Consider the following 53,365-nt stretch of genomic DNA (forward strand, 5'->3'; position numbering starts at 1 on the left):
CCTAACCCTAACCTAACCCTAACCCTAACCCTAACCCTAACCCTAACCCTAACCCTAACCCTAACCCTAACCCCTAACCCTAACCCTAACCCTAACCCTAACCCTAACCCTAACCCTAACCCTAACCTAACCCTAACCCTAACCCTAACCCTAACCCTAACCCTAACCTAACCCTAACCCTAACCCTAACCCTAACCCTAACCCTAACCCTAACCCTAACCCTAACCTAACCCTAACCCTAACCCTAACCCTAACCCTAACCCTAACCCTAACCCTAACCCTAACCCTAACCCTAACCCTAACCCTAACCCTAACCCTAACCCTAACCCTAACCCTAACCCTAACCCTAACCCTAACCCTAACCCTAACCCTAACCCTAACCTAACCCTAACCCTAACCCTAACCCTAACCCTAACCCTAACCCTAACCCTAACCCTAACCCTAACCCTAACCCTAACCCTAACCCTAACCCTAACCCTAACCCTAACCCTAACCCTAACCCTAACCCTAACCCTAACCCTAACCCTAACCCTAACCCTAACCCTAACCCTAACCCTAACCCTAACCCTAACCCTAACCCTAACCCTAACCCTAACCCTAACCCTAACCCTAACCCTAACCCTAACCCTAACCCTAACCCTAACCCTAACCCTAACCCTAACCCTAACCCTAACCCTAACCCTAACCCTAACCCTAACCCTAACCCTAACCCTAACCTAACCCTAACCCTAACCCTAACCCTAACCCTAACCCTAACCCTAACCCTAACCCTAACCCTAACCCTAACCCTAACCCTAACCCTAACCCTAACCCTAACCCTAACCCTAACCCTAACCCTAACCCTAACCCTAACCCTAACCCTAACCCTAACCCTAACCCTAACCCTAACCCTAACCCTAACCTAACCCTAACCCTAACCCTAACCCTAACCCTAACCCTAACCCTAACCCTAACCCTAACCCTAACCCTAACCCTAACCCTAACCCTAACCCTAACCCTAACCCTAACCCTAACCCTAACCATAACCCTAACCCTAACCCTAACCCTAACCCTAACCTAACCCTAACCCTAACCCTAACCCTAACCCTAACCCTAACCCTAACCCTAACCCTAACCCTAACCCTAACCCTAACCCTAACCCTAACCCTAACCCTAACCCTAACCCTAACCCTAACCCTAACCCTAACCCTAACCCTAACCCTAACCCTAACCCTAACCCTAACCCTAACCCTAACCCTAACCCTAACCCCTAACCCTAACCCCTAACCCTAACCCTAACCCTAACCCTAACCCTAACCCTAACCCTAACCCTAACCCTAACCCTAACCCTAACCCTAACCCTAACCCTAACCCTAACCTAACCCTAACCCTAACCCTAACCCTAACCCTAACCCTAACCCTAACCCTAACCCTAACCCTAACCCTAACCCTAACCCTAACCCTAACCCTAACCCTAACCCTAACCCTAACCCTAACCCTAACCCTAACCCTAACCCTAACCCTAACCCTAACCCTAACCCTAACCCTAACCCTAACCCTAACCCTAACCCTAACCCTAACCCTAACCCTAACCCTAACCCTAACCCTAACCCTAACCCTAACCCTAACCCTAACCCTAACCCTAACCCTAACCCTAACCCTAACCCTAACCCTAACCTAACCCTAACCCTAACCCTAACCCTAACCCTAACCCTAACCCTAACCCTAACCCTAACCCTAACCCTAACCCTAACCCTAACCCTAACCCTAACCCTAACCCTAACCCTAACCCTAACCCTAACCCTAACCCTAACCCTAACCCTAACCCTAACCCTAACCCTAACCCTAACCCTAACCCTAACCTAACCCTAACCCTAACCCTAACCCTAACCCTAACCCTAACCCTAACCCTAACCCTAACCCTAACCCTAACCCTAACCCTAACCCTAACCCTAACCCTAACCCTAACCCTAACCCTAACCCTAACCCTAACCCTAACCCTAACCCTAACCCTAACCCTAACCCTAACCTAACCCTAACCCTAACCCTAACCCTAACCCTAACCCTAACCCTAACCCTAACCCTAACCCTAACCCTAACCCTAACCCTAACCCTAACCCTAACCCTAACCCTAACCCTAACCCTAACCCTAACCCTAACCCTAACCCTAACCCTAACCCTAACCCTAACCCTAACCCTAACCCTAACCCTAACCCTAACCCTAACCCTAACCCTAACCCTAACCCTAACCCTAACCCTAACCCTAACCCTAACCCTAACCCTAACCCTAACCCTAACCCTAACCCTAACCCTAACCCTAACCCTAACCCTAACCCTAACCCTAACCCTAACCCTAACCCTAACCCTAACCCTAACCTAACCCTAACCCTAACCCTAACCTAACCCTAACCCTAACCCTAACCCTAACCCTAACCCTAACCCTAACCCTAACCCTAACCCTAACCCTAACCCTAACCCTACCCTAACCCTAACCCTAACCCTAACCCTAACCCTAACCCTAACCCTAACCCTAACCCTAACCCTAACCCTAACCCTAACCCTAACCCTAACCCTAACCCTAACCCTAACCCTAACCCTAACCCTAACCCTAACCCTAACCCTAACCCTAACCCTAACCCTAACCCTAACCCTAACCCTAACCCTAACCCTAACCCTAACCCTAACCCTAACCCTAACCCTAACCCTAACCCTAACCCTAACCCTAACCCTAACCCTAACCCTACCCTAACCCTAACCCTAACCCTAACCCTAACCCTAACCCTAACCCTAACCCTAACCCTAACCCTAACCCTAACCCTAACCCTAACCCTAACCCTAACCCTAACCCTAACCCTAACCCTAACCCTAACCCTAACCCTAACCCTAACCCTAACCCTAACCCTAACCCTAACCCTAACCCTAACCCTAACCCTAACCCTAACCCTAACCCTAACCCTAACCCTAACCCTAACCCTAACCCTAACCCTAACCCTAACCCTAACCCTAACCCTAACCCTAACCCTAACCCTAACCCTAACCCTAACCCTAACCCTAACCCTAACCCTAACCCTAACCCTAACCCTAACCCTAACCCTAACCCTAACCCTAACCTAACCCTAACCCTAACCCTAACCCTAACCCTAACCCTAACCCTAACCCTAACCTAACCCTAACCCTAACCCTAACCCTAACCCTAACCCTAACCCTAACCCTAACCCTAACCCTAACCCTAACCCTAACCCTAACCCTAACCCTAACCCTAACCCTAACCCTAACCCTAACCCTAACCCTAACCCTAACCCTAACCCTAACCCTAACCCTAACCCTAACCCTAACCCTAACCCTAACCCTAACCCTAACCCTAACCCTAACCCTAACCCTAACCCTAACCCTAACCCTAACCCTAACCCTAACCCTAACCCTAACCCTAACCCTAACCCTAACCCTAACCCTAACCCTAACCCTAACCCTAACCCTAACCCTAACCCTAACCCTAACCCTAACCCTAACCCTAACCCTAACCCTAACCCTAACCCTAACCCTAACCCTAACCCTAACCCTAACCCTAACCCTAACCCTAACCCTAACCCTAACCCTAACCCTAACCCTAACCCTAACCCTAACCCTAACCCTAACCCTAACCCTAACCCTAACCCCTAACCCTAACCTAACCCTAACCCTAACCCTTACCCTAACCCTAACCCTAACCCTAACCCTAACCCTAACCCTAACCCTAACCCTAACCCTAACCCTAACCCTAACCCTAACCCTAACCCTAACCCTAACCCTAACCCTAACCCTAACCCTAACCCTAACCCTAACCCCTAACCCTAACCCTAACCCTAACCCCTAAACGCCTACCCCTAACCCGCTACCCTAACCCGCTACCCTAACCCGCTACCCTAACCCCATTAATTAGTATAATAATAATTAATTTCATTATTTTATATTATATATTTTATATAATAATTATATTTATAAATATATATTTTAAATTATAATATATATTATATTATAAATATATTTAATATATTTATATTATAAATAAATATATTTAATATATATTAAATTAGGTTATAAATATATTTAATATATTTAAATATATTCAAATTTATATAAATATGTATATATATTTATATAAATATATATTTATATATATTTTTATATATTATATAATAATCAATAGTATAATAATTACTAATATATATAATTAATAATTGGCATAAATAATTAGTATAATTAATATAATTATATATTATAATTACACCCTAATTGAATAATTAATTAGATTAGCTGCATAATTAATTGAGTGATTTGCGTATGTGTGGGTAATTAGTTGTTTGATCATTTGCATAATTGGGGTAATTAATTGTGCAGCTGACTAATTGGGTCATTAGCAGTTCAGGGGGGGGGGGGGGGGGGGGGGGGGTGTGCGTGCACTATATAGTATAGATACACCCTATATAGATGGGGGCTATATAGTGGGTATACCCTGTCTATAGGGGGAGTATAGGGTGGGCATACCCCCTATATAGGGGGTATATATAAATAAAAAAAAGAATAAAAATAATAAGTCTGGTGCAGTGGTAGGAATTTTCATGCGGCCAGGGAGTAAATATTTTTATTTATTTAAAGTTTTTTTTAATATTTATTCCCTGGCCGCATGAAAATTCCTACCACTGCACCAGAGTTAGAAATAAAGTTAAACTTTATTTCTAACTTTAAATTACAAAGGAAGAGAAAGAAAGAGAGAAAAACAGAGAGAGAGAAACAGAGAAAAACAAAGAGAGAGAGAGAGAAACAGAGAAAAACAAAGTGAGAGAGAGAGAAACAGAAAAACAAAGTAAGAGAAAGAGAAACAGAGAAAAACAAAGAGAGAGAGAGAAACAGAGAAAAACAAAGTGTGAGAGAGAGAGAAACAGAGAAAAACAAAGTGTGAGAGAGAGAGAAACAGAAAAACAAAGTGTGAGAGAGAGAGAGAAACAGAAAAACAAAGTGAGAGAGAGAGAAACAGAGAAAAACAAAGAGAGAGAGAGAGAGAGAAACAGAGAAAAACATAGTGAGACAAAGAGAAACAGAGAAAAACAAAGTGAGACAAAGAGAGAGAGAAACAAAGCAAAAGACAGACGTAGAGCGAAAGAGAGTGAGACAGAGCGAAAGAGAGTGAGACAGAGCGAAAGAGAGTGAGACAGAGCGAAAGAGAGTGAGACAGAGCGAAAGAGAGTGAGACTTCGAGAGAAACAGTTGTTAGAGTGAAAATAAAAGAGAAACAGCATTAGAGTGAAACTGAGACAGAGTGAGCGTGAGACAGAAACAGAGAAACAGACTGAGAGACTGAGAAAGAAAGAGAAACAGACTTAGACTGAAAAACAGTTACAGTGAAACACAGGGAAAGAGAAACAGCTAGAAATAGAACAACAGAGGAAAGCAAAGAGTTAAGAGAGAAAGAAGCAGAGTGAGAGAGAAAAGGAAATAGCATGAAGATATAGAGAGGAAAATAAATAGACTTACCTGGAATTAGGGAAAGAGAGTGAGGGAAAGCAAGAAATAGAGTGAGAGAAAATGACTCAATGACACCAAATAAAGACAGGAGCCAAAGGGGGGCAGAGGGGGCAGGGGGGAATCTTTATTAGGGTGGATTCAACTTTTATTGAATGAACATTTTTATTTACACATCAGCAAAACACACGGAAACAACATATACAAATGCAAGTACAGATACAACCCGTAGACACGCTGATAAAAGTACAGCTTCGTACAGAACGATACATGGAAACACGGCAGCAAATGCAAATACGGAACAATACGGGGAACCGCAAGCCAAATACATATTGAGACAATAGAACAGTTTTTCTACTTCTGAAACATTAATTATATCTCATTTTATTGGTACAGGAAATGCAACACAAAAGCAGCACATGTAAAATAGAACAGTCATCCACCACACACACCTCCTTCAGCTTGCACACAAACCCACTCTCGCTCTCACCTCAAAGCACCTCCCAACAACCCCCAACCACCGACACACACTCGCGGCACTCCTCGGGAACGTGGTTCCCGGGAGCCTCGACACAAACCGGCCTGCCTGACGAAAACCCCGGTCCCTAGGCCGTCGGCACCCAAACTTTGGCGATGAACATCGCCTCGCGGACCGGCCGGGACCGAGGAAAAAAAAACCCAGCCGGGGGGGAAAATTAAAAAAAACCCCCCCAGCTGGGGATTTTTTATTCTAAATTTAAAGTGTGTTGAAAAACCTGAAAGGCAAAAGTCACACACACAAGGTTACAACCACTCAACACATGCACCTCCTTCACCTTACACACAAACTCACCCTCACTCTCACCTCAGACCACCTCCCAACGACCCCCAACCATTGACACACACTCGCAGCACTCCTCGGGAACGTGGTTCCCGGGAGCCTCGACACAAATCGTCCTGCCTGACGAAAACCCCGGTCCCTAGGCCGTCGGCACCCAAACTTTGGCGATGAACATCGCCTCGCAGACCGGCCGGGACCGAGGAAAAAAAAACCCAGCCGGGGGGGAAAATTAAAAAAAACCCCCCCAGCTGGGGATTTTTTATTCTAAATTTAAAGTGTGTTGAAAAACCTGAAAGGCAAAAGTCACGCACACAAGGTTACAACCAGTCAACACATGCACCTCCTTCAGCTTACAAACAAACCCACCCTCACTCTCACCTCAAAGCACCTCCCAACAACCCCCAACCATTGACACGCACTCGCGGCACTCCTCGGGAACGTGGTTCCCGGGAGCCTCGACACAAACCGGCCTGCCTGACGAAAACCCCGGTCCCTAGGCCGTCGGCACCCAAACTTTGGCGATGAACATCGCCTCGCAGACCGGCCGGGACCGAGGAAAAAAAAACCCAGCCGGGGGGGAAAATTAAAAAAACCCCCCCAGCTGGGGATTTTTTATTCTAAATTTAAAATGTGTTGAAAAACCTGAAAGGCAAAAGTCACGCACACAAGGTTACAACCAGTCAAACCAGTCAGCACACACACACACACACACAGGCAAACACAAGCAAACACAGACAACTCTCATACACACCCAGTCACTCTTCAGCATAGGTGGTAGATTCCAGGAAACTTGTAGCATCGGCAACCGCAGAGATGCTAATCCTCCTCAGGGACCTGGAAGACAACAAGAGGTGGTCAACAAAGGCTTATCTGACAGCAAGTTATCCCCACTCCAGGCCCACATCTCTTATGCCCAAAACTCCATAGAAAAGAGGTGAACTGTGAAGTTTTACAACTGTTCTACCTCACTAAGACTATGTGCCAGGGCAGGGCAGCTCATACATAAGTGGCATAAGATAGCCTGATACAACATAGACACATACAATAGGATACAGCATAGTCACATACAATAGCATCCAGCATAGTATGATACAATATAGTCACATGCAATAGGATACAGCATAAGCCAGCATAGTCACATACAATACAATACAGCATGGTCACATACAATACAATACAGCATAAACCAGCATAGTCACATACAACATATTCAGATACAATGTAGGCACATACAACATAAACCAACATAGTGAGATGCAATAGACTCAGATACAATGTAGGCACACACAATATAAGCCGACACTGAGAGACGCAATATTGGCACATTCAATGTTGGCACACACGATGTGAGCCGAGAGACAGAGAATACAAGTGCTGACTTCAGATGACTCTGGAAGATACTGCATGCACATGAGGGGAATGTAATACCCTCCCTATAAAAGTCCAAGAGAATGGCATCTGAAAAGGCAGCACTACTGAAGCTGAGAACGAAAATGGATGAGAACGCTCGAGTGTCCGTGTGCCGGCCTCAAAAAGTCAAAATGTAACAAGGCCAGAATAAGGATGATCCGGAAAAGTATGTGAGGAGAGTACGGCCGACGTCGGCCTGAAGGATGCAGATAAAGCGCCTGGATGTAACAAAGGCCTATCACACAGAAGACAAGGGACACAAACAACACAACGCAGACGCAGACAACACAGCAGACACAACTTGAAACTGCCAGGCAGCTTCACCTTATGGACCCGAGACTCCTAGCACAAGATGAGCCACAGGCTGATGATGCCAAAGGAAAGAAAGCTTTAAGGCAATAGCACGTGATGATGAAACGGAACTCCTTACAAGAACTAGTGCCTAAGTTGTTAATAGGATGCTCGAGAAGCTGGGTAGGCTGAGAGAAGGAAGCGATGACTGCCGGGTGACTGTGGCGATAGCTCTGGACGCGAAGGTGACCTCCTCGGGTGAAAACGTCCACGAGGATGTTGAGACTTGAAGATGGATGACGGCGCAAAACACGCGAGGACGCGGAACTGCCCTGCCCGGCAAAGCCTCCGGTGAGGCCGAGGTGAAACCCTCTCCCGTTACTTCCCACTAGGGCCCTCTCCTCTAAGCTAACTCTGAATTGCCTCCTTTTGCAAAGCTTTTTCCCCTTCACCCAAACACCAGCCCAAACACTTATCTTTCACAAGATGAGCGCACAAAAATCCATCTTCAATGGAAAAGAACACATCCGCTTCAGTGCTGCCATATCCGATCTTGGGCTCCACACCTCATGGTACCTAAGACAACAAAACAGAAAATGTGACAATTGCCTGACAGAAAACATAATCCCCAGGCCTCCACTGCACCGCTACCCCGGCTCACCTCAGATAACCATTTGACTCCTGAGACAGCCCGGAGGGTACCTGCAAAAGGAAAAGGTACACATTTAGCGTGCTGTTAGACACCGCTCACCTGAGTCATCCTGCCAAAATGTCAACTCACCTGCTTGCCTCTCTTCCCTGGTATGCGTAGGGCCGCAGCAGCTCCTACAAAGAAACAAAGCAAAAAGCAGGCTGAGTTACTGTGAAAACACAACTGCTCCAGGCTGACAGAACTCTGAAACATGTATATCTTAAACTTGTACCCACCAAGCTGCTGGGATCCAGGACTGGAACACCTTGCAAGTGGACCACCTAAAAAAAAAAAAAAAAAAAAAATCATCAACAGTGTATGCTTAGAGTTGCACCAGAAATTGAGACCTAAGCAACAACTGCTTCCATCCACCAGTCAACACTCACCTTGTCTGCTTCACCTGGAGTGCCAGTATCCCATGTTACCTCCTAAAAATAAAGACAAAGAACAATGCTGTAACACAGGCACCATGTACACTGCCACTGCAGAGACAAACAAGGACTGACTTAAACTCACACCCACCTGGGCACTAGCATCCAGAACCAGGACACCTCACACATGAACCACCTGAAACAAAAAAAACAAGAGGGGATGATTAGAATTGCACCACAAATTGACACCACAGCAATAACAACTGCTCCCATGCACTGCCTCACCTTGCCATCCTCACATTGACTGGCGATATCGCGCTTTACCTCCTAAAAATAAAGACAAAGAGCAGTGCTGTAACATAGCCACAATTTACACCTCCCCTGCAAAGACCAAATAACACTCACCCTCTCACAGCTATGGACTCCACCAATACAGAGTGCTCCGCTTTTAATCCATCTGACTTGATCCATCGGCAACTGAAAGAAAGTTAGGACAAAAGTCAAAGTGCTGCAGGATAACTTGACAGCTCCAGGCATCTTCTGTCAACCTACAGATAGCACCAAGAACCCAATGGACCCTACAACTCAAATTTCAAGTCCCCTACACCCAACAGTGCGGCAGGGCAGAGCAGCACGGGGCCAAATACCAGCAACACCTGTGACACAAGAGACAAACAAAGAGACACAACAGGGACAAAAATCTCTGAGCCAGAAGAATGACCATGAGAACTCAGAATGAGATGACCGATGTAAAGACTAATGGAGAGCTGACCAGGCTCAGAAAGCCCTGCAGGAAGAAGATGAAGCCAACGGGATGACTTGTCCCAAAAATCGCAAAGATGGACGCCCGAGAACACTCCAGTTGGAATCTTCTACCACACTTTGCAGTCATTCAAGACCATATCCGCCAGAAGGGATCGTTGCGGTGCACGGCTGTCGATACAGCTCAGAACAAGACCTGGAAAGGCATCGGTCTGGATGCTTCTGAAGAGAGATACAATCCCCATGCCCACCTGAGCTCTCAAGTAAACTGTTCAATGGCATCGGCAACTGGCCGAGGAAAGGAGGGACCGGAGATGCTCAGAACAATGTCAGGGTTTTTGACACGCCCCTTGAAGGGCTAAGGGAAATGACATGAAACACTGAGTGCACAACAAACAAGTGACACGACAACCACCGGGACTGCTCTGCCCTGCACACCTCAGCATTGACATCAAAAGTGAGACTTTCCCTTTATGCACCCTAAGGGGCCACTTCTTGGACAGCCTCAGCTCCAAAGCTGACTCAAAAACCCCTCTCGGCCAGAAGCCAACCCAGCACCCTGCTCCCATCCCCTCTGTGGCTCACAGCCCTCTACTTATCTCTCAGACAGCTGGAGATGCAAAGTCCCATCCAGTGCGAAAGATGGATGCTGTTCCCCCAGTGAAATTCCTGCTATCACCCGGCTGTTCTTCCGTAGTCAGCTACAATAAATAAAAGCAATCATCACTGCATGCTCTTAGCAGCACATTGACCAAAACCCAACAATTCTGCTACTCACCATCTCCTAAGAACATCCAGGTCTTCAGGCCACACACTTCAGCCAGGTTCAGAGGCCAACAACAAGGTCACAAGGTATACCTGGGTTTAAGAGCAGACAAGGTAATGTGGCATTGCTGAAACTTGAGAGGACCCTCGTTCCTACTCCCTACCTCCCCAACTCCTCAGCTGTTAGCAAAGCCTGCCTGGAAAAGCACCTTCAAATGGAGAAGATCAAGGCTTCATCACAGAGTCCTGTAATGCTTCCAGAGGGCTCACACCCAGGTCCATCCTCTCGTTGGTCAGGGGAGTTCAGCACAATGAGAGTGGACTGCCTAAAACACACAATAATAGAGGCTTAGAGTGGCACCAGAAATTGACACCACAGCAATAATAACTGCTCCCATCCACTGGTCACCGCTCACCTCGCCCTCCTCAGATTGACTGGCAACATCCCACTTTACCTCCTAAAAGAAAAACAAAGCAGTGCTGTAACATAGCCACCATTTACTCCTCCCCTGCAAAGGCCAAATAACACTCACCTTCTCAGAGCTATGGACTCCACCAAAACAGAGTGATCTGTTTTCAATTCATCTGATTTAAGCCATCTGCACCTGAAAGACAGTTAGGACAAAAGTCAAAGTGCTGCAGGATAACTTGACAGCTCCAGGCATCTTCTGTCAATCTACAGATAGCACCGAGAATCCAATGGACCCTACAATTCAAATAGTAAATCCCCCAGGCCTTGTTCTATTACCCCTACACCCAGCTGTGCGGCAGGGCAGAGCAGCTCGGGGCCAAATACCACCAACACCTGTGACACAAGAGACAAACAAAGAGACACAACAGGGACAAAAACTCTGAGCCAGAAGAATGACCATGAGAACTCAGAATGAGATGACCGAGGTAAGAACGATGGCAAGCTGACCAGGCTCAGAGAGCCCTGTAGGAAGAAGATGAAGCCAAGAGGATGACTTATCCGAAGGACTGGAAAGATGGATGCCTGACAGTGCTCTGGTCAAAATCCTCTACCAAGCTCTGCAGTCTTGCAAGACCTAATCCGCCAGAAGGGATCGTTGCGGTGCACGGCTGTCGATACAGCTCAGAACAAGATCTGGAAAGGCATCGGTCTGGATGCTTCTGAAGAGAGATACAATCCCCATGCCCACCTGAGCTCTCAAGTAAACTGTTCAATGGCATCGGCAACTGGCCGAGGAAAGGAGGGACCAGAGATGCTCAGAATGATGCCAGGGTTTTTGACGCACCCCTTGAAGGGCTAAGGGAAAGGACATGAAACACTGAGTGCACAACAAACAAGTGACACGACAACCACCGGGACTGCTCTGCCCTGCACACCTCAGCATTGACATCAAAAGTGAGACTTTCCCTTTATGCACCCTAAGGGGCCACTTCTTGGACAGCCTCAGCTGCAAAGCTGACTCAAAAACCCCTCTCGGCCAGAAGCCAACCCAGCACCCTGCTCCCATCCCCTCTGTGGCTCATAGCCCTCTACTTATCTCTCAGACAGCTGGAGATGCAAAGTCCCATCCACCGCAAAGGAAGGCTGCTTCTCCCTCTGGGAAACTCCTGCTATCACCAGGCTGTTCTTTCTTAGTCAGCTGCAAGATAACTTGACAACTCCAGGAATCTTCTGCCAATCAAACAAAACCAAACATCAGTGCGTGATCTTATGAGCAAAACCCAACAATTTCTTTCTCAAAACCCAACAATTCTGCTACTCACCATCTCCTAAGAACACCCAGGTCCTCAGGCCACACACTTCAGCCAGGTTCAGAGGCCAACAGCAAGGTCACAGGGTATACCTGGGATTAAAAGCACACAAGGTAATGTGGCATTGCTGAAACTTGAGAGGGTCCTCGTTCCTCCTCCCCAACTCCTCAGCTGTTAGCAAATCCTACCTGGAAAAGCACCTTCAAATGGAGAAGATCAAGGCTTCATCACAGCGTCCTGTATTGCTTCCAGAGGGCTCACACCCAGGCCCATCATCTCATTGGTGGGGGGAGTTCAGCACAATGAGAGTGCACTGCCTAAAACACACAATAATAGAGGCTTAGAGTGGCACCAGAAATTGACACCACAGCAATAACAACTGCTCCCATCCACCGGTCACTGCTCACCTCGCCCTCCTTAGATTGACTGGCGATATCGCGCTTTACCTCCTAAAAACAAAAACAAAGAGCAGTGCTGTAACATAGCCACCATTTACTCCTCCCCTGCGAACTCCAACTAAGACTCACCTTCTCAGAGCTACGGACTCCACCAATACAGAGAGATCTGCTTTTAATCCATCTGACTTGATCCATCGGCAACTGAAAGAAAGTTAGGACAAAAGTCAAAGTGCTGCAGGATAACTTGACAGCTCCAGGCATCTTCTGTCAATCTACAGATAGCACCAAGAATCCAATGGACCCTACAACTCAAATTTCAAGTCCCCAGGCCTTGTTCTATTACCCCTACACCCAGCTGTGCGGCAGGGCAGAGCAGCTCCGGGCCAAATACCAGCAACACCTGTGACACAAGAGACAACAAACAAGGACACACAACAAGGACAAAAAAACTCTGAGCCAGAAGAACGACCATGAGAACTCAGAATGAGATGACCGATGTAAAGACTAATGGAGAGCTGACCAGGCTCAGAAAGCCCTGCAGGAAGAAGATGAAGCCAACGGGATGACTTGTCCCAAAAATTGCAAAGATGGACGTCTGAGAACACTCCAGTTGGAATCTTCTACCTCCCTTTGCAGTCTTGCAAGACCTAATCCGCCGGAATGGATCGTTGCGGTGCACGGCTGTCGATACAGCTCAGAACAAGACCTGGAAAGGCATCGGTCTGGATGCTTCTGAAGAGAGATACAATCCCCATGCCCACCTGAGCTCTCAAGTAAACTGTTCAATGGCATCGGCAACTGGCCGAGGAAAGGAGGGACCGGAGATGCTCAGAACAATGTCAGGGTTTTTGACACGCCCCTTGAAGGGCTAAGGGAAATGACATGAAACACTGAGTGCACAACAAACAAGTGACACGACAACCACCGGGACTGCTCTGCCCTGCACACCTCAGCATTGACATCAAAAGTGAGACTTTCCCTTTATGCACCCTAAGGGGCCACTTCTTGGACAGCCTCAGCTCCAAAGCTGACTCAAAAACCCCTCTCGGCCAGAAGCCAACCCAGCACCCTGCTCCCATCCCCTCTGTGGCTCACAGCCCTCTACTTATCTCTCAGACAGCTGGAGATGCAAAGTCCCATCCAGTGCGAAAGATGGATGCTGTTCCCCCAGTGAAATTCCTGCTATCACCCGGCTGTTCTTCCGTAGTCAGCTACAATAAATAAAAGCAATCATCACTGCATGCTCTTAGCAGCACATTGCCCAAAACCCAACAATTCTGCTACTCACCATCTCCTAAGAACACCCGGGTCCTCAGGCCACACACTTCAGTCAAGTTCAGAGGCTGACACCAAGATCACAAGGTATACCTGAGTTTAAGAGCAGACAAAGTAATGTGGCATTGCTGATACTTGAGAGGACCCTCACTCCTTATCCCTACCTCCCCAACTCACCCCAATGCCTTGGCTGTTACCAAAGTCTACCCAAATGACACCTTCAAAAGGGAAAGAATAAGGCTTCTTCAGAGAGTCCCAGAACGCTTTCAGAGGGGTCATGAGAGAAGCCAACTGGGTCTGCTGGCCGGTTGATGAGGGGGTCTCAGTGTAATAGGATTGGACCACCTAAGACACACAAATGACAATAAATTCTTAGACTTACACCACAATGTGGTCCTATCATTATATCTCCAGGCTGTGGCCCCTGACTTATCTTTGAGGTGAATCCACTTTGGAGCTGAAATGAGTCTGCCTCAGAAGACCCCACGCTCGCCACTTAGCCTCAATCAGATACAAAAAAGAAAACCAAGACCAATGTACAAATTTAGTGGCACATGGGTCAAACCCCCATGAGGGGGCTACTTGCCCTCTGCCAAGTGTGCCTGGGCCCTGGAGTCTGTGGCTTCACCCCACATTGAAGGCTAGGGCTGTTAGAATGTTTGATACCCAGGTTAGTGAAGGGCAAAATTGCACAGCACTTCTGTGAGCATGGTGGATGTGCTGTAAGACACATCAATGAACCTGCTGTTTCTTGTGAAAAAGCCCTGGGGGAGGCCCTCAAGTGAACACCCTTTCTCACTTTGTGGCCTTCAAAATCCCCGAACTGTAATTCCTAACCGGGTACCCAGCTCACAATCCTTGACTTACCTATTAGAAGCCTTGATCACAAACATCACCTTTGACACAAACCCTTTTGTGGCAACGAATCTGCTGAAAGAATCTGAAGTATCATACTTGACACAACCTGGAATTTCAGGAGCTGCACTCCTCCTAAAAAAAAAAAAAAAAAAAAAACCCAGAAATTACAAAAGCACCTTACCACCCCTGAACACACAACCCAAACCCCTAAACTTAAACACTCCCTGTATTCAATAGTGTCTTCTTCATGGAGTCTTCAAAGCCTCCCTCACTTGCAGGTGCCCAAAAGCACCTACTGAAATAAGCTGAGATAAACCAAAAGAGCCTCTTCACTGAAAAGAGAGGAGAGCTCTTATCCCAGCTGATCCCCAGGAGGGAATGAAGCCCTTAGCAAAAGCTGGGGTTTATATACCCCTGTTGGGGGGGCCGCCTCCCTTTCCCACAATTCCCTGGGAAAAGGGAGGAGACAAATCCCACCGGGTATAAAAGCCCTGGGAAAGGCTATTGTTGTTTGGCTCCTCTGACTTAAATTCCAGGTGAGTAAAGGGCCCCATGTAGTGATAAACACATCAGAAAAATAATAGTGCTTTCTTTTTTGCTGGAACAACCTTGAGCAAAAGGGCAGAAAATGGGTGAAAAAGAAAGCTTTGTGTTTTGGTAAGGTAGTTAGATAAATTGGATAACTTGTTGCTGACTTGTGTTATTATTCTTAAGTGATTACTAAGTAGTACTCCACATGTGACTAAATAGGAGAGAGAAGATTAATGCCAATAAGAATGGTATAAATCTCACTAGGACTTTTAATTAGGGTCCCCTTAGTTGTATCTACATTATAGAAAAAAATAAGAAATAATAACAGACTCCCAGGCAGCATTATGTGCTGAGCTCGCTCCCGTCTGAGATATTTGGGACCAGGCTGTGGGTAAAAGTGCCCTGAAATGCTGTTTTAAAATGCTGAAAATGGATACCTTCCTCTAACTGAACCCATTAAACTGAGGAAAGGGGGAAGATACCCCGCTTAAACTGACACAATGGGCAATAAAAGGCTTCTCCCCTTTGCTTTAGTCCCCTAAAATATTGGCAAAAGAAGAGTTTTCCTGTGGGAAGATAACTAGAGGTAATGCTAAAGGCAATCCTAGCTCTGCTACACTGCAGCTATGTTAATTATCAAAGAGTGGGAACAGTCTAGCCCTCCCAGGTATGGGTGTGGTAAAGAGTGAGTTAGCTGGGAGGGGTGTCAGTGGGAGTCTGCTAGCCGTGCTGTGCGGAGGAAAGGACGGGAGGTCTGTTGAGGGAAAAACGACATAAGCTACTGTATGAGGGACAGAAGGGGATAGGCAGGTGTGCTAGGGACAGAAAAGAGTTAGCTGGAGAGCAGAATTCTCTCTCACCTACTGGTTCCCGGTACGGGCAGGCAGAGGTAACCCCTTAAAAATGACCCCTGGGGGACCCAGTGCCTTGTAATCCTTGCAAGTCACACCTGGAACTGCTTGAACTTGGATGGCTGGGGAGAGGTAAAGAAAAGTCCTGGAGGTCATTGGCTTCGCTGCACAGCCTGGTGTCTGCCTCTGAAGCTTGAGGGCTGTGGGGTGTCCATGCCATGGAAAATAGCTGTCGCTTGGGTCCAGGGGTGATTTAGAAAGATTTGGGAAGGACGTGCAGTTGCTGGGATAATTTCAGTGGTTTTAGGACCAGGTCTGGGATGCTTAAGCTTTTTAGGAGCTGGTGGAAATAGTTTAGGTGTTCTGAAGCAGGCCGGTCAGGATTTAAAGAAGGTGACTGTGGCTTCGGGGGCTACTAGAGGCCCCTGAAAAGTTTGTAGGACCTCCTAAGTCCTCCTAGGCCCTGGAATACCACTCAGAAACCTCCGATGGCCTGCTAGAGGGACCCGACGACGTCTATGGTATCCCTGGAGGTCATGAGGTCCCTGAAACTTTGCCGAGACTTAATGGAGCACCGAATGTTCTGGTCTGCTGGGATAGGGATGATTCTGAACAGAAAATTACTCCCCTGCCAGGTGCACGAGTTGTAACATAATGTGCCTCGTGGACTCTCCTGATAAACTGATGTTGTGAGCCCCTCGGGGGCTTGGGGATAGAGAGGAAATGAGAATCTGAGGCCACCCGGAGGTGTACAGTGGGGAGACAGATAGAGACGGGGTAAAGGCAGTCTTGCCTCTGATATATTGCAGCTATGTTAATTAGTCAAGAGTGAGACCAGCCTTGCCCTCACAGTTATGGGTGCGATAAAAGAGTGACTTACCTGGTAGACGGACAGTTGGAGTCTGCCGGCCGTGCCATGAGGAGGAGGGGACTGCAGGGCACACGAGGGACGGACAGGGTTAGGTGGCCGTGCTAGAGATGGGAAAGAGCGAGCTGGAACTGCAGAAGGAGGAGAGAAAAAAGACAAAGAGCCAGAGCTGTGTGGATCTGCTCATGGGAGGCTACATAGAAGAGATATAAAAGACTTCTAGATAACAAGGTGCTGATGCCTGAAGCCTTCTGAGGTTTTAAAGAAGCACTCGGGGTGTTGTGGCTGTCTCGACAACGGCGGTGTACCATCTGCCAGTCCCGGTCCGGGAAAAATTGTCTGACATTTGCAATTTTGATAAGCGTATTCCTGGTTTTCTACAACAGCACCTGAGTAGAAAAGTGGCTGGATTCCACAGGTAGGAAAGATTTCTGATTGGATCTTTATGGGGTTTGAAGTAGCCTTCCGAATACCTAAGGCCAGTGAGAAAGCTGTCCCTAGCGGGCTTCACCTGGGGGAAATCCTCTGATGATCTGAATTTTAAGACATGTAATCCCAAGGTCAGATCTGGGCTCCTGGCTGTAAACAAGGGCTATTTGGCATATTTAGGAACTTTCCAACCTAGTGTCTAAAGAGCCATTTAGAGGAGGCAACTCTAAGGCCAAAGCTGGCCAGAGCTTGTGTTCTCAGCACCATTCATTTAGAAAAACTCTTGTGATATTGGCAAATTTAAGAGGTGACACCCACTTTCACACCGTGGCTCCCGGATGCGAACGATATGTCTTTTCAATGGTGAGGAAATCCACACACTCTAGGGTCTCGAGGTCGCTTCACGTGACGGTCACAGGAGCCGAAATCCAGCCAGAGGCATAGCTCCCAGAAAACTTCTACCATAAGAAATCCTGCAAAATTTGCAGTTTTAGGAGGGGAACCCCACAGGACATACGAGGCTTCTCACTCCAAATGGGAGCTTCTTTCCCCATGATGAAAAAGTCAGCGAGCCGTCCTGGCGAGACCAGTTCGTGGGAGGTGCGTGACACTGGAGGGCTGGGCAGACCTGACTCCACGGAAGCTTTAATCTGAAAGAACTCATGTAATGTTGGTGTTTTTGAAAGGTAGAATTTAGACCCTGGCTGATGCCTCAGAGTGATTCTTTTACACAGTAAATAAAGATTTCCATTCCGGTGTCTGTAGGTGGCTTTGGAGACAGCCCCTGAACTCCGTGACTGAGAAGAGCCATAGTTGCTGGCAGCTGTCATCCGGGAGGAATTCTGTGACATGCACAATTCAAGAAATGCAAAAGTTCAACACCTGATACGTAGATGCAAAAGACTCCTGTTTTCCTGAGGTAAGAAACACTTCAAACCTGACATTCGAAAGGAGTTCAAAATATACACCCGGGAGTGCCGTGATTCACAAAGAGCTACATCCTGGCAGATGGTCTCTGTGGTAAAACCTGAAACACTAGAAATTTTAGGAAGCAGAATCCAAACTATGCCACCTGTAAGGAAAAGGTACCTCTGTTCAAGAGCCAGAATAACTGGCACCCGAATGTTTCAGAGCAAGTTGACGAGAGGGCTTAAGGGATGCCAAGGCCACCTACACCTTTACTTCCTAGAACGGCTGATGTCAGACGAGAACTGCGATTTCACAAGCGGAAGTAAAACTGATTCCAAGTCGTGGGGCAGCAGTACTGCTCTCTGTCCACGAGGTGGCGACACTGCCACCGAGCTCGGCCAGGAACTGCGGCGAGCTTTGGGGGTGGGCGGAGAACGGAGGCAAAATTTGCCAGAGAGCCTATTTTATTCCCTTCAGCCTCAGCATCTGTTCTTATGGTTTCAAAACACTTGATGGGATCATTCCTACACAAAACCAATAGGCATTATTTTCAAAACTATTACCCATCTCTGGTCAGAGTTTCCTACATTTCTGTATGCAATAGAGTGGATAGAGAGAAGGTTTCTTTCTGAAAGAATTTAGAGATAAGCTCCTATTTTTGACAATATCTATAAAAACAAAAAAAATTTAACAGGTTTTAGTATTCTACAACCACTCGTGCCTGTGAATTTTCTGGCAGCTTTCGGATCCTCCGGGGGAGGGCACCCAGCATGACCCCTCCTCATTCCTCGCTCACCTGCTCCTCCACTGCCAAGTGGCTCCCTCTTGGTCCCAAATGCTGCCCCAAATGACATCAGAGCCCCCAGGTCTCCACCCCCTCCCCCTCAGCTTTTTTTCCTCACCCCCAAAGAAGGCACAGAAAGAGTCAAACTGCCCTGGACAGCAGCACGGTGCTTTATTCCAGCCCTTTCCGAGTGTACATCCCCCCAAAAAGGGACTTTGCTGCAACAAGAAAGGGGGACAGCCCCCAGAAGGGTTGCAGTCCCTCCTTACCCCTGCAGTCACAGGCAAGAGACACAAAGGATTGGCAGCAGAGAAGACGGGGGGGGGGGGGGGGGGTGGATTAAGATCAGGGTGCAGGATGAAACTTTAAAAAAAAAAACACCAAACAAAAAACTTGAGATGGCCAGCAGGGCAGAGAGGGATTTAAAAAGAACAGAAATAGCAAATGGGACACAAGGATCCCAGATTTCCTGTGGGAAAGTGGCACGAGGAGTACCACAGAGCCACGGAGAATAAAAAAGGAATGGGAGTGAGGCATGGAAAAAGACTGAGAAAAAGACAGAGTGCCAGACACATGGCAAGGACAGAGGCATACGGCGACAAAGAGGGAAACGAGGAACCGGAGAGGAAACGACCACGGCAGGTGCTGGTGGGGGGGAAGACGGGCAAGGCACAGCGCAGGGATGGAGACGGAGAGGTGTGGCCAGAAGGGGGGAGGCTTATGGAGAGAAGGGTACAATGAGTGTGGAGGACTGGGCAACAGGTGTGGACGGGTACGGGCAAAAGGACGACGAGAGGGACAAAGAAAGAGTCACGGTGTGGGACAAAGGGAAAAGAGGAATGAAGAAGGGAGACAAAGATGTGAGGAGTGAGGGAGGGAGACAAAAAGCAGGACAGAACAGGGAGAGGGATTGAGCAACATTTGTTAAATAAATATTGAGGATTCGTTCCTTACAAGAAAAAGAAGAACAAGACAGAGTGAAAGAAAGTGGGAGAGGGAGCACACAGAACAAGAAAGGAACACAAGACACATCTATACAGGTGTCATCAGCAAAAAGAACCTGGCTGTTTTCTTCTGGATTTCTCACTTCTCAGCATAAAGCTGACGTACATCTTCGGTAGCACTACCTGGCCCTACCGACAAAGTCTTTCCCGGACGGGCACCAATTGTTCCCTGGAATGCATCACCGAGGCGTTACTGAGGAACAAAACAGTAAACATAAGAACTCAAAAAACCTTCATCCTCTGAAAAGTCAGTAATAAAAAGCAAGCCTCTCCCTGTTCCAGCTGTCAAACACACACCTAGTTTGTGCAGACCTGGCCTGTGCTGTGCACGTGCTTTGCCCAGGTGTCCCAGGACAAGTGCTGGTCCCTGGAGCGGCTGTGGGCTGCCTGGGGGGCGGTACCTGTCAGGAGCTCCTCTATTTGTCTTTGGTGGGTGATGTGCTCACAGCTGTGCAGTCCCACAGGGTCAGTGTCAGTCCCTTCCAGCCCGCTCAGACAGCAGCTGAATACTTGTCCTAGGTGTCATTTCCAGGGAACCCAGCTCCTGGCACCCCTGGGGTGGGCTAAGGACACCTGTCAGTGTGTGCTGAGGGGTCACTGCTAACCTGTGTCCTGCTCAGAGCATCCCCAGCTTTGTACTGTGCTCCAGGTTGCATGTCCTGCTCCCCTGGAGCCCCTGGGGTATACTCAGAGTGACAGCTGAGTATAAGTGCAGAGAAAAGTCCTCTCTTAAGTATAAATAAAAGACTCAGAGCAGGCATGCAATAAAGTTTTCGGTCTTTAGCCTCTTCCACAATGTCACCGTTGACAGCAAACATGGCTTCAGCCTCAGCAAGACAGACTCAGAGATTTTGCAGATCCTGGTCTCACCTCAGCCTTTCGCAGGTTCAGTCTGCAAGGAGAGAGAAGAAAATGGGTCAGAGTGGACAGCCTACCTCCAGAAAATCATCAACATCCATAAAACATTAAGCAGAGCTGTAAGAACTTCCCCAAAGGTCCATTTCCCTGCGGACTGAGGGCTCCAGGTTGAAGCACAGGCTGCACCTGCCAAGGGCAGACTATGGAAACCCCAGAGGTAAAAGCTGCTCAGCCAGTTTCATAAAGCATTCCAAAATTAGGCTCCTAGGATGGACCATCTCTTCTCTCACCTTCAAACACCCGGAATGAGGTCTATTGCTGTTGAGCAGCATTCAAAAGCTTGTTAGAGCAGAAACTGCCTCCCAAGTGACACTGGAGTAATGGAAGGTCTTATGCAATTTCTCATACAAAAGGCAGACACGGTTGTTTTGTTTGGGTTTTTTTTTTTTTTCTAGTATTTGCCTTACCCAGGTAATGTTCCTCACAACTCAGCACTACGATGCCAACAGCAGCAATACAGAAAACCCCTCTGGGACAGAGCAGCAGAAAAACCCACCTCCAGACTCACCAGAGAGATGACAGGAGGGCCCTCTGTGCGATGCCTGCTGAGCCAAGTGGAGCTGGCAGGGTGACCCATGGACATTCTGTGTTCACCTTTCAACAGAGTCAATGCGGAAACAGAACAAATCTCTCTTGGAGTCGAGATGCCTTCAGGTGCACCTGGAGATGCTGCAGTGTCCTTCAGCAGCCAGAGCAGAACAGGGTTTCTACTGTGCTGTAAGTGAGAAATACAATTGAATCAGAAGAAAATAAAAGGAAGCACCTCTCTCCATGCTTTTTATATTTAAAAAATCATGCATTAGAATTTTTTTAAGCATTCCTTCTTGCTTTACGCAGTATAAGTTACAAGAACTCAACTTTCAGCCTGAAATTGCAACAGCTCCTCAGGCTGACTGATCTCAGCCAGACCACCAGAATCACTGAATTGTGGAAGGGAAAGCTCATCCCATTCCAGCCCCAGCCACGGCACGGACACCTTCCACCAGCCCAGGATGCTCCAACGTCCCACCCGGCCCTGGACGCTGCCAGGGATCCAGGGGCAGCCACAGCTTCTCTGGGGAACTGTGCCAGGGCCCCGCCACCCTCACAGGGAACAATTCCTTCCTGATATTTAATCTAAACCGGCCTCCCTTCATCCTGATGAAGCCGTTCCCCTTGTCCATCACTGCGTGTCCTTGTGAGAAATCCCTCTCCATTAGGGCATAAGCGGCTGGCACAGACCCCCCCAAATCAATGTTCCGGGGGCTCCCGGGGCCACACGAGCACTCCGGGCGTTTTACCGGCTTCCCCTGCCGCCTTCTCCGGGAACTCCCGGCTCGGCTCCAGCGCCGACAGCGAGTGCTCCAGCTCCGGGCACAGCGCCAGCGTGTCCCGCCCGCCCGCCGGGGGATCGGCAGCGGCCCCGACACCGCCTTGAATGGCCCGCCGAGGAAGCGGCAGTGACGGCGGACACCGGCCGGGGCCGCCCCGGAACTGTGCGCGGCTCGTTCGGGGAAACTCGGCTGGGTTCGGCTTCTAACACAGGCGCCTGACTAAATCCACTAACCTGAACCCGGCTGCGGCGCGGCTGAACCCACAGCCCGTGTCCCTACACCTGGAGACGCCACAGAAAATTCCCCCGGGCGGCGCCGTGGTCGGGGTTTTGTGCAGGGAGACACAAACCCGGGGTTTTCTCTATTTCCCGCCGCGTGCGCCGGGAAATGACGCGCGGGGCATGCCGGGATACACCGAGGCATTCATGCCGCAAAGGCTGCTGGGATATATCGAGGCGCCGTACCGCAAAGGCTGCTGGGATATATCGAGGCGCCGTACCGCAAAGGCTGCCGGGATATACCGAGGCGCCGTACCGCAAAGACCGCCGGGATATACCGAGGCGCCGTACCGCAAAGACCGCCGGGATATACCGAGGCGCCGTACCGCAAAGACTGCCGGGATATACCGAGGCGCCGTACCGCAAAGACTGCCGGGATATACTGAGGCATGCGTAGCGCAAAGACTGCCGGGATATACCGAGGCATGCGTAGCGCAAATGCCGCTGGTATACACCGAACCGCGGCGCAAGGGACTCCAGGATACACCGAGACGTGTCCCAACACTGCCGTGGCACCGCGGAGCCCCCATCCCGTGTCCGCGCACGCCGTGGAAAATCCCTCCCGGGCGGCTCCGTGGTCCAGGTCGCGCGCAGGCAGCCGGCTGCCACGTGCTCTGGGTGCTTGCATTTTTTCTCGCCTTTTTGGCCGTGATCTTTCGGCGCTCGGGTGGCAACACTGCCCGTGAGCTCACAGCCCGGGGCTGCTGCGCGGCTCCGGACGGCACAGGGGAGAGCTGTAGTACCGCTCTAGATCCACAGGATGGCAGCACTGCCGCACAGCTCCCGGTCACCGGCACGGGGGGGAGCTGCAGTACCGCTCTGTGCCCACACGGTGGCAGCACTGCCGCAGGGAGCGGAGGCAAAAAAGAACGTGGCCAAAAATCCCCTTCCAAACATCCCCTAAAATGCCCCAAAAGACCCCCAACCACAACGCGAACCCTGCCATCAACCACGGCAAAACAAAAAAAAGCCTTAGTTTTAGGCTATATTTCACTATCTCTTCTATTTCTTATTTTGATATTTCGATTAATCATTACAATTTATCTATTATATCATGTACATTATAGTAGGTATATTTTACATATTATAATATATGGAACATGTAATAATATACTGTATGTCTATTGATATTATTTTTCGTATTTTATAGTTCTCTTTTTGTTATTTATTTTTTTTTTTTTGTATTTTTATTTATTTTCAGTGAGCATTTACGTCTTGATATTTTAAACAATATGACTTCATTAACCTAACAGATCAGAACCACAGTTAATTAGAATTGAATGATCCTGATTGTCTAAGGGGTAAATATTTAATCTTTATTAAAATAATAATAAATAATAATAAAAATATAAAATAGTTTTCTCTTTCTGTGTGCTTTTGGGGGGGTTGTTTGTGGGGGGTTTTGTTTTGGGTTTTTTGTTTGTTTGTTCGCTTAGTTTTAGATTTCTTGGCTAATAAACAAGGAGGTTCAGAGAGTAACAAAATAAAATGTCTACTTAGTTTTATCGCTGTCTCTGCAATACACCTCGAGTTAGTGCTGGCAATACTGTGCATGGGGAGAATGAGACCTGAAAGGAAAAAAAGGCACCACGGTGTTCACAGCTTTCTCTGTTCAGGTTTTTTAATTTAGCAGAAAATACAGAGGATTTTGGCTAACTGCACTCTCAATTCTATCCAGATGTCCAGTAGACAGGGAGGTCATTTCTCAGCTTCTTTCTTCCCAACAGGTAAACTTCCACATACTCAGGGAAAAAAAAAAAAGGAACAATGAAAACATGAAAAAAATTAATATAGAATAAAATAAAACAAAATAAAACAAAATAAAAATTTAAAAAAAGAAAACTCCAAAGTTAATAAAAAAGTAAAATAAGAAAAGAAATTAAAGAAATAAAATCTAAAATAAATTTAAAATATAATTTAAAAATTTAAAAATACAAAATAAATAACATGAACGTAAAAACTGAAATAATATCCATAAATTTTAAAAAAATAGAAGTCATTAAGATTTTAAATAGTAATAAAGAAAATTTTAAAAATTTTAAAAATAAATAATAGACTAAAAATATAAAAATTAAAGAAATAAACCAAAAGCATTTTAAAAAGACAAAACAAAAAAAATTAAAACATTAACCACAATAAAACATTTAACATAAAATACAAAAATCAAAAAGTAAAAAATAAAATAAACAATAAGTAAAATAAAATATGAAATTAAATAATCACAGCCCTCCCCTCATGCCACTTCCTAACAGGCCCCAGGAGTTTTCTCGATTAGGCAGGGATAGGAAAAACAAACCCAGTGCCTCCCAGAAAAAAAAGGTTTTCTAAAAAATTCCCAGTTTTGCTTGGAAACAAATTCTGTTTTAGCAGGAAGCTCACTTAGGATGAACATCCACATGTGCCAAGGCAGGAAAGAACCACCCCATTGTGTCCAAGGAACAGCAACTAGGCCAGGATTTAAGTTTTAATGGAACTTAAGTAATTAAAAACACACTGAATTGAACTTGAAAACGAGATGAATCAAGGCAATTAAACACTTTACAAGTTTTCCTGGGAATTCCCAGAATTCTGTGGATATGGTGCTGACACATTCCTGATTTACCAACCTTAATTGGGGAAATTTCCTTGGAAATGTCCCCTAAGAAGTACCAAAATTCCAATTAGGATAGAAAATAGGAAAAAAAAATATAGCTTACTAAAATCAGAGAGAGGAAAAACATCAAATAAAAGGAAGGAATAATATCTAACTCCCAGCTTGCCCAGAAAACAAGCCCAGAAATTTCTAACATGGAAAACTTTTGGAACAGCCAGGAAGTCTGTGGATGTCCATGGAATGATGATTTCAAATCTGCTTCCTCTGCTCTGATTTTCCAGGGAAGAGGGAGTTAAACATGCCAATTTACTCCTGTTCCAGAAGGATCTCTAGTTTGTGGGAGTAACAACCCAAAGAAACTCCAATCTTACTTGTATTTGGCAGCTGAAACTCTCAGCAGAGTTGGGAAGTTTCAGTGGAACCAAAGAGCCACGATTCCTGGAATAACAAAATTCAAAAGTCAGCAATTGTATTTACAAATCCATGGAGGAGGAGGAGGAGGAGGATGACACCAGGAACACAAACCAGCTGAAAGCAACGATGTACTGGAAAGGGCTGGCAATCAAATGGACAGTCTCTGGTTATGCTCAGGCATTTCTCCAGGAGTCAGAGAGAAAAGTGGGAACCTTGAACTGGGATAAGGCCTTCCAGTGCCTCCACTTCCCACTGGCTCTCTCCTTTTTTGCCAACTACCTGCAAGAGGAAAAACAGCAGGAATAAAGTTTCAAACAGGAGGTCCTTGGTTCAGGCAGACTGAAGTGCAGCTCCCAGGGAGCGAGTCCAGGCTGGGCCCAGGGGAGCTCCGGGAATCTGGGATTGCCCGTGGGATTAAAGGGCTGGAAAAGCAGGACCCACCTGCCGGGTTTAGTGCTGGGACACAGCAAGGCCTTGGCTCAGGGGCAGCAGTTGGAGCTGGGACTGCAGGAGAACACCCCAAAGCCAGGTTAAACATCACGCAGCACGCTCCAGGAGAAACTCAGGAGGGAGAAGCCCCCGGATGCTCCGTGTTCCTTGCCCTCAGCATCTTTGCCAGGGCCTCCCTCAGAATACTGACCTCACCCTGCAGCTCCTAAAAAATAGGAGAACTTATGGAAATCACCCAGCAATCCATGGATTTCCAGGTATTAAGAAACCAAAGCTGCAGCAAAATGTGCCCAAACTCTACTGCAAACCAGCAGCTCTGAGGAGACACAGGAGTTTATTCCAGAGGGGACACAACTATCCTTCAGCCAGCCAGTGTTTCTCTCAGGCTCTCCCCAGTGCTCTCTGAGGACACAAACAGCAGTTTTTCCCTGCTGTTCCCCTTTCCACCAATGTGAAGACTTCTGTTCTCCTCCAACTCCATGTTCAGGAGGGAAAATAGGAATATTATCATTGCACAGACTGTCCAGGAGAGTGTGGCTGAGGCAGGATCACCAGCTCCCAATCCACTGCGGCTCCTGGATTTCTGAGCAGTTCCTTCCCCTCCTGCCCTCCCCAGCACCATGCCCTGGGTGCCGTGTCCACAGACACCTTCTCCATGCAGCTTAAAACCCACAGAAGCCAAAAGAAAGAAGATCAAAAATCAATTCACATGTTTCTAGTCTGAAGAGAATGAGGGAGATCTAAAATCTGTATTTATTTTAGAACAAGTAGAGCAATTTTTAATGATCTTGAGTATCGCCAAAGGCCAGCAAAAGCTGATAAATACCTTCATTAACTTTTATTAGCACAAAAAAATAGAAGTTTTAACTTCAGTAAAGATCAAGTTTTGCTGCTAAACATTAAGGTGGTGGCATGTTGGTGTTTGTGCTTTCATCTTCTGACATTAGAGATATTTTTACAATAAATTTGTTATTGAAGCAGCACATCTCAAAATAAGGTTTTTAACAAAAAAAATGGCCAAAAAAAGAGAGTCTCAAAAGCAAGAAGTAAGTCTCCCAGCTATTAAAAAAAAAAGCTGTCTCTGGTGTGTATAACTTGCCAGCCCCTCATGTTTTCAGTCCTACCATTGATTTTTACCAAGTTGATGGTTAAAACCTTGTAGAAAGCTAAAAAAAAATGATAAAAATAAAATAAAAAATAAAATTTAAAAAAAAAAATCCTGGACAAAGCCAGGCATTTTCCCAAGCCCCCTCAGTGTGGAGCTGTGTCAGCCCCGAGGGTTTGGCCCCCCAGCCCAGCCCAGAGCAGGCTCCAGCTGCTCCCCAGGGGGGGTTACCAAGGGACTCACCTGTTTGAAGCTGTAAATGCAGGTGCCCTGCACTGCAGTGCCAATAAATGTGAAATATGTGAGTCTCATCATCAACAGTGACTGACCTTCTCAGGGGAGCCTCCTCACCCGGGATGGGGCACTCTGCCATGGATTTAATCCATCTGCACCTGAAAGAAAGTCAGGACAAAAGTCAAAGTGCTGCAGGAGAACTTGACAGCTCCAGACACTTGGTGTCAATCCAGGAATACCCTCTACAGGCCAACTACACCCCACATGACAAATTTCAAGCCCCCAGGACTTGTCCCATTCCCCCTACACCCAGACTGAGCAACAAGGCAGAGCAGCTCCAGGCCAAACACACCAACCCCCGTGACACAGGACAGGACAAAAGGGGGGACACAACAGGGACAGAAATATCTCGGCAAGAAGAATGACCCTGAGGACTGAGAGAACTCGCAATGAGATGACCGAGGTCAGACCGATGGGGAGCTGACCAGGCTCAGAGAACCCTGCAGGAAGAAGATGCCGACGGGATCAGAGATCCCAAGAAACGCAGAGATGGATGCCTGAGAATCCTATGGTCAGAATCCTCCACTCGGCTGGGCACTTTTAGAAGACCTAAACTGCCTGAATGGATCACAGCAGTGCACAGCTGTGGATACAGCTCAGAACAAGACCTGGAAAGGCACCAGCCTGGATGTTTGTGAAGAGAGATGGATTCTGATGTGTGTCTGAGCTCCCGAGTCAAGGGTTTGATGCTTGGCCTGGTATCAGCACCAGGAATATGAAGATGTTAAGAACGATGCCTGGGGTTTCCAACAGACCCCTCAAAGGGATAATACAAAAGAGACAGAGTGCACAACAGACAAGTGACACGACCTTGCCCTGGGACTGCTCTGTCCTGCACACCTCAGCACTGGGATCAAAAATGAGACTTTTCCCTTTACACAGCCTAAGGGGTCACATCTTGGACATCCCCATCTCCAAACCTGATTTAAAAACCCCTCCCGGTGACCCCTGACCCCACACCCCACTTTCATCCCCTCTGTGGCTCCCAGCCCTCCACTTATCTCTGGGACATCTGGGGATGCCAATCCATGTCAAAAGCCAAAGAAGGTGCCTCTCCTCTGAGGTAATTCCTGCTGCCTCTGGGCTGGTGTCTCTCAGTCAGCTACAATAAAGAAAAGCAAACGTGACCGTGTGATCTCAGCAGCACATTGGCCAAAAACCAGCAATTCTGCTACTCACCACCTCCTGAGCACACCTAGGTCCTCGGGCCCTGTGCTCCAGCTCTGCTCAGACACCAACACTGCGGGGTGTGCCTGGGTTAAGAGCAGACAAGGTGATGTGGCACTGCTGAAACTTGAGCAGCCCCTCGCTCCTCCTCCCTGACACACCTCAACTCCTCAGCTGTTACCAAAGCCCACCTGGATGGCCCCTTCAAATGGAGAAGGTCAAGGCTGCACCACAGAGTCCTGTAATGCTCCCACTGTCTGGCTGGTGAGGGGAGCTTGGCATCGTGTGAGTGGAACACCTAAAACACACAGCACTGGATGCTCAGAGTTCCACCAGCAAGTGAGGCTGGAGCAATAGTAACTGCTTCTGTCCACCCATCACTGCTCACCTCGTCCACTTCACCTTGACTGCAGAGACTCAGCTTTGCCTCCTAAAAACAAAGACAAAGAACAGTGCTGTAACATGGCCACCATTTACACTCCCCTGCAAACACAAACACTGACTGACCTTCTCAGGGGAGCCCCCTCACCCGGGATGGGGCACTCTGCCATGGATTGAATCCATCTGCATCTGAAACAAAGTCAGGACAAAAGTCAAAGTGCTGCAGGAGAACTCGACAGCTCCAGACACTTTGTGCCAACCTCACTCTTTTTACTCCTGAGGGGTCCATCCCACTGGGCCCTCTCCTCTCTAAGGTAACTTTAAATTGCCTCCTGGGACTGAAAAGGTTTTTCTCCTTCACCCAACCACCAACCCCAACAACTCAACTTTTGAATATGAGTGGACAAAATCCATCCTGGACAGAAATGAACGTGTTGGCTCCGTGGATTTGGAAACGTTCTCTCAGTGCTGCCATATCCAAACTCCAGCTGTGCACCTCCTCACACTACCTGGGACCACAAAACAGAAAATGTGACTATTCCCCTCCAGAAGAGTCATCCCTGGGGCTCCTCTGCACCCCTGTCCTGGCTCCCCCTCAGATCTTCCCCCACTCCAGAGGCTGCCCAGAGTGAACCCAGCAAAAGGAAAAGGGACACACTGAGCACAGCACTCACCTCTGGGCCACCTGCCCAAGTGCCAACTCACCCCCTCCCTCTATTCCTTGGCACACCTGGGCAGCAGCAGCACCTGCAAAGAAACAAAAAAGGAAAAATCATGCTGAGTTCCTGAAACTGCAACCTCCCCACTCTGGCTGAAGCACAGCACAAGTGAACCTTAATGTTGCACCCATCTACCCTCCTCTGGTATCCTGGGCCAGCACATCTGCCAAGGGGACCACCTAAAATAAATTAAAAAAAAAAATAACAGTGAATGCTTAGAGTTGCACCAGCAAGTGACACTTCAGCAAGAGCAACTGCTTCTGTCCACCCATCACTGCTCACCTCGTCCACTTCACCTTGACTGCAGAGACCCAGCTTTGCCTCCTAAAAACAAAGACAAAGAGCAGGGCTGTAACATGGCCACCATTTACACTCCCCTGCAAACACAAACAGTGACTGACCTTCCCTGGGGAGCCCCCTCACCCGGGATGGGGCACTCTGCCATGGATTTAATCCATCTGCATCTGAAAGAAAGTCAGGGCAAAGGTCAAAGTGCTGCAGGAGAACTTGACAGCTCCAGACACTTGGTGTCAATCTAGGGATACCCTCTACAGTCCAACTACACCCCACATGACAAATTTCAACTCCCCAGGACTTGTCCCATTCCCCCTACACCCAGACTGAGCAACAAGGCAGAGCAGCTCCAGGCCAAACACACCAACACCCGTGACACGGGACAGGACAAAAGGGGGGACACAACAGGGACAGAAATATCTCGGCAAGAAGAATGACCCTGAGGACCGAGAGAACTCGCAATGAGATGACCGAGGTAAGACCCATGGGGAGCTGACCAGGCTCAGAGAACCCTGCAGGAAGAAGATGCCAATGGGATCACTGATCCCAAGAAACGCAGAGATGGATGCCTGAGAATCCTACAGTCAGAATCCTCCACTCGGCTGTGCACTTCTAGAAGACCTAATCTGCCAGAATGGATCACAGCAGTGCACAGCTGCGGATACAGCTCAGAACAAGACCTGGAAAGGCATCAGCCTGGATGGTTGTGAAGAGAGATGGATTCTGATGTGTGTCTGAGCACAAGAGTCAAAGTTCAATGATATCAGTGCCTGTCCAAGGAACAGGGAGATGTTAAGAACAATGCCTGGAGTCTCCAAAAAACCCCTTGAAGGGTTAAGGCAAAAGACACACCACACAGGACACACAACAGACACAGAGTGCACAACAGACAAGTGACACAACATGCCCTGGGACTGCTCTGCCCTGCACACCTCAGCACTGTGAGACCTTCTCTCTATGTGCCCTAAAGGGGTACCAGCTTGGACATCCCCATCTCCAAACCTGACCCAAAAATCCCTCCCAGTGACCCCTGACCCCACACCCCACTTTCACCCCCTCTGTGGCTTTTAGCCCTTCACTTATCTCTGGGATGTTCAGGGATGAGAATCCACATCAGGTGCCAAGGAAGACTGTCTCTGCCTCTGGGAAATTCCTGCTGTCTCAGTCAGGTGCCATAAAGAAAACCAAACATCCACGGATGATCTCAGCAGGGCTGTTGGGTGAGAGGATCTCAGTGTGAGACAAGTGACCACCTGAAACACACAAACAATAAGGGATGCTCAGAGCTGCACCAGAAACACCACTGCCCTGACCACACAAATATATCAATTGTAGAAAACACAAACAAAAGTCCAGCAAAAAAAAAGCCAACTCTTATTACTGATAGTTAAACTACCTAATACAATATAATACAATAATACACTATAAAACAATAATACAATATAATGATGTATACTATAATATAATATATATAATAATAAATAATATATATAATATTATATAATATATACTATAATAATGCATAATATAATATAATATAATATAATATAATATAATATAATATAATATAATATAATATATAATAAAAATAACCCCATGTCCATTCCCCTCAAAAAACCTCCAAGATGCCTATCTTATGTATCTGGGTATACCCCCAGTTTAAAGACCTGCCTCTAATCAAATAAGCATAAAACCCACATCTTTTAAACTATATAAATTCATTAAGCTAATACATCAAAACCACAGAATTTTAAATCCTTAGTCAACACTAGTACATACACTAATTCCATCTCTACATACAAACTCAAAACCCATTTTCTATTATTAACATAACAAAAAAAGCCTCAACTTTTAACTGTAGTAAAACCTAAAAACACCTACTTAAATAAAATAATTCCATTATATCTGAGCCAAAACTTCAAACAAACCTCCTCCAAAATTAATATTTTAAGTGCCAGAAACCCTCAAATATTTAAAATAACTCCTTCAAAAATACCTTCTGTACCTTTCAGACTGATTGTGAGAGCAAAGCAAGGAAAGAAAAAGCACGCAGTTTGTTTTAAGAAAACAGTGTTCACTCCTGTGCATTCCCTCTCCAGTGCGTTCAGCCCAGGCACAGACAGACTGCAGCACACAGATCTCCTTTGCTCTTTGTTAGTTTTAGGGCAGGGAAGTTCCCTGCACTGATGTTTTTCCCTTTTTCTTCGGGTTCATTAAACCTGCTGCAGACTGAAAAACCCAGAGAAGCACCAAGAGCTGCACCTGCAGCCCAGGGGGCCTGGACCTCAGCATTTTATCAACACAGAACAGCTGATAAGAGACCAAAGGAGCTGAGCTACAGCCACAGCAAGGGCTTTCTGAATTTACCATCTCCCTTCAGAAAACCAAAATGCTTTATTATTTTATGTTATTCATTCTTTATGCTTAGGAGCACTTTGTGTATTAAATAGTTTTTTCCATTTCTTCCCCAAGAAATTCTTTCCCAAACCAATTTAAAAGAGTGACCAATTTTAGTTTACTTTCCAAAAAAAACCCATTCAAGAGTTTCCTCCCAAGTTTACCCTAAACCATAACAACAAACAAATTAATAAAAAAAAAAGGCCCAAATATACTTCATTTAACAGCGCCAAAAACAATTATTCCAAACTCAATGAACTCTTAATACCTCAAAACCATCAGAACAAACAGACCACCTATAAATACACACAAAACCAAAAGATCCATTTGAGTACAAACAATATCTCCCAAATTATCCATAACTAAATAAATGCTAAATAAACAAACCCCTACAACACCACAAACAATAGTCTAATTATAAATATTAAGAAACCTTAAAAAATTAACTACATCACACCAACTCAAACCCACTAAAACAAACACAACACCCTTGCCATGATAAAAGCCACAACTAAATAAATAAAACCCTCCCCTATACCTCACACCACAGCCAATTACACCACTGTAAACCTTAGAAAACAAACCCTGGAAAAACACAATATCCCCCAAAAAACGATTCAACAACAAAACTCAGTTCAAAAATACTCTGACCAATGTGAACTGTGAAACCAAACATGAATTAAATACACCACATATCCCTCGTCACACCACCTACAAACACAAAAAAAGCCACACAATAAATCACTAAAAACCACCAAACAGAAAAAAACAGCTCTACCCAACCTGAATCCCTCCATACAACACACAAAACCCCAATAACACATTTCAGAAGTTTCTCAAAAAAAGAGCTACTTAAATTAATTCTACCTCAAATACAAACAAACCCACCCATAAAGTTATCTTCACTCAAAAACCAAAATATAAATAACAAATAATACCAAAAAAGTCACACAAAACACTACGCACCACCTAAGAACATATAATTGAATAAAAGCCACACAGAAGTGCCACTATTCATTAAAATTCCAGATGAAAAGAAAATCCCTCCACTTTAAACACAGATAACAACAGAAAAAAAGGAGTTTCTTCAATCAATTTGAAGCCCTTTTGTCTCCATAACTCCTTTTTCTTCTGGGAGCACCGGGGGGGGTTTATTAAGATGAAGCTGAAAAGGAAAAAAAAGTCCCCCCCTATAAACCCACACTGGTTTACCTTGTGCTGTTGCTCAGTGTAAAGGTTTGATCCCCATCGCCTCCCAAGTAACGCTCCAAACCCACGTGCTCCCCATGAACCACAGCCAGGACCGCAGCGTGAGCTCCTCACTCCCCACGGCTCCATACCAAAATGAGCTGGGGCTCCTCATTTAAACTGGAACCGCCCCCGGCTGAAACCGTCCCCTCGTTATCCATCACAGCTCCACCTGGGGCTGCTCTCTCCCCTCACCATCCTGTGGCATCTCTCACCTGCAGCTGCTCCCACTCCGAGGGTGAGGCAGAGGGGACTTGCTGTTCATTCCCGGGACAGTTCATGGTCTGCAGCTGACACGATGGGGCACCGGGCTTCCCTTGCTGTGGATAAGGACCCCTCTTCTCCTGCAGGTGCCCGAGGCTGAAACGGGGATTCCACCCCCGAAAATCCATATGCCTGAGGTTCATAATTCCTAAGGAAATTCCCCAGAAATCGTTACCCTTCATTTACAAATATTCCTTTGGAATCACTCCTGACTTGTCCTTCTGTGGAAGCGTTTTAAACATTCATTGGAGAGCTCAGGAACCGAGTTGGCTTGTTTATGACTTGGCTGACAAGCCCAGACAAGACCCAAACACCGAGAACGCCGGCCCTGCCCGGCCCTGCCCCGTGAACTGCCCGGCTCCGCCCCCGGCTCCGCCCCCGGCTCCGCCCCCGGCTCCGCCCCCGGCTCCGCCCCCGGCTCCGCCCCCGGCTCCGCCCCCGGCTCCGCCCCCGGCTCCGCCCCCGGCTCCGCCCCCGGCTCCGCCCCCGGCTCCGCCCCCGGCTCCGCCCCCGGCTCCGCCCCCGGCTCCGCCCCCGGCTCCGCCCCCGGCTCCGCCCCCGGCTCCGCCCCCGGCTCCGCCCCCGGCTCCGCCCCCGGCTCCGCCCCCGGCTCCGCCCCCGGCTCCGCCCCCGGCTCCGCCCCCGGCTCCGCCCCCGGCTCCGCCCCCGGCTCCGCCCCCGGCTCCGCCCCCGGCTCCGCCCCCGGCTCCGCCCCCGGCTCCGCCCCCGGCTCCGCCCCCGGCTCCGCCCCCGGCTCCGCCCCCGGCTCCGCCCCCGGCTCCGCCCCCGGCTCCGCCCCCGGCTCCGCCCCCGGCTCCGCCCCCGGCTCCGCCCCCGGCTCCGCCCCCGGCTCCGCCCCCGGCTCCGCCCCCCGTTCCGCCCCCCGGCTCCGCCCCACGCTCCGCCCCACGCTCCGCCCCCGGCTCCGCCCCACGCTCCGCCCCACGCTCCGCCCCCGGCTCCGCCCCACGCTCCGCCCCACGCTCCGCCCCACGCTCCGCCCCACGCTCCGCCCCCGGCTCCGCCCCCGGCTCCGCCCCACGCTCCGCCCCACGCTCCGCCCCACGCTCCGCCCCACGCTCTGCCCCACGCTCCGCCCCACGCTCCGCTTCACGCTCCGCCCCACGCTCCGCCCCACGCTCCGCCCCACGCCCTATCCTGCCCGGCCTGGGGGCGGGACCAAACTTCCACATACTCGGGGGAAAAAAAAGAGTAAGGAAAAAAAAAAAGGAACAATGAATACATGAAAAAAAATATTATAAAATAAAACAAAACAAAATAAAAATTTAAAAAAAACCTCAAAAGTTATTAAAAAAGAAAAAAATATAAATAAAATCTAAAATAAATTTAAAATATAATTTAAAAATTTAAAATACAAAATAAATAACATGAATGTAAAAACTGAAATAATATCCATAAATTTTAAAAAAAATAAAAGTCATTAAGATTTTAAATACTAAGAAAGAAAAATTTTTAAATTTTAAAAATAAATAATAGACTAAAAATATAAAAATTAAAGAAATAAACCAAAAGCATTTTAAAAAGATAAAACAAAAAAAAATTAAAACATTAACCACAATACAATATTTAACATAAAATACAAAAATCAAAAATTAAAAAAAAAAAAAAACAATAAGTAAAATAAAATACGAAATTAAATAAACACAGCCCTCCCCTCATGCCACTGCCTAACACAGGCCCCAGGACTTTTCTTGATTAGGCAGGGATAGGGAAAACAAACCCAGTGCGTCCCAGAAAATAAGGTTTTCTAGAAAATTCTTGGAAACAAATTCTGTTTTAGCAGGAAGCTCACTTGGGATGAACATCCACATGTGCCAAGGCAGGAAAGAACCACCCCATTGTGTCCAAGGAACAGCAACTAGGCCAGGATTTAAGTTTTAATGGGACTTATGTAATTAAAAACACACTCAATTGAACTTGAAAACGAGGTGAATCAAGGCAATTAAACACTTTACAAGTTTTCCTGGGAATTCCCAGAATTCTGTGGATATGGTGCTGACACATTCCTGATTTACTAACCTTAACTGGGGAAATTTCCTTGGAAATGTCCCCTAAGAAGTACCAAAATTCCAATTAGGATAGAAAATAGGAAAAAAAATATAGCTTACTAAAACCAGAGAGAGGAAAAACATCAAATAAAAGGAAGGAATAATATCCAACTCCCAGCTTGCCTGGAAAACAAGCTCAGGAATTTCTAACATGGAAAACTTTTGGAAGAGCCAGGAAGTCTGTGGATGTCCATGGAATGATGATTTCAAATCTGCTTCCTCTGCTCTGATTTTCCAGGGAAGAGGGAGTTAAACATGCCAATTTACTCCTATTCCAGAAGGATCTCTAGTTTGTGGGAGTAACAATCCAAAGAAACTCCAATCTTACTTGTATTTGACAGATGAAACTCTCAGCAGAGCTGGGAAGTTTCAATGGAACAAAAGAGCCACAATTCCTGGAATAACAAAATTCCACTCAGCAAAATACAGCAATTCTATTGACAAATCCATGGAGGAGGAGGAGGAGGAGGATGACACCAGGAACACAAACCAGCTGAAAGCAACGATTTACTGTAAAGGGCAGGAAATCAAATGGACAGTCTCTGGTTATGCTCAGGCATTTCTCCAGGAGTCAGAGGGAACTGGATAAGGCCTTCCAGGGGCTCCACTTCCCACTGGCTCTCTCCTTTTTTGCCAACTACCTGCAAGAGGAAAAACAGCAGGAATAAAGTTTCAAACAGGAGGTCCTTGGTTCAGGCAGACTGAAGTGCAGCTCCCAGGGAGCGAGTCCAGGCTGGGCCCAGGGGAGCTCCGGGAATCTGGGATTGCCCGAGGGATTAAAGGGCTGGAAAAGCAGGACCCACCTGCCGGGTTTAGTGCTGGGACACAGCAAGGCCTCGGCTCAGGGGCAGCAGTTGGAGCTGGGACTGCAGGAGAACACCCCAAAGCCGGGTTAAACATCCAGCATGACACACAGCACGCTCCAGGAGAAACTCAGGAGGGAGAAGCCCCCGGATGCTCCGTGTTCCTTCTCCTCGGCATCTTTGCCAGGGCCTCCCTCAGAATACTGACCTCACCCTGCAGCTCCTACAAAATAGGAGAACTTATGGAAATCACCCAGCAATCCATGGATTTCCAGGTATTAAGAAACCAAAGCAGCCGCCTCTCAGTGGTGTCCCCAAGGCCCAGCAGTGCCCAGCACCTCTGACTGGAATTTGAGGGGTCCCAGCACAGCCCCAGAGCAGCAGAAAAACCCACCTCCAGACTCACCAGAGAGATGACAGGAGCACCCTCCCTGCGATGCCTGCTGAGCCCAGTGGAGCTGGCAGGGTGACCCGTGGACATTCTGCGTTCACCTTTCAACAGAGTCAATACTGAAACAGAACAAATCTCTCTTGGTGTCGAGATGCCTTCAGGTGCACCTGGAGATGCTGCAGTGTCCTTCAGCAGCCAGAGCAGAACAGGGTTTCTACTGTGCTGTAAGTGAGAAATACAATTGAATCAGAAGAAAATAAAAGGAAGCACCTCTCTCCATGCTTTTTATATTAAAAAAATCATGCATCAGAATTTTTTTAACCGTTCATTCTTGCTTTACACTGTGTAAATTACGAGCACTCAACTTCCAGCCTGAAATTGCAACAGCCCCACAGGCTGACTGAGCTCAGCCAGACCACCAGAATCACTGAATTGTGGAAGGGAAAGCTCATCCCGTTCCAGCCCCACCCAGGGCACGGACACCTTCCACCAGATCCAGGGGCAGCCACAGCTTCTCTGGGGAACCTGTGCCAGGGCCCCGCCGCCCTCCCAGGGAACAATTCCTTCCTGATATTTAATCTAAACCGGCCTCTGAGGCATAAACTGAAAAATCACAACTAATCCTTTATAGTAAATTAAAGAGCATATAAAGTATAATAGAATATATTCCAAGTAGTATTTTAAAATACATAAGATAGCATTTAGTAACACTGTGCTTATTACTTTTTTGCATATATTTAAACATTACAAATATGAAACCTTCGGCACAATCAGAAAATGAACTACAAGAACTAACCTAAACAACAGAATAACAGCATTAAGAGCACAAATAAAGAAAAGAACACAGACTCTAAAACAATATGTTCTCTTAAAATTGTGCCAAAAAAGCCAAAGCACACATGAGAAAGATAAAGGTGAAAAAATGAAAAAAAAATGACCCCCACCACGGCCTGGAGACCACCACCACTAAAAACTGAGCTTGCCCAGAAAAACATAAAATAATTATCATATCAAACGAAAATAACCAAGATAAAAAAATAAATATGTATGAAGAAAGTCTGTAAGATATCATGCATATGTAAAACCTCAGAAAATAAGAAAGGGGGCAAATCCCCTGCGGGGTATGCGTGTCTTTGATAAAATTATTCCCCACGTCAATAAATACATACCGCTCTAACAACTCGGATTAGTTGTGGAGTTCCTTCCGCGTCGTTTCAGCCTCCCTTCATCCTGATGAAGCCCTTCCCCTTGTCCATCACTGCGTGTCCTTGTGAGAAATCCCACTCCATTAGAGCATAAGCGGCTGGCACAGACCCCCCCAAATCAATGTTCCGGGGGCTCTCGGGGCCACACGGGCCCTTTACCGGCTTATCCTCAACGCCTTCCCCGGGAACCCACCGGGCTCGGCTCCAGCGCCGACAGCGAGTGCTCCAGCTCCGGGCACAGCGCCAGCGTGTCCCGCCCGCCCGCCGGGGGATCGGCAGCGGCCCCGACACCGCCTTCGAATGGCCCGCCGAGGAAGCGGCAGTGACGGCGGACACCGGCCGGGGCCGGCCCGGAACTGCGCCCGGCTCGTTCGGTTCGGCTGAGGGGTGCGACGTTCGGGGAAACTCGGCTGGGTTCGGCTGTTCGGGGAAACCCGGCGATTTCCGTCAGCCGTCGGCTATTCTCGGCTGTTCGGAGAAACTCGGTCATTTCCGTCAGTAGTCGGCAATTCTCGGCTGTTCGGAGAAACTCGGTCATTTCCGTCAGTAGTCGGCAATTCTCGGCTGTTCGGAGAAACTCGGTCATTTCCGTCAGTAGTCGGCAATTCTCGGCTGTTCGGAGAAACTCGGTCTTTTCCGTCAGCCGTCGGCAATTCTCGGCTGTTCGGCAACTCTCGGCTATTTCCGTCAGCTGTCGGCAATTCTCGGCTGTTCGGCAACTCTCGGCGATTTCCGTCAGCCGTCGGCTCTTTTCGGCTGTTCGGCAACTCTCGGTCATTTACGTCACCCCCCCGGCTATTTTCGGATGCGAGTAGCATTACGTCACTTTCGCCCCTCCCCCGCCGCCATCTTAGTTGTGGCTGAAGCCAAGTCCGGTCGAGCCGCCATCTTTGTTGTGGTACACTTAAGGCCCCCATCGGTGTCTAACACAGGCGCCTGACTAAAATGAGTAACCTGAACCCTGCCGTGGCGCAGGTGAACCCACCTCCCGTGTCCCTACACCTGGAATCGGCGCAGAAAATTGCCCCCAGGCGGCGCCGTGGTCGGGGTTTTGTGCAGGCAGTCTGAAAGACAAACATGGGGTCCTCTCTGATTCCCGCCCTTTTGGCCGCCATCTTTAGAAGGTCAAGCGCCGCGAGCCGCGCCGCCATCTTGGTTGTGGCACCCCCCCAAATGTCCCTCTCGGCTGCTCGCACAGGCGCCTCACTACATCCACTGCCCAAACACTGCCGTGGCGCCGCTCAGCCCCCATCCCGTGTCTGCGCACCTGCGTACGCCGCGGAAAAATCGCTCCCGGGCGGCTCCGTGGTCCAGGTCGCGCCCAGATCGCCGGCTGCCACGTGTCCGGGGTCCTTGCACATTTTTCCCGCCTTTTTGGCCATGATCTTTTGGCGCTCGGGCGGCAACACTGCCCGTGAGCTCAGAGAACGGGGCTGCTGCGCACCTCGCGTACCGGCACGAGGGAGAATTGCAGTACCACTGTATGTCCACAGGATGGCAGCACTGTCGCACAGCGCTCGGGCCTAGCGCGGGGGAGAGTTGCAGTACTGATCTTTATCCACAGGATGGCAGCATTGCCTTACAGATCGGCTCGGGGGGAGCTGCAGTACCACTTTTTATCCACAGGATGGCAGCATTGCCTTACAGATCGGCTCGGAGGGGAGCTGCAGTACCGACATTTATCCACAGGATGGCAGCATTGCCTTACAGATCGGCTCGGAGGGGAGCTGCAGTACCGACATTTATCCACAGGATGGCAGCATTGCCTTACAGATCGGCTCGGGGGGGGGCTGCAGTACCGGTCTGTGTCCACACGGTGGCAGCACTGCCGCAGGGAGCGCAGGCAAAAAAGAACGTGGCCAAAATTCCCCTTCCAAACATCCCCTAAAATAAACGCCCCAAAAGACCCCCAACCACAACAACTACGAGAACCCTGCCATCAACCAAACCGAATCCAAAAAAGCCTTCATTTTAGGCTGTATTTCAAAATTACTTCTATTTCTTATTTTGATATTTCTAATAACCATTACAATTTATCTATTATATCATGTACATTATATTAAGTATATTTTACATATTATAATATATGGAAGAAGTAATAATATAGTGTAGCAATAGTGTATCTATTGCTCTTATCTTTCATACTTTATAGTTCTATTTTTATTACTTATACTTTTCTTATTCTTTTGTATTTGTATTTTTTTTCAAGTCGTATTTATTTCTTGACATTTTTACCCACATTTTAAACTATATGAATTCATTAACCTAACACATCAGGACCACAGTTAATTAGAATTGAATGAGCCTGGTTTTCTAAGAGATAAATATTTAATCTTTACTAAAATAATATGGGCATATTTTTGCTTTCTGTGTGCTTTGGGGGAGGGGGGGTTTGTTTTTGGATTTCTTGGCTAATAAACAAGGAGGTTCAAAGAGCTACAAAATAAAATGTCTATATTATTTTATCTCTGCCTCTGAAATACACCTCAACATCAAGCTCCTGCTGGTAATACTGTGCATGGGGAGAACGGGACCTGAAAGGAAAAAACAGGCACGACAGTGTTCACAGCTTTCTCTGTTCAGGTTTTTAATTTAGCAGAAAATACAGAGGATTTTGGCTAACTGCACTCTCAATTCTATCCACACGTCCAGCAGACAGGGAGGTCATTTCTCAACTTCTTCCTTGCTGAGAGTCAACCTCCCACATACTCGGGGGAAAAAAGAGGGCGGATTTAATCCATCTGCAGCTGAAAGAAAGACAGAACAAACATCAAAGTGCTGCAGAACTCAACAGCTCCAGACATTTTGTGTCAACCTGGGAATACCCACTGCAGTCCAACTACACCCTACATGACAAATTTCAAGCCCCCAGGACTTGTCCCATTCCCCCTACACCCAGACTAAGCAACAAGGCAGAGCAGCTCCAGACCAAACACACCAACACCCGTGACACAGGACAGGACAAAAGGGGGGACACAACAGGGACAGAAATATCTCAGCAAGAAGAATGACCCTGAGGACCGAGAGAACTCGCAATGAGATGACCGAGGTAAGACCCATGGGGAGCTGATCAGGCCCAGAGAACCCTGCAGGAAGAAGATGCCAACGGGGTCACTGATCCCAAGAACTACCAAGACGGATGCCCGAGAAGCCTGCGGTCAAAATCCTCCACTTAGCTTTGCATTCCTACAAGACTTAATCTGCCAGAATGGTGACAGTGCACAGCTGTGGATACAGCTCAGAACAAGACCTGGAAAGGCATCAGCCTGGACACTTGTGAAGAGAGATGGATTCTGAGGAGCCTCTGAGCTCCCCAGTCAAGGGTTTGATGCCTGGCCTGGTATCAGCACCAGGAAAAGGGAGATGTTAAGAACAATGCCTGGGGTCTCCAAAAGACCCCTTGAAGGGTTAAGACAAAAGACACACCACACAGGACACACAACAGACACAGAGTGCACAACAGACAAGTGACACGACGTGCCCTGGGACTGCTCTGCCCTGCACACCTCAGCACTGTGAGACCTTCCCTTCACGTGCCCTAAAGGGGTCACATCTTGGACATCCCCATCTCCAAACCTGACCCAAAAATCCCTCCCAGTGACCCCTGACCCCACACCCCACTTTTATCCCCTCTGTGGCTTTTAGCCCTTCACTTATCTCTGGGATGTCCAGGGATGAGAATCCACATCAGGTGCCAAGGAAGGCCACCTCTGCCTGGGAAATTCCTGCTGTCACCGGGCTGTTGTCTCTTAGTCAGGTGCCATAAAGAAAACCAAACATCCAGGGATGATCTCAGCAGGGCTGTTGGCAGGTCAGTGAGGACATCTCAGTGTGATACAAGTGACCACCTGAAACACACAAACAATAATGGAGGCTTAGAGTTACACCAGAAACACCACGACCCTGACCACACAAATATATCCATTTTAGAAAACAAAACACAAAATGTGTCCATTCTCCTCAAAAAACCTCCAAAATATACACCCAGAAGCCCCTCAACTTAAAGACTTGCCTCTAACCAAATAAGGAACAGAAAATCCCGAACACCAAGAAACTTCCTCCAAAACAAATACTTGAAGCACCAAAACCCCTCAAATACTTAAAATAACTACTTCAAAAATGCCTTCTGTACCTTTGAGGCTGATTTTGAGAGCAAAGCAAGGAAAGAAAAAGCACCCAGCTTGTTTTAAGAAAACAGTGTTCACTCCTCTGCATTCCCTCTCCAGCATATTCAGCTGAGGCACAGACAGACTGCAGCACACAGATCTGATGGCTCTTAGTTTTAGCTAGCTAGGGCAGAGAAGTTCCCTGCACTGATTTTTTTTCCTTTTTCTTAGGACTGTTTAAACCTGCTGCAGACTGATAAACCCAGAGAAGCACCGAGAGCTGCACCTGCAGCCCATGGGGCCTGGACCTCAGCATTTTATCAACATCAGAACAGCTGATAAGAGACCAAAGGAGCTGAGCTACAATCCACAGCAAAGACTTTCTGTATTTACCATCTCACCTCAAAATAACAAAAAGTTTTATTATTTTATGATATTCATTCTTTATGCTTGTGAGCACTTTGTTAAAGAAATAGTTTTTTCCATTTTTTTCCAAAGAAGTTCTTTCCCAAACCAATTTAAAAAGAGAGATACCATTCAGGTTTACTTTCCAAAAAAAAAAAAAACCCCATTCAAAAGTTTCCTCCCAGGTTTACCCCTAAACCACAACAACAAACAAATCAAACTATAAAAATAACAATAGCACAAATACACTTAAACTAACAGCACCAAAACAAATTACTCCTAACTCAATAAACCCATAATTCCTCAAAACCATCAAAACAAACAGACCACCTATAAATACACACAAAACCAAAAGATCCATTAGACTACAAACAATATCCCCTAAATTATCCAAAACTATAAAACACATACTCTAATCAAGCAGGCTAAATAAACCCCTAGAAAACAACAAACAATAATCTAATTATAAATATTAAGAAACCCTAAAAAATTAACTACCTCACGCTGTCTCAAACCCACTAAAACAAACACAACACGCTCACCATAAAAGCCACTACTAAATAAATAAAAACCTCCCCTATACCTCACACCACAGCCAATTACATCACTGTAAACCTCAGAAAACATACCCTTGGAAAACACAATATCCCTCCAAAAACAATTCGGCAACAAAACTCAGTTCAAAAATATTCTGGCCAACACGTGAACTATGAAACCAAACATGAAATAAATACACCACATATCCCTCATCACATCAACTACAAACAGAATAAAGCTAAACAATAAATACCACCAAACAGAAAAATCCAACTCTACCCAACCTGTTTACCCAACCAGTTTAAACACAGACAACGGAAGAGGAATTTCTTCAATCAATTTGAACTCCTTCTTTTCCATAACTCCTCTTTCTTCTGGGAGCACCGGGGAGGGACTGGCAAGACGAGGCTGAAAAGGAAAAAAGTCCTCCCCTCCCATAAACCCACGCTGGCTTTACCTGCTGCTGTTTGGCACAAAGGTTTGTCCCTCGGCGCCCCCCGAGGAAATGCTCCAAACCCACGTGCTCCTGCAGGCGCAGAGAAAACTCTCAGCGCCGCTCCACGAACCGCACCCAGGAACCGGGACTGAGCTCCTCACAGCTCGGCACCGAACTGAGCTGAGGCTCCTCTCTTGAACGGCACCGTTATTATCCGAGACAGCTCCACCTGGGGCTGCTCTGTCCCCCCTCACTGTTCCCAGCTCCACCTGGGGCTGCTCTCTCCCCTCCCCATCCTGTGGCATCTCTCACCTGCAGCTGCTCCCAGTCCGAGGGTGAGGCAGAGGGGACTTGCTGTTCATTCCCGGGACGGTTCATGGTCTGCAGCTGACACGATGGGGCACCGGGCTTCCCTTGCTGTGGATAAGGACCCCTCTTCTCCTGCAGGTGCCCGAGGCTGGAACGGGGATTCCTCCTCCTAAATTCTGTACGTGTGAAGTGCATAATTCCTAAGGAAATTAGGAATCGTTACTCTCAGCAATCGTTACTCTTTATTTACAATTTTTTCTTTTGGAATCACTACTAACTTGTCTTTCTGTGGAAATGAACGTTTAACGTTTAACACGTTCATTGAGAGTTCAGGAGCTGAGTTGGCTTGTTTATGACTTAGCTGACAAGCCCAGGCTGAACCCAAACACCGAGAATTTTTACGGTGAAGTATGGAAACCGTTTATAAATACGCCCCTTCCTTACAACTTAGTCCTTTATCGCAGATCCCCGGAGCAGATTTACCTTCTTCCCAACAGCACCGCTGCAGCACAGATCCCATTTCTCAGACATAGAACAGAAATCTACCACAGAAGGGGCCAGGGGGGATCGGGACCGGGGGGGATCGGGACCGGGGCCGATGGCAGGGCCGGGGGGAATCGGGGCCGGGGGAACCGGGGTCGGTGCTGAGGGAGGGGTTACGTAGTGGGAAATGTGTGTTTGGGGAAGCTCCCTGTGGATAAACTGCCCAGGTTACCTGATGGGAAATGTGTGTCTGGAGCAGCCCCCTGTGAATGAACTGCTTTTCTGTTGCAGATCTGCAGCAGTGCTGGGTTTGGCAGCGTGGCTGAAGGGTTTGTGCGAGCAGAGCAGGGAATGGACCCATCAGCTCCAGCAGGGTGTGTCCAGAAGCTTTTGCCTTAATGAAAGTTTAATGCCTGTGGCTGTAATTAGCATAGTAACAGTGTAGTAATGGTGCTTCTTTTATCTCTGAAGGTCACTGCCCAGCATGGAACAAGAGCTGACCCAGAACTCATTGGTGCCCTGGCAGAGAGAGAAGCAGCAAATGGTGTTCAGAGAATGTCTGTGAGTACGGGTGAGATCCTGGTGTTCTTGAGAGCTTAAGAAATGATCTGAAGAGAAAAATATCTTTCTTTTTACAGGAGATTCTAATGTGGAACATGTAACCAAGGTGATTTGATGTGACTTCTTGTACCCTTGGAATAAGGCAATATTGATCTTTTTGGATAGAAGCAAAGCATCTGCAAACATTTGGCAGAAGCCTGTGAAAGGTAAGTGAGGGGCTGCAGACACAAACTGGAAAACTTCTGGGGTTGTGATTTGATTTCACAGAGGATTATGGATTCCTGTCTCAAATGTCCATGTGTCAGTGGAGCTGGATCCATGTGCCCCAGTGGAGGCACAGGGTTGTCCTGTGTTCCTGGCTTTTTAGTGGCTTGGGTTTTGCCCAAGGAAGAGCATCCTGGTTTTGCTGCTGTGTTCAGCCACCACAGAGCTGTCTGGTGCCTCCTTCCAGGAGCAGTAGGAGCCTGGATTTCTGTCCCTGGGATTGCTTTGCTGTCGAGGACAAGGGCTAAAGGTGAGTGGCAGCCCTGGGGGAGCTCTGGGAGTCAGAAGTGCCTTGGCCTCTTATTCCCTAGTGCTGCTCAGGTGTTCACTTGAGGGCTTTTTGATGAAGTGTGGCTCCACAGGAGATAGGAACAAGCTTTCTTCCGAGGTTCAAACAGCTTGGGACCTATTGAAGGCCTGAGGCCTTTCTTGAGCCAAAGCTGATCTCTGGGTGAGCCTTCAAACCAGATGTTGTGTTTGCAGCCCCTCAGTAGTGAAAGAGCCAGGATCATTAGTGTTCTGGACTAGGTCTGTGCTCATTGGTGTAACACAGCTTGAACTTTCCGTGTTCAGAGGCCGGACAGGGCCCTTAGATCAGTCCTGTGGCCCTGTTGGGAGGTGTGGGGCCAAAGGCAGCTCCTGCATTGCTCCTGAAGCCCTGGCCAGGCTTTGGGCACAATCCAGGAGGAGGCTGAGCCCAGCTGTGCCTGCAGTGGGAGTTGTTTGAGCCTGTTCATTGCCCGCAATTGTCTGACCTGGGCCCTGTCCCAGCATGGCTGGAGCATCTTTGCCTAGGAAAGGTGTCTACTCGTCTGCCTGAACCAGAGCCGGACTCCACCGCCGAACCCACGCTTTCATTGCGATTTCCCGAGGCGTTTCCTTCGGCCAGCAGCGGCAGGCATCCCGGCGGCCGGCTCTGTGCCAGCCCCGCCACGCCGCTCTCACCGAGGAACCCCACGGGCAATGCGCTGCTCGCAGTTCTAGGAGGCAGAGCCAAACCCTAATCCAGCCCCGGCCACAGGCCCCTGGACGGGAACGTTGGCCCTTTTCCCTGCGAAATAATTTCAGCCCCCCCAGTGTCTTGATGTTAGTTCAGAGGTGGTGTCTCTCACTCCAAGGGCAGCCAGAGTCCTAGGTTTCGGCAGTTTTCGTTTGGGAGAAATCCTGCGCAGTTGGCAATTTTAGGAGGGTCCCCTCTGAGCTCCTGGGTCCTCCCATTCTTCCCTGACCCCTGCCCACTTTGGGGCCCCCTTATCCCCTGTGTTTCCCTCAACCTCTCTCACTGGTTTGTGTGTCCCCCTGAGGCACTTCCCCCTGCCGTGTTCAATATGACGACACAGAAGCTGCAGTAGCTGACGGCTCCTCAGTGGTCCCAGTGGGCCAAGGCGTAGCACCCCTACCCCAAAATCTTGTTGGCGTCTGGGGGGTGCAGCCCCCCAAAATCTCCACACCCCCTTCCTTGCTTTGTACCTGTCCCTGGAATAAAGGAGAAATAGCTCCAAGTGGGATCTGGGGGTCTCAAGAGGAAGCATTTGGGGTATGGGGGGGTGGAATCTAAGCAGTCTAGGGAAACTGCCACAGCTGCACACATTCCATGTGATGTCCTTCTTCCTGCTTTTGGGGTCCCCCAATCCCTCTCCCCCCTTACCTCTTTTGGGGGACCTCTTTTGCCCCCTCCGCCACCCTTCCCGGTTTTGGGGTCCCCCCGAATCACTCCCCATTTGGGACTTCCCTGCAATACCCTTCCCAGTTTTGAGACCCCCCCTTTTTTTGCCCCCCAAGATCCCTCTGTCCCTTTTGGGCTTTGCAGGGACTGAACTGAGACACCCCAAACTCCTGAGCCCTCTAAATTTTCTCCTCGGGGATTTTTGCCCACCCCCCAAAATAACGCCCAGGTCCCCCAAAACAACTTTATTCACAGCCCAGTCCCTTCCATGCCCCTTCCCCACCCCACAGGGGTGTCCTGGTGTCACCTCCCACCCCCGGGGGTCCCACCCTCGTGTCCTGCCCCCCTCCCCCTATTTACAGCTCTGGGATGTGGCACCGACTGGATACAGCGAGGGGCACCGAGGGGGGCATGGGGTGGGGCTTGGGGACATCAGCTCTGTGTCACTCTGTCCTGTCCGTTTGTCCTCCCCCTTTGAGTCACCGTGTCCTGTCCTTGTCTCAGTCCAGGTGCCCCCCACTGTCTCCCAGCTTGAGGTCACCACATCTCCTCACCTGTGGCACCACCTGTGTGACCTCAGCTGTCACCACGTCCTGCCCATGAAACACTCCCTGTGTCCCCTGTCCATGGCACAGTCCCTGTGTCCCCCTCCAGGGTGGCCCACTGTCTGTGTGTCCCCACAGGGCACTAAGAGCAGACACTGCCAGAGCATTGTCCAACTGTCTGTGTCCCCAGCGCGGTGTCCCCTCAAAGCACCAAGACCGGGCGGTGCCCCAACTGTCCACGTGTCCCCACGTCCCGGTGCCACTGTCCTTGTGTCCCCTCAGGGCACAAAGAGCGGGTGGTGCTCCCAGCAGTGTGGGGGCAGTGTCCCCCTGTCCCTGTGCCCTCGCCACAGTGTCCCCACGTCCCTTCAGGGCACAAACAGCAGGCGCTGTCCCACATCCCGGCGCAATTGTCCCCACGTTGTCCCTTCAGAGCACGAAGAGCGGGCGGTGCCACGGTCCCCACGTTCCCTCAGGCCACGAAGAACTGGCAGTGCCACGGTCCCCATGTTCCCTCAGGCCACGAAGAGCGGGCGGTGTCCCCGGCGGTGCCTCCTGAGCGCGGCGCTCCGGGAGAAGCTCTCCCCACACTCCACGCAGATCAGCGGCTCCTGCCCGTGGCCACCTTCACCTCCAGTGGGCTCCTCGTCCTCTCCCCCCACCCGCGGCCCCTTTAGGGCCCCAGGAGCCCCCGCAGGGTGGGCGCAGCGCCGTGGCCGCGCCGCCCCCGGCCCGGCATGGGTGCGCTGGTGCTTGATGAGGTTCTTGCTCTGCGTGAAGCTCTTGCCGCACTCGGCGCAGCCGTACGGGCGCTCCCCGGTGTGGATACGCTGGTGCTGGATGAGGTTGGAGCTCCAGGAGAAGCTCTTGCCGCAGTGGCCGCACCTGTACGGCTTCTCCCCAGTGTGGGTGCGGCGGTGCTGCACCAGGTGCGAGTTCTGCGAGAAGCTCTTGCCGCACTCGCCACAGGTGCTGGGCCGCTCGCCCGTGTGCGTGCGCTGGTGCCGCAGCAGCTTGGACCAGTGGCTGAAGCTCTTGCCGCACTCGTTGCAGATGAAGGGGCGCTGGCGGCCCCCGCCCCGCCGCCCCCCGCCCTCCTCGGAGCCCCCTGGGGCCGGGGCGGGGGTCCCGCGGGGCTGTGGGGGGCGCAGGGGGCTGTGCGGGATCACCGTGCGGATGATCTCGTGCGGCAGCACCTCGGCCTCGCCGTCGCTCACGATGCCGTCGTCAGCTAGAGGGGGGCACGGGAAGGGATGAGAGCACAGAAAGGGCTGGACCCCCCACCCAAATGTTTGCTGGGATGCTAAAAGAGGCTGGAAGCCTGATTTAAATGTTTATTGCAGCCCTAAAATGGGCTGGGCCTCCCTGCCCAAATGCTCATTGCACCCTAAAAGGGTACCTGGAGCCTCCTCAAAATGTTCGTTGTGACACAAAAAGGGGCTGGGCCTTCCCCTCAAATATTTATTGAGTCCCAGAAAGGGGTTGAACCCCTGACCCGAATGTTCATTGTGACCCAAAAAGGGCTGCACCACTGACCAAATAATCACTGTGATCCAAAAGGGGCTGGACCCCCATCCCAAATGTTCACAGCATCCAAAAAGGGGCTGGGACCCCCGACCCAAATGTTCACTGCACCCAAAAAGGAGGTGGACCCCCTCCCCAAATGTTCATTGTACCCTAAAAAGTGGCTGGACCCCCAACCCAAATATTTATTGTGACCCAAAAGGGCGCACAAAAAGGGGCTTTGCTCCCCTCCTCTTGTCCAGGGCTCCCCGGAAGGGGGCTGCACCCCCTACCCAAATGTTCATTGTACCCCAAAAAGGGGCTGTGCCCCCTCCTGGAGTGTCTGGAGCCCCCCAAAAGTACCTGAAGGCCCCCAAAATTCCCCATACCCTCTTCTTGGAGGGTCTGGAACCCCCTCAAAAGTGTTTTGAGCTCCCCTTAAATGCCTCTAAGCCCCCTCCAGTGGTGTCTGGAGACCCCCAAAAGTGCCTTGAACCCCCTCCCAAACACCTCTACCCCCTTCTTGGTGCATCTGGAGTTTTTGCCTGCAGCCTCCCCAAAAGTGTCTGGATACCCCTAAAATTTCCTGCACCCCCTTTCTGGGTTACCTGGAGACCCCCAATCCCCACCACCACTTTTGGTGTCCCCCCTCACCAATGAAGACCCTCCGGACCACGTCCCCCTCATCCGAGTCCTGCAGCTCCACCACGTCTGGCTCGTCCTGCTCCATGGGGGCTCCAGGCGGGGCTGCAGCATCAAGGGGGGGGCCTGAGCATCCCAGAACCTCCAAAGACCTCCCCCCCCCGCCCCCGAGCTGCAGAAACCCACACCCCACCCCCTCAGTTCCAAAGCATTGTTTGCATCTTGGTTCTGGCTGTGCCCCCCAAATTTCCCAGTGTGACTCTAAAATCTTCCCTGTGACCCCAAAATCCCTTTTTGCCCCCCTCAATTTCTCTGTACCCTCCCCACAAATCCTTCTGTGTTATCCCCCTCCCCAAACTATTCAGAGTGATCCCAAATCCCCTTGTGTCCCCCTAAGTCTCATCCCTCCAAAAACCTCTCTGCCACCCAACCCATCTGTTCCCCTCAAAATCTCTGCATCCCCCCAAATCCCTCAGTGTAACATTAAACTCCTTCCATGTGATCCCAAATCCCTCTGTGCCCCCTCAAATATCCCTGTTTCCCCCAAAATCACTTTGTGTCCCCCCAAATCTTTCTCTGTGACCCCAAATCCCTGTGTGCCCCCCCAAATCACCCTGTATTCCTCAATTCTCCCTGCACCTGCTCTTTGGGGGTCTCAGTGGGTCCCACAGCTGCTCTGGACCCAGTCCACGAAATCTGGGGAGGGAATGGAGGAACACAGATGGGGGGGATCACAAAGAGCAGGTCACCTAGTGGCCCCAAAACCACCAAGGGTCCCCCCAAATCCTCTGCCCCCCACCCATTTTGCTCCCCCCCCTTTAATTTTGGGAAGGGGGCACAAAAGAATGACAGAGCCCTGGGAACCTTCCTCAAAATTCACCCCCCACCCCAAATCCAATACTGGCAGGGGGACTCACAGGTTTTTTTGAGGGGTCCCCACTCTCCTGTCTCCCCTCCCAAAATGGTTCATCCACATCCAAAATGGGAGTATCCCAAATTTGTCAGAGGAGGTCCCCACTTATTCCCCCCCTTTCTGGCCTCTAAACCAGCACCCGAGCCCTCCCCCGAGGCCCAGGTGCATCTCCTTTCCCATCCCAAATCCAAGACCGTGGTTATCCCCAGCTGCAGGAGGGATCTCCCGAATTTTTGTGGGGGGTCCCCAGTCTCCTTTACTCTCTTTTCCAAACGTAAAAACGGCACCTCCCCGCTCCCCCTCCATAGTCGTTCCCCTGCCATCGCCTCCCGATCCCAAATCCAAGACCGGGGGTATCCCCCATCGGGGAGGGGTCTCCTAAATTTGGGCGGGGGGAGTGTTCCCCGCTGTCCTTTTTCCATCATCTTCAAATCTAAAATCGGCGCCTCATCTCCACCGCCCCTTCCCACCCCCCCCCCCCCGCCTTGCGGCTCCAATCCATCGTTCCCTTCCATCCCCTGGGTATCCACAGTTGGAGGGGGGGGTATCCCAAATTTTTTTTGGGGGGGGAGGGGGGTTCCCGCTCTCTTCCCTCCCCTTTCCACCTAAATCCGCCATTCATCCACATCCTCCCCCACCCAAATCTTCTGCGACCCCTCCGCCATCGCCTCTCCAAATCCATACCCGCGGCTATCTCCAGCTGTGGGTGGGGGGGTCTCCCAAATTTTTTACGGGAGGATTCCCAGTCTCCTTTTTCCCTCATTTCCAGCTCCTCGACGGCACCCCCTCGCCATCGCCTCCCCCATCCCAAATCGAACATCAGGGTATTCCAATTTGGGGGGAGGGGGCTTGTCCCTATTTTTCTGGGGGGAGAGGGGTCTCCGCTCTTTCCATTGCCCTTCTTCCCCCAAAAACGGCGCTTCCCGTTCCTCCCCCCGCGCCCCCCGACTCACCTCGGCGGCTGCGGGGCTGGGGGGGGCCCGGGGGCGGCTCCGGGGGTCCCGTCGGGCTCGGGGGCGCGGGGGGATCCTGGCGGGGGCGTCCCCCGGGCGCGAGGCGGGCGCGGGGCCGGGAACAGGAAGGTCCCGTCATCCCATTCCCCGCCGGATGCGCCACTGGGAAAAAAGCGGGGGAAAAAACGCTGGGAAAAGCGGGGGGGAACACCCTGGAAAAATGGGAATTTGGGCGGGGGGGAACACTAGGGGGGAAAAAAAGGCGGGTCCCAGTAGGGACACCCCCCCAAGCGACCGGTTTTGAGTGGGGGGGAATTGTGAGAATTTCCCGAATTGTTGGGGTTTGGGGGTTTTGGGTTGTTTTCCAAGGGGGAAATGGATCGAGGGGCGAAGGGGAGGAGGTGGATGGGGTGGGTTTGGGGGGACTACGGACAGCCCCCCCCCAACCTTCTCCCTCCCCCGTTCCTGCTTTGTGTAACGGCAGCGACGCGTTTCCTGCCCCCCCGGGAATTAAAAATGGTTGGAATTACGCAACGAGGGCGGAGGGCTCGGCAGCGGCATCCGGGGATTCCGGGAACGGCGGGATGATGGCTTCGGGGTGTCGCCTGCGCCCCCCCAAATCCCTGATTGACCTTACCCCTCTCCCCCCGAGGGTTTTCTTGGGGCGTTTCCTGCCCCCCCCCCCCCCCCCCCCTCCCCGCCTCGGGAGTCAAAAATGGTTGGAATTACACAATGAGGGATCCTGGGATCCTGAGATAGCGGGATTTGGGGAGAGCGGGATCAGGTCTTTGGGGTGGCCCCTGGGCCCCCCCAGATTTCCCCTCACCAGGGCCTGGGGGTGCATTTTTGCTCGCTTCTGCCCCCCCCCCCCCCCCCAATCCCAACAATTAAAAATTGCACAATGAGGTCGGAGGATTACATAGTGGGCATGGAGGAATTTTGGAATCAGGTAATAGTAGGATTGAGGTTCTGGGGTGCCTCCTGCACCCTCCAAACCCCAAGTCTCTCCCCCAATATTCTGGAGGTGCTTTTCCTGCCCCTCAAATAAAAGTGGTTGGAATTATGCAACGCGACTAAAGATTTGGCAGGATTTCGGGATTCTGGGAGTGTGGAATAGCAGGATCAGGTTTGGGGTGCTCCCTCTGCACCACCTCATATCTCTGAACCCCACAGTGTTCTGTAGGTCCTTTTCTTGCCACCCCCCCAAGGATTAAAAATGGTTGGAGTTACACAACGAGTCCAGAGGATCATGAGATTCCAGGATTGTGGAATTGCAGGATTGGGGTTTTGGGGTGCTAATCCTGCACCCCATGCCCCCCAGAGGGTTTGGGGGTGCTGGGGTTGGAGTAGAGGGTCCCCATCTCCTTCCCCCACCCCAGGGAGTGGGAAAAGCTCTGCATGGCCATACTGGCATCACTGGGGGTGACCCCAAAATCTCAGTGGGGTTGTCACCCCCTGGCTGGTGTTCCCATATCTGCACGGTGGGACGAGGCTGGTTTGGGACCTTCTATTGATGGCATCA

The 53,365-nt window shown here is 49.2% G+C and overlaps 5 long non-coding RNA genes across 9 annotated transcripts; all 5 read right to left on the reverse strand.

Moving 5' to 3' along the window:
• Positions 1 to 20,537: 20,537 nt before the first annotated feature.
• Positions 20,538 to 22,879, reverse strand: LOC310920854. The gene is made up of 3 exons (XR_014592049.1): positions 22,682 to 22,879; positions 21,644 to 21,850; positions 20,538 to 21,109 (listed from the first exon to the last, which is right to left on the reverse strand). It is a non-coding gene; the product is annotated as an uncharacterized lncRNA (long non-coding RNA).
• A 1,321-nt stretch (positions 22,880 to 24,200) lies between these two features.
• Positions 24,201 to 26,275, reverse strand: LOC310920879. Its single transcript, XR_014592052.1, has 4 exons — positions 26,175 to 26,275; positions 25,845 to 26,012; positions 25,691 to 25,757; positions 24,201 to 24,468 (listed from the first exon to the last, which is right to left on the reverse strand). It is a non-coding gene; the product is annotated as an uncharacterized lncRNA (long non-coding RNA).
• A 317-nt stretch (positions 26,276 to 26,592) lies between these two features.
• Positions 26,593 to 30,489, reverse strand: LOC310920880. 5 transcript variants are annotated; one of them, XR_014592055.1, is made up of 5 exons: positions 30,251 to 30,489; positions 30,132 to 30,173; positions 29,964 to 30,028; positions 29,805 to 29,877; positions 29,367 to 29,639 (listed from the first exon to the last, which is right to left on the reverse strand). It is a non-coding gene; the product is annotated as an uncharacterized lncRNA (long non-coding RNA). The 5 variants fall into 5 exon arrangements; XR_014592053.1 differs by adding an exon at positions 26,593 to 27,680 and having other exon boundaries at positions 29,518 to 29,639; positions 29,805 to 30,173; XR_014592054.1 differs by adding an exon at positions 29,256 to 29,319 and having other exon boundaries at positions 29,518 to 29,639; positions 29,805 to 30,173.
• Positions 30,490 to 36,950: 6,461 nt separating this feature from the next.
• On the reverse strand, positions 36,951 to 38,925 carry LOC310920978. The gene is made up of 3 exons (XR_014592070.1): positions 38,485 to 38,925; positions 37,331 to 37,537; positions 36,951 to 37,147 (listed from the first exon to the last, which is right to left on the reverse strand). It is a non-coding gene; the product is annotated as an uncharacterized lncRNA (long non-coding RNA).
• A 10,049-nt stretch (positions 38,926 to 48,974) lies between these two features.
• On the reverse strand, positions 48,975 to 50,678 carry LOC310920855. The gene is made up of 3 exons (XR_014592050.1): positions 50,617 to 50,678; positions 49,990 to 50,082; positions 48,975 to 49,063 (listed from the first exon to the last, which is right to left on the reverse strand). It is a non-coding gene; the product is annotated as an uncharacterized lncRNA (long non-coding RNA).
• Positions 50,679 to 53,365: the final 2,687 nt, after the last annotated feature.

Source organism: Zosterops lateralis (genome assembly GCF_965231275.1).
Source record: "Zosterops lateralis genome assembly, chromosome: 32".
Classification (NCBI taxonomy): Eukaryota; Metazoa; Chordata; class Aves; order Passeriformes; family Zosteropidae; genus Zosterops; species Zosterops lateralis.